Below are 72,089 nucleotides of genomic sequence, written 5' to 3'. Positions count from 1 at the left end.
AAGAAATGGATGATTTTCAGTCTTGTGTTGATTACTGTCATCTAATGGATAGTCCTGCAACTGGTTCCTTTTACACTTGGAACAACAAGCAAGATCTTGCCACTAGAATATACTCAAGACTGGATAGAGTTCTGGTTAACCAGAAATGGCTGGTTGAGAGGGTGGATTCTTATGCTCATTTCCATAATGAAGGTTATTTTGACCACTCACCCTGTATTATTCAAGATTACCAACATGCTTTTGTGGGTAGGAAAAGTTTCAAATATTTCAGCATGTGGAGTCAAGTAGATGATTTCATTCCTTGTGTGCAACAACATTGGTCTAATCTTTTGCAAGGCACCAAAATGTATGTTCTTGTGAAGAAATTGAAGAGCCTTAAGCAGCCACTAAAGCAATTGAATAGTCAATTGTTTGCTGATATTGAGAATAGTGCTGCCCATGCCTGGAAAATTATGGATACTATTCAGTCTGATTTAAAGCTTAACCCTATGGATGCTACTCTTATTGAACAAGATAGAGATGCTACTAAAACTTATAGAGAATTGCAAGCTGCTTGTGATAGCTTTTCAATGCAAAAATCTAAAGTTACTTGGGTCAATAATGGAGATGACAATACCAAATATTTTCACAGTGTGATTAGGGGAAGGTGCACTAAGAATAAAATTTTTAGAATTGCAGATGTGAATGGGAACATTCACACTGAGGGTGAACAAATTCAGAATGCCTTTCTCAATTACTATACTCAACTGCTTGGGACTTCCACTGCCACTACTTATGTATGTACTTCAGTGGTGCAGCAGGGTAAAGTATGTTCCCTGGCTCACTGGGACATCTTGCTGCAGCCTGTCACTCCAAAAGAAGTCAAGGATGCAATTTTTTCTATCCCTAGGCACAAAGCTCCAGGTCCTGATGGATTCTCCAATTCCTTTTATAAAGATGCCTGGGTCATTGTGGGGGATGAGGTCTGCAATGCTGTCTTGGATTTCTTCCAAACTGGGAAATTGTTACAACAGGTTAACCATACTTTTATTTCCTTGCTCCCCAAATGTGAACTACCTTTGAATGTGACACAGTTTAGACCTATCTCGTGCTGTAATGTGATATATAAAGCTATTTCCAAGATTCTATGTACCAGATTGGCTGCCATCTTACCTGATATTATCAGTATCAATCAAGGTGGTTTTATTCAAAAAAGAAATATCATTGAAAACATTCTCATCTGTCAAGACATTGTAAGATTATACAATAGGAAGACTGTGTCCCCACGTTGTCTGATGAAGATTGATTTAAAAAAGACTTATGACTCTGTTAATGGGGATTTTATTGAACAAATGATGAATGCCTTGAATTTCCCTCCTAGTTTTACTAATCTGGTTATGGTTTGTGTAAGAACTGCATCTTACTCTCTGGTTCTTAATGGTGTTAACTTTGGTTACTTCAAAGGAGCTAAAGGGTTGAGACAAGGGGACCCCATCTCCCCCTCCTCTTCACCATCACCATGGAGTATCTTACCAGGGTTCTTTCTCATGTAACCAACATCCTACCCTGTAGATTTCACCCTCTCTGTGGTCATCTCAAGCTATCTCACTTGATGTTTGCAGACGATCTTCTTATGTTTTCTAAAGGTGATACTAAATCCATTATGATCTTGCTTAGGGCTTTTGCCACTTTTTCTGCAGCCACTGGATTGCAAATGAACTCAATGAAGTCAAATATCTATTTTAATGGGGTTCATCATTCAGTTAGAGCTGATATTCTGCAAGTTTCTGGTTTCATGGAGGGTACTCTCCCTTTTAAATACTTGGGAGTCCCAATTACCTCTGGCAGGCTCTCTATCAAGCATTGCTCAGTTCTCATTGATTCTGTCACTACTAGAATTAGGGGGTTTGGTGCCAAGAAGTTATCCTATTCTGGCAGATTAACCCTTGTCAATTCTGTGCTTTCCTCTCTTTATGGTTACTGGGCTACTATTTTTGTCCTACCCAAAGGAGTTCTGAGAAGAATTGATGCTTTGTGTAGGAACTACCTTTGGGATGGAACTACTGAGTATATAAGATCTCCTATGGTTAGTTGGGAGAAAATTTGCACCCCTAGAGCTGAGGGTGGATTAGGGATCAGAGATAGTTTCACTTGAACTATCTTTGCTATAAAACTGGTTTGGTGGCTGTATACTAAACCAGATAGCCTTTGGGTCAAGTGGGTACACCATATTTATATGAAAGGTACCAGTTGGCAATCTTATGCTCCTAAAGCTGATGTATCTTGGAGTTGGAAAACTATTTGGAAAGTTAAAGATAAACTGGCCTCTGGTTATATGTCTGGTCAGTGGTCTGCTTCTCCTGCAGGGTACTCCATTTCTAGTGGTTATCACTTTGGTGAGACAAACACACTACTGTGATTTGGCACAGACCAGTATGGAACTCTTGGTGCATTCCAAAGCACAATTTCATAAACTGGTTGATAGCTAGGGAAGCATTACATCTTAAGGATAAGCTTTACCATTTGGGCATTATTCAAGATGATTTGTGCTTGTTATGTGGAGCAGCTGCTGAAACCCATGTTCACTTATTTCAGCAATGCCAGTATACTTGTCGTCTTTTGCAGCTTTTGAAGACTAAACTCAACTTAACCATGCCTACTGCCAATCTGCTAGTTTGGATTTCCAGGAAGCCATGGTCAAGTGTAAAGAAAAAGGTAGCTCTTGCTTGGGTGCAAGCTCTTTTCTATGAAGTTTGGATCCAAAGGAATAGGGTGCGAATTGAAGGAAGTCTTATGCATCCTATTTATGTCATGGATAAAATTAGTGCCTTGTTGAAATTTAGATCTTATTCTTGGCAAAAATGTAAACTTAGTTTGAATGAGGAGACTTGGCTTAATTCGATCAACAATGGTTGAATTTCCTTGTCTCCCAAAATTGAACCGTTGTGGTAGTTTGTAATCGTTTGTTTCATTCTTAATGAGAAGCTTACCTTTTACCAAAAAAAGAAATTAAATTAAGGAAAATGATTTCAAATAAGAGAAAAGGCTAGGATATCGGGTCACCACGGTCAACAACGATCAAGGTAAGGTCAATGGTTGGCATAAATATGGTCTGAGGGGTAGTAATGAAAAGGTCCTTCCGGTCCGCTATTTGCCCTAGAGTACTAATTTAGCTTTCGCTCTAATTAGGATGGTCTATTGTTTGTAGCAGGTTTAACTTCTTCCAATCTCTCGATCTAGGTCGAATTTTCCCGGGTCAAATAATCAATTACGTCGACTTAATCAATTAAATGTTATTAGATGCTACAATTAACAACACATATTTATATTAATGCCAAACCTAATAAACTAATTATGATCGTCTTATAACCATGGCTTCCCTAAATTCTAGCATAGGAAAATTAGCTACGCATGTTCAAACTAACAATGACAATAACGATTATATCAATAACTAGATTAGACATGATGAAAGTATGGGAATAGCAATTAAACATAAAATAAAAGAAGAACAAGGAAGACTAAAACGAATAAGTGAAAGTTATAAGTTGAAGAACGAAGGTTAATTAAATTACCGAATGAAAAGGAAAGATTACAAGTTTCAGATCCGAAAATTCCAAGGTAAAGCAACGTGTACCAGTTTTTCAATATATTGAAAGATAACCTAATTGTGTTTCCAAGTCCCCCTTAAATAATAAGAAGGCTAAAATTATCAAACAAATAACTAATGGGTCGAGATAACGACTTAACAAACACGGCCTAAACTCAAAACCAGTAGATCGACTAAAATTCCAGTCGATCGACTAAAACAACTTAAGCAAAAATTCACATTAGTCGATCCATTGAAAAAACTGGTCGATCGACTAATGTCACAGCACAGCAGCGATTTTTTCTCTCCAACATGCTTCCTCACTTGCTCACGCGTCTCGAGGTGGCAATTTCCGAGCTCTGATTTTTCAATTCCTAAAATGCAACACCGGGAACAAGATTTAGCTTGTTTTCAATCATTCGGGTCCGAACCTGCATAAAATATAAAGCAACCCAAAGTAAACCATTCTTGGGAGGATAGTAGCTATTTGCTACGATTTATGCATAAAAATGCGTGCTAAAATAGCAGTTGAAAAAGTAACCCAAAGTAAGTCCTCGGCATGTGTCCTGGTCCACTTTGGTTGGAATGCGTATGTACTGTTGAAAAAGATATTTATCATGTTAGATTGCATGCATGTTCTTATAGGTTGTAGTTAGGTCAGTGGCTATATTTCTTTCTATCTTACATTATATACTCACCATGTTCTTTAAATGAGTGATGAGAGACCTGTGAGAGTCCGATATACACAAGTCTTGCAAGGTCGACGGTTAGGTAATTCTAATCATTGATTTAACTCGTTTGCATTCGTTTGGTACTTTGGTGTTTTGGCTTGATTGCATTAAACGGTTTGGGCATTCAAAAGCAGTGTTAGTGATATGACTCATATTTGAGCACATTTAGTCCCCGAATTAACCTCGTTCCTATGCTTTATAGTGCATAATTGGGTCATTTACTATCTTTAGTTTCCCATTTTGCATATTCTTTGAGGTTTTGTCCCCTTGGTAGGAAAGGAGTGCTAACCTTGCATTTACATGGCGAAATGGAGCTAAATTGATCGCATCTAATGACCAAGGATCAAAGAGAAGACATCACTAGAAGGCTTATGTAGATAATAAAGTGAAATGGGCAATGATGAAAAGATCCTTGCATCCCCGAAATGATCATCGCGGATTATGAAGGAAGATAAGAAGAGAAGCAGTCTGTCGTGGGATCCGAGCGGATCAAAGACGATCTGAGCGTCTCCAACCACCACCATCCGAGCGTCCCGCAGCCAAGACGCTCGTCTTGCAGCTAAACAATCCGAGCGTCTCTCAGACAACCCGCTCGGATCAGAGTCCAGAGAGCCCGTGCCACTTCCCAAGACGCACGGATCAGGGCGAGACTAGCAAAACGGAAATGCTCATTTCCTTCGAGAGGAGCATTTCCTCAACTTTTCTTAAGGACTTAATAGTCATTTAAGCCCTTAGTAACCCTAATCCTTGTACCTAGTCTTTAGTATAAATACCCCATTGTACTACTTAGATATGCATGCTCTCTTAATACTTTCTTAATCAAGTTCTAATCATTCCTTAATCTTGTAACCAACTTTTAATCTAGTCTTAATACAAATCTCAATACTTAATCTTTCCTTAATTTCTCTATTGTTCTTCATTTATTTTGGGTAATTAGAAGATTATTTGGGTTTATTTGGAAGATTGACAACCTTCCATCAATCATCAACTACTTCTATTATTCTTTGCTTCATTATTTGCAATCATCTTCATAGGTATAATTCTCCCTTAACCTTATTAATTATTGTTAATCATTTTCATTTATTCATCATGTTTTGCCTTGCTAGTATGATTGACAACCTTGTTTGCATGTTGAACTTGATAATGAGTGAGTAGTTTTCTTAACTAGGGTTAATGGGGAATTAGGGGAAATCAACATGGGGATTGTTCATGCTTAATCTAATATGTTTTCATAATTAATTTGCTTGCTTGTTGTGATTTCAACTTATGCACATGTTATGTTTGATGAAATGCGAGCCTATGAATCCTTACATTTTTTACCCATCACCTATCTTTTCAATGAGACTTGTAAGCTTATACACCAACTCGAGTCTCATTAAACCATGCATATAGTTGGATAGGAAGGACTCGGTCGATTTGTAGGTGTTGTACAATCTAATCGATTCGGCTCCAGGACCCAAACCTTCTTAGGGATTGTAAGCTTATACACCAACTCGATCCCATCACAACAATAAGTGCTTTCATATAGTAGAAAACATGTTTGTATGATCAACTCCTATAAATCCCTCATGAAACCATGACACCCTAGTGCTTTCAATCAATTGTTTACATCTCATTTTAATCACTTTGCTTGTTTTTATTACCTTGCTTTTATATTGTTGATTAGTTTAGTTGATCTCCTATCTCAACCCAAATTGTGACACCTTAAGACACAACCATTTGCAATTAAAAATCCTACATCAATACCCGTCCTTGGGATCCGATCTTTACTTGCCTCTTTGCTAAGAATAGTTTGTGAAGTTATAAATATTGTTTTGATTGGTAGCTTTTGACGACGAGTTTGAACCGGACCAGTTAGCTCTGAGTCTTTTCATCGTTCCATTAGTTCTTTTGTTGTATATCAGTCTTTGCTTGCTTGGGAACAAGTAAGGGATTGGTTTGACGAGATTTGATGCGTGCTTTATTTGCATACTTTTACTGTTATTTTAGCACGCATTTTTATGCATAAATAGTAGAAAAGAGCTATTATCCTCCCAAGAATGGTTTACTTTGGGTTACTTTGTATTTTATGCCGGTTCGGACCTGAATGATTGAAAACAAGCCAAATCTTGTTCTCGGTGTTGCATTTTGGGAATTGGAAGAGTCAGAGCTCGGAAATTGGCGGTTCGAGACGCGTGAGCAAGTGAGCAAGCATGTTGGAGAGAAGAAATCACTGCTGTGCTGTGACATTAGTCGATCGACCAGTTGTTTCAGTGGATCGACTAATGTGAATTTTTGCTGAAGCTGTTTTAGTTGATCAACTGGATTTTTAGTCGATCGACTGGTTTTGAGTTCAGGCCGCGTTTGTTAAGTCGTTATCTCGGCCCATTAGTTGTTTGTTTAATAATTTTAGCCTTCTTATTATTTAAGGGGGACTTGGAAACACAATTAGGTTCTCTTTTAATATATTGCAAAACTGGTACACGTTGCTTTACCTTGGAATTTTCGGATTTAAAACTTGTAATCTTTCCTTTTCATTCGGTAATTTAATTAACCTTCGTTATTCAACTTATAACTTTCACTTATTCGTTTTAGTCTTCCCTGTTCTTCTTTTTTTTTATGATTAATTGTTATTCCCATACTTTCATCATGTCTAATCTAGTTATTGATATAATCGTTATTGTCATTATTAGTTTGAACATGCGTAGCTAATTTTCCTATGCTCGGATTTAGGGAAGCCATGGTTATAAGACGATCATAATGAGTTTATTAGGTTTGTCATTAATATAAATATGTGTTGTTAATTGTAGCATCTAATAGCATTTAATTGATTAAGTCGACGTAATTGATTATTTGACCCGGAAAACTTCGACCTAAATCGAGAGATTGGAAGAAGTTAAACCTGCTACAAACAATAGACCATCCTAATTAGAGTGAAAGCTAAATTAGTACTCTAGGGCAAATAGCGGACCGGAAGGACCTTTTCATTGTTACCCCTCGGACCATATTTATGCCAACCATTGACCTTACCTTGATCGTTGTTGACCGTGGTGACCCGATATCCTAGCCTTTTCTCTTATTTGAAATCATTTTCCTTAATTTAATTACTCTTACTTGTTATTTTAGTTAGTAGACAAAACCAATCAAACCCCCGAAATTTGTGACTCAAACAGACTAAGAACTACAATTAGACCACTTTTGTCTCCCTGCGGATACGATCCCGACTTCCTCTACTACATTAGTTTAGGCGAGTTGGTTTATCTTTGATAGGTGTGCGATTTAGCCTGTCAAATGTCAACAAACTTCTGTTTTATATATTAATGTCATTAAAATGTGGAATGAAATTTAAGTAAAGGATGTCAACAGTTCAGATAAAGACTACTCACCTAGAAACATTATTAGTAATAAGGAAGAAACTAGATGGGAGAAACCTTTAAACGGTTTTATGAAGCTAAATTTTTTGTCGGATCGAAAGTAGATGGGAATAAAGCAGCTTTGGCTATTAAATAAAACGCAAATTCTTATTTGCGACGGGTACTGTTCGTCTCAAATAAGAGACGGGCCAAATGTGACCATTTTATGAGAAAATGTGACCATTTTTCATAGGTAACATTTTATGAACAGTTTATGAGTGGTTACATTTTATCAAAAAGTGGTCACATTTGGCCGTCTCTTATTTGTGACCGTCACAAGGGAGAATTGCTGTAAATAAAAAATCATAATGGTAAAGTCATTTTGTTAGGACCAAAAAAATTATGAATCTAATAACATTCTTGTTGCAGAAACTCTCGCACTAAAAGAAGGATAGCTAAATATTTAAGAATTTCAAAATCCTTTATTATTTACTAAGAGAATAGGATATCTACAAATTTTTCCGCCTCAAACACAAAAATCTATAACGGGCCTATTTTTATAGTCTCCACTATAGGTATCTTATGGCAATAAATGAGTATATATTCTTATTGAAATATTTAGTGAACTCGAAAGCTCAAATAATATGGACAGATTTGTCGTACAAAATAATATTTAACTTAGGCTTTTTATGAAATATAATTACTAAGTAATTGATCTTTTATAATAAAAAGTTGGATTAATTCACAACAATAATCCTACCTATGGTCTATGGATGACCTTCACATATTAATCTATACTACATATTAACCTAGAATAAACCCAACTATCAAATCTTCTGCTCAAAATAGTCTAAGGCTAGATATAAAACCTCATCATATATCATCATATCATATCATATATTATATTAAAGCTGAAATCAACAGCTCATTTGATCGCCACGTGTCAACACCTACTCTTACGCCACGTGTCATTTGCTGAAATTCTAAGATTATTAAGAAAAATTGATACAGGCAGTCACGTACAAAATCCTAAAAATATTAAATAACTTTCCTAATACATTTTAGAAAATCAAAATAACAATAACTTCAAACGTCCATTGAATATCCTAATCAGAATAACAAACACAATCCGAGATATTATCATTTTATACATCCGGTATCTTATCATTTTATAAAAATATATAATATAATATTCGGTCAAACAGAATATTATTAGAATAATTTATTAAAATTATCTCCAAAGATATCGCCAAATTAATTTTCGTTTACACCTTAATAATACTTTCCGTTACCAAAAAATTTTCATGTATTCTTTTTATAGTAAAAAAATTACTATTTCTATATTATTGACGTCTAATCAAGGGTAAGTGTTAAAACAATTTCCCCTAATACGAAGTGGTTTTTTAGGAGTAAAATTCTAGATTGGTAGCATGGTTATAGGAGGAAATTTCCGTTTATTGCAATGCAACTATGGAGAATCTTTATTAAATATATCTAAAAAAATAGCGTATAATAAAAATAACAATGAATAAGACCAAGAATTAAGGAGTCATTCAGTTGGAAACTACAAAATTAATTGTCTCAAATTTGAAATGAGCGGTCAATAAGCCGAGATTTCACCAAATATTTGAAATCATGGGCTTTACAGAAATTGTATATCAAGGGAAACTATTCCATTTGACTATATTCAACATAATTTTGCCATTAGAAATTACTGTAAAAATTTAGAATGTCAAACCTACTCTATATTTGAATTCCAAGTCTCTTTGTTTCATTTTGCTTTTTATATTCCTTACAAATTTGTTTATATAATTAAATTATAAAGTTTTCGATTATCATATTATCATATATCATATATTATATTAAATCTGAAACCAGCAGCCCATTTGATCGCCACGTGTCAACACCTACTCCTACGCACGTGTCATTTGCTGAAATTCTAAGATTATTAAAAAAAAATTATACAGGCAGTCACGTACAAAATCCTAAGAATATTAAATAACTTTCCTAATACATTTTAGGAATCAAAATAACAATAATTTCAAACATGCATTGAATATCCTATTCAGAATAACAAACACAATCCGAGACATTATAATTTTATACACCTTTATATCTGGTATCTTATCATTTTACACAAATATATAATATAATATTCGGTCAAACAGATATTATTAGAATAATTTATTAAAATTATCTCCAAAGATATCGCCAAATCAATTTTCGTTTACACCTTAATAATACTTTCCGCTACCAAAATATTTTCATATATTCTTTTTATAGTAAAAAAAATTACTATTACTATATTATTGACGTCTAATCAAGGGTAAGTGTTAAAAAAACTTTTCCCTAATAGGAAGTGGTATTTTAGGAGTAAAATTCTAGATTGGTAGCATGGTTATATGAGTAAATTTCCGTTTATTGCAATGCAACTATGAAGAATCTTTATTAAATATATCTAAAAATATAGCGTATAATAATAATAACAATGAATAAGACCAAGAATTAAGGAGTCATTCACTTGGAAACTACAAAATTAATCGTCTCAAATTTGAAATGAGCAAATCAATTTGCCGAGATTTCACCAAATATTTGAAATACCGGGTTTCTAAATTGTATATCAAGGGAAACTATTCCATTTGACCATATTCAACATAATTTTGCCATTAGAAATTACTGTAGAAATTTAGAATATCTAACCTACTCTATATTTGAATTCCAAGTCTCTTTGTTTCATTTTGCTTTTTATATTCCTTACAAATTTGTTTATATAAGTAAATTATAAAGTTTTCAATTATCATATTATCATATATTATATTAAAGCTGAAACCAGCAGCCCATTTGATCGTCACGTATCAACACCTACTCCTACGCCACGTGTCATTTGCTGAAATTCTAAGATTATTAAAAAAAATTGATAAAGACAGTCACGTACAAAATCCTAAGAATATTAAATAACTTTCCTAATACATTTTAGGAAATCAAAATAACAATAATTTCAAACGTGCATTGAATATTCTAATCAGAATAACAAACACAATCCGAGATATTATCATTTTATACACCTTTATATCCGGTATCTTTTCATTTTATACAAATATATAATATAATATTCGGTCAAAAAGAATATTATTAGAATAATTTTTTAATATTATCTCCAAAGATATCGCCAAATCAATTTTCGTTTACACCTTAATAATACTTTCCGCTACCAAAATATTTTCATATATTCTTTTTATAGTAAAAAAAGTTACTATTACTATATTATTGACGTCTAATCAAGGGTAAGTGTTAAAAAAATTTTACCCTAATAGGAAGTGGTATTTTAGGAGTAAAATTCTAGATTGGTAGCATGGTTATAGGAGGAAATTTCCGTTTATTGCAATGCAACTATGGAGAATCTTTATTAAATATATCTAAAATATAGCGTATAATAATAATAACAATGAATAAGACCAAGAATTAAGGAATCATTTAGTTGAAAACTACAAAATTAATCGTCTCAAATTTGAAATGAGCGGTTAATTTGCCGAATTTCACCAAATATTTGAAATACTGGACTTTACAGAAATTGTATATCAAGGGAAACTATTCCATTTGACCATATTCAACATAATTTTGCCATTAGAAATTACTGTAGAAATTTATAATATCTAACCTACTCTATATTTGTATTCCAAGTCTCTTTGTTTCATTTTGCTTTTTATATTCCTTACAAATTTGTTTATATAATTAAATTATAAAGTTTTCAATTATCATATTATCATATATCATATATTATATTAAAGCTGAAACCAGCAGCCCATTTGATCGCCACGTATCAACACCTACTCTTACGCCACGTGTCATTTGCTGAAATTCTAAGATTATTAAAAAAAATTGATAAAGACAGTCACGTACAAAATCCTAAGAATATTAAATAACTTTCCTAATACATTTTAGGAATCAAAATAACAATAATTTCAAACATGCATTGAATATCCTATTCAGAATAACAAACACAATCCGAGACATTATAATTTTATACACCTTTATATCTGGTATCTTATCATTTTACACAAATATATAATATAATATTCGGTCAAACAGATATTATTAGAATAATTTATTAAAATTATCTCCAAAGATATCGCCAAATCAATTTTCGTTTACACCTTAATAATACTTTCCGCTACCAAAATATTTTCATATATTCTTTTTATAGTAAAAAAAATTAATATTACTATATTATTGACGTCTAATCAAGGGTAAGTGTTAAAAAAACTTTCCCCTAATAGGAAGTGGTATTTTAGGAGTAAAATTCTAGATTGGTAGCATGGTTATATGAGTAAATTTCCGTTTATTGCAATGCAACTATGAAGAATCTTTATTAAATATATCTAAAAATATAGCGTATAATAATAATAACAATGAATAAGACCAAGAATTAAGGAGTCATTCACTTGGAAACTACAAAATTAATCGTCTCAAATTTGAAATGAGCAGTCAATTTGCCGAGATTTCACCAAATATTTGAAATACTGGGTTTTACAGAAATTGTATATCAAGGGAAACTATTCCATTTGACCATATTCAACATAATTTTGCCATTAGAAATTACTGTAGAAATTTAGAATATCTAACCTACTCTATATTTGTATTCCAAGTCTCTTTGTTTCATTTTGCTTTTTATATTCCTTACAAATTTGTTTATATAAGTAAATTATAAAGTTTTCAATTATCATATTATCATATATTATATTAAAGCTGAAACCAGCAGCCCATTTGATCGTCACGTATCAACACCTACTCCTACGCCACGTGTCATTTGCTGAAATTCTAAGATTATTAAAAAAAATTGATAAAGACAGTCACGTACAAAATCCTAAGAATATTAAATAACTTTCCAAATACATTTTAGGAAATCAAAATAACAATAATTTCAAACGTGCATTGAATATTCTAATCAGAATAACAAACACAATCCGAGATATTATCATTTTATACACCTTTATATCCGGTATCTTTTCATTTTATACAAATATATAATATAATATTCGGTCAAAAAGAATATTATTAGAATAATTTATTAATATTATCTCCAAAGATATCGCCAAATCAATTTTCGTTTACACCTTAATAATACTTTCCGCTACCAAAATATTTTCATATATTCTTTTTATAGTAAAAAAAGTTACTATTACTATATTATTGACGTCTAATCAAGGATAAGTGTTAAAAAAATTTTACCCTAATAGGAAGTGGTATTTTAGGAGTAAAATTCTAGATTGGTAGCATGGTTATAGGAGGAAATTTCCGTTTATTGCAATGCAACTATGGAGAATCTTTATTAAATATATCTAAAAATATAGCGTATAATAATAATAACAATGAATAAGACCAAGAATTAAGGAATCATTTAGTTGAAAACTACAAAATTAATCGTCTCAAATTTGAAATGAGCGGTTAATTTGCCGAATTTCACCAAATATTTGAAATACTGGACTTTACAGAAATTGTATATCAAGGGAAACTATTCCATTTGACCATATTCAACATAATTTTGCCATTAGAAATTACTGTAGAAATTTATAATATCTAACCTACTCTATATTTGTATTCCAAGTCTCTTTGTTTCATTTTGCTTTTTATATTCCTTACAAATTTGTTTATATAATTAAATTATAAAGTTTTCAATTATCATATTATCATATATCATATATTATATTAAAGCTGAAACCAGCAGCGCATTTGATCGCCACGTATCAACACCTACTCTTACGCCACGTGTCATTTACTGAAATTCTAAGATTATTAAAAAAAATTGATAAAGACAGTCACGTACAAAATCCTAAGAATATTAAATAACTTTCCTAATACATTTTAGGAAATCAAAATAACAATAATTTCAAACGTGCATTGAATATTCTAATCAGAATAACAAACACAATCCGAGATATTATCATTTTATACACCTTTATATCCGGTATCTTATCATTTTATACAAATATATAATATAATATTCGGTCAAAAAGAATATTATTAGAATAATTTATTAATATTATCTCCAAAGATATCGCCAAATCAATTTTCGTTTACACCTTAATAATACTTTCCGTTACCAAAATATTTTCATATATTCTTTTTATAGTAAAAAAAAATTACTATTACTATATTATTGACGTCTAATCAAGGGTAAGTGTTAAAAAAAATTCCCCTAATAGGAAGTGGTATTTTAGGAGTAAAATTCTAGATTGGTAGCATGGTTATAGGAGGAAATTTCCGTTTATTGCAATGCAACTATGGAGAATCTTTATTAAATATATCTAAAAATATAGCGTATAATAATAATAACAATGAATAAGACCAAGAATTAAGGAGTCATTTAGTTGGAAACTACAAAATTAATCGTCTCAAATTTGAAATGAGCGGTCAATTTGCCGAGATTTCACCAAATATTTGAAATACTGGGCTTTAAAGAAATTGTATATCAAGGGAAACTATTCCATTTGACCATATTCAACATAATTTTGCCATTAGAAATTACTGTAGAAATTTATAATATCTAACCTACTCTATATTTGTATTCCAAGTCTCTTTGTTTCATTTTGCTTTTTATATTCCTTACAAATTTGTTTATATAATTAAATTATAACGTTTTCAATTATTCTGAATATGAATTATGTTTAAAATGTAGGATAAAAAATTTGTATATCTGTATTTGGAATTGAAGATAGGTACGAATACTATGTTAACAAGCACGTCACAACAAATAAGAGTCTCTATCTTCGCCGTTACTTTCCTTTGGTAATTTGCATTTTTCCATTTCTAATACTTTGTTTTTAAACCTTTCATGTAACTTCTATTTTACTCTCTAATTCAATTATCCACAATGTTTATTGTGGATTATTTATTTATTTTTATTGTAGTTGAAGGTGAATAAAATTTGTGTAAAAGTAGATGGGTGATCCTGATGGCGTGTGTTCTGGCCTTCTGGGCATGGAGCACTTAACTTACTCTTCGAGGCCTCCCTTTGGCGACTTGAAACAGGATTCATTATCGGTTTAATTGTTGGATTAATGAACAATTATTACTACAGGTTTAGTTATGATTTTCTAATTTTCTTTCTTACTTCCTATAACCATTTTGATAGTTTTTTGGGAGGCGTAGAGTTTGTTTAATTTATTGCTCGCCTGTAAGAGAATGTCCTATGTGTGATCACTGCCCATTTAATTACTAATTATCTCTCTTGGTACTTCTAAGGAATGAATTAAATAAAACAAATGTTTATTTTTTTTTACGTTATGCATACCACTTAAATGGTACAAAATTTCTTCATTTCATTCATTTGTTTAATTTTAATCAACATAGTTCTCACAAACATCAACAATGGTAAGCAAATAATTGAGATGGTGGGAGTATTGATAAGTCCATTTTATATATACTTTAACTCCCTATTTTAGCTCGGTTTATTTGATTATTGCACTTCTATTAATGTGTTTGTGAGCTAATTCCGTGTTCTAGGTGTTTTTGCTCGTATTCATTACATTTTGTAGGAAATAAAGCACTCGGTAGCTTTTTCCCGTCAAATTAGCATTCACCCGAGTTCAGGAGGCTAATGAGAGCAAGTCTTGGCCATGCAAAGGTGTTTCGGGAAGCATAGGGGAATTTTGGTTAGAATTGGAAAATCTCGAGCACGAAACTAACTTGGATTGCTACACAAGTAAAGAAATGAAATATAAGCCCAAGTAAAGTCCAAATGATCAAGTGTACATGGAAGCTTAGGATTCCATTTGAAGCATTCAACCGGAGGAATTATGAAGCATTAACACGCAACATTGGATTCCTCATGAAACTAAAGACGAAATTAAGAGAAAGAGCATAAAATACTACGACCCCGATCGGGGTGTGGTGTCCCCGGCCGGGGTTAGCCCCTCATTGAATATTTATGTTTCGTCTTTTGGTCCTATATAAAGGGTGTTGATCCGGGACCTCAAGGACACTTCATACACACCTTCTACACCTCTTACATACTCTTATTTCAGTTCTTAGTTTAGGTTAGATTAGATTTCCCTTAAGCGTTTCCTTTATGTTATAAACAATTTCCTTTAAGCATTTCAAGTTCATTTACAATTTTCATTTCAAGTATTTGTTCTTCTATATTCAAGTTCTATTTCCATTATAAAGGTAATCTCATTTCTAGTATTATTTTATTACTCCTTTGTCATTTCCATTTACTAATGATCATGTGTACTTTATCATTTGTCATTAGATTAGTTATCATTATGCAAGAATAGTTCACTAGGCTAGGGATTAAGGAGGTCATGCATAAATAGTTTTAGCAATTGTTGAATTGGGATGTTATTATATTGTTTAATAAGTTTCTATCTGTAGATACTCGTATCCATCGATATTGCAATTTACAGAAATCCCGACAAAACACCCGATGATGATAGGACACATGTTTACTTACATCGCTCGTTAGCGGATTCTATTTTGTGATGCGGGACAAGCGTTATTTGACGATTTTATATTTTAAATGAAATTTAAATTATTTCAAAATAAATGAAATTTATTTCATCGGTTTTCATATTTTCGAGTTTATTTAAAATTCAAAGCTTTTATAATTTATTTGAAAAATAAATTATTCTTCAAAGTTTTTATTTTGAATTTATTTTAACTTAAATGTGTGACGGTTTCGTGTTTTATCGTTTTATTTTAATTCGAAGAATTGATTTTTTAAGCGGTTTGAAACGGGTTTTTGAGACGGTTTTAAGCTCGTTTTTTGAACGGTTTTGAGCACGAGTTTCGAGGAGTAGCTTTGGCACATCATACCCCCCTCCCCTCCCCATGGTCATGGGTTAGAACCCCCATACATACATGTTAGAAATATTAATCTAATTAATTTAACATATTCATATATGTGACATTTAATTTAGTCATAAAATTAAATCTAGATCTTATGCATGCAAACATAAATAACAAGAGATGAGAAAATCGTTTTCTCACCATGAAAAATCGGCCAAATGGGCACAAATGAAGGTCTCCTACCTTCATTTGTTCTTGAGCTAGAAAATACATTAGGATGATCATCCAAGACTTCAAAATAGAAGCCCTCCAATAAGTAGCACCCAAGACTATCCCAAAATCCCACAAAATAATATGTACTAGATATTTGTAATGTGGTTTACCTTAAAATCGATTACTAATACTCTTATACTACTACTAGTATTATTAGTAATTGATTTGTACAAATTTGATTCATAAAACTTGATTTTATGAAGAACAAGAGAGAGAATGTGTTGTTTTCATAAAACATGAGAGAGTGGAAAAATTGAGAGAAAAACCTCTCAAATTATGCTCCTAAAACCGGTGGGTATGGTGGGTATTAGGACCCTTTTTCTTTTTCCTTTTTGTCTTCACAAGACAAATTAGTGTAAGGCTTTGTGATGGTCAATTCACTATCAAGTGTCATAGAGAAATGAATAAGACAAATGAATAAGACAAAACTTCTAAAATTTGCCCACCAATTTCGGTTATCATATGTAATATGGAGTCCATTTTATTTTTGTCAATTGTACAATTTTATGTCATGTGACATGTGACATGCCTTATGTCATGTTTTAATTTAAAATGCATATTTAACAAATTAAATATCATTTACAAATTAAATAAATCACATTTAACAAATTGACTAGTAATTCAAAATTACTTTCACATAAAATTGTCATTTAAATACTAGTTAGTATAATTCACAACATCTTGTAATTATAACTAACTTATTATTCTCATCTCGCGTGTTTCGCAAACACCGATTAATTTTAGTAATATAACTTCTTAAATTACTAAATAAAATCTTATTTAATCACATTATAATAAGATGTCATTTTCTCTCTTATGATAATAATTTGTTCAATTTTAAGGAATTAATTAATCTGTATCGACATACAATTGATTAACCTTTTTTTATTCAATTAAGGAAATCGTCCTTTAGGTGTGACCTCAAGGGATCAACTGATCACCACCGTCGCACGACAGTAATGTCAAACTCTAGCCAGCCAATCATTACCGATATGTGTGGACCAGTTGACTATATATGTAATGTATCATCCCTTTCGTATTCTTGATATGAGATTTAAATATGTGATCAATATGATCGACAATTGTGATCGCATTATTGTCGGGGACACTTACTCCAACAATCTCCCCCTTGTCCTCGACAAGTGTGCGTCACAAATTATCTTGTCCTATTACTATCTCCCACTCAATGCAAGGTGTCTTTCGGGTCGTACTTGCAAGTGATCATATCGAGAGTGATTTCCTCGATCCGGAGAATAACTGATTGACCGGAATTTTCTACCATAGAAAAATTCCGAGCGTGGCCACGCATTTCCAGTTCATTACTCCTCGAGTGGCCCTGAGATATTGTTTTAACTCTGGCAAGGGGGTGGACAATTCCTATCGCACTATTCCCTTCGACTAGCCACAGCCATCATAACCCAAAATATGCCCATTTGACCCCATTTACGAAGGTCGTAGTAACATAAATCAAAGCTAATCTGAAACTGTGCCATCTTAGGCGAACAGTCTTTAGTCAAAAGAATCGACTCATTAGAATACTATAGTAGCTTTCGCCACGACCAGGCTATATAAATTTGCCAGAACTCTATAAGCGGTCACTTCCCGACAAAGTGTTCCTAACAGTCTGCCTATGTGATCGACTAGTCATCTCACATGACTGTATGACACTGAACTTGCCATCAATCGCATCACACTCTAGTCACTTCGAGACGTCACCTCATACAAGTGACTATGGGCGAATACTATGTTAATCTGGGTTCACTTTAACGGGGTTCAATATCGTCATACAACCCGTTTGGATGTAACAAAGTATAATAAAAGAGTTTTAAATTAAAACTCGAACGACAAATGCGATTATCACATATGAATAGTCAATGCCTGATTACTACTTCATATTCTATAATCCAGTTTGATCTTGAATTTAGTTGTTCATCTCAATTTAATTGAAATGACATGACTCATCATGTTAAGCCTATGAGAAGGCTTTGGTTAGTAGGTTTTATCGACTTCTTGTACCTTACTCAACATTACTACATACGCGTTTTCCTTTGTAATGTATACATTTGCATTACAAAACTTTCTGAGTACGTGTCGAGATCCAATCAAGACATAGGCCCTCTAGCCTTAGAATAGCTCCCACTGTTTTCACAATTAATGGGGACTCATCCTTCTTGCACATCTCATGATTGCAAGTGTACTCAATTTCCGTTGTAAATATTTCTCATTGTTCTTTATTGCCTAGAACGATTCTAGAAAATCTATTTCTTAAATAACATAGCCACAATGGTATCTTAACCATCCTAATGTGTTTTGATTATGGTTTTGTCGGAAACCATGCGCAATCTCAATTGTCAATTGTTATTTGTGTAACATCCTTACACAAAATTGCATCAAAAACACTTTGCTTTACATCCTTAATGCTTCTGCAAGCACTTAAGGGTAATTTTTATGGCTTAAATGGTAACTATTACTTAAATTCGATTTGAAATAATTCATCATACTCAAAGTATATGAAGTGTTATACATCATTTCCTATTTAATTGATTCGACAGCGGAAGCAAATGGAATCAATCAAATATGCTCAACTTGATTGAACTAGTCATGAATCTTATCAACATAAGACTTCTTATTTGACGCTAATATCATGTGGATTTATCTACATAAATCTGGATATTAAAGATGTATTATATATCTCCAAGTCTTAAATCATTCCCAATGATCAATATGTTATCCACATATTAGACTAATTAAAATTTCCGTAACTTCCACTAAAGTCCATGTATAAACACAACTTCTAGACTTATCGAGAAAAGTTTTATAACATGATCAAAACATTGATTCCAACTCATTGATGTCCTACTTAAGACCCTCTCTTAAGTTTCACATTATCTCAGGATTGCAAGAATCTACAAAACTCAAGACATGTATTGAATACATTCCTTCTAATTGAAGAAGTGGGTTTTAGATTCACTTGCTATATGTATATCATCATAATGAAACACAATCCCTAAAAAGATCCAAATAGACTTAAGCATTTCAACTAGTGCAAAACCCTTTGCCACCAATCAAGCTTTGATATCTAACAATTCACTTGGAATTTATTTCGGATTTTCATGGCTCTAAGCCTTGTATTGAGTTGTGACTTAAACACTCTCATGTAAGTCATATGTTCATCACTTTCCAGAAGTAATCAACTTGAATCAAACAATTTCTTTGTAAGTTGCAAGCTCTTTACTTTCTAAAAGTAACACTAATTCATCCTTTTCAACAAGTGATGACTTTAACCTCCTAGGTTTTGAAGAAACAACGTCTTACACAAAACGTCTCATGTAGCCAAGAAAGACCAGTTTCTTGCGACATAACATTCTTTGTGGCTCTTGATTAATTCCTCCCACTTTGTCTTCTAGAAATAAACTTGTATTTTAGAAAGACAGGTTCACGAGCCACAAACCCGTTGTACTCGTGATTATAATAAAGAAAAATGAGCATTTGTCTCTTTTGAAAACTTACAAACATGGTACCTTACAATTTCATATCTCATATAATTCGTTTTAGATTTAGTAGAAAAATAATTTAGACAAAATGATAAAATCCCCAAAAGGATCAAGTAACTCAAAGTAACTTGATTGAAGTCCAAACCATATCGAATAGCGTTTGATTTCTTTATCCAACCACACATTATCCCATAATGCGTGCTAAGAGAGATTAACTTGTGATACTATATCACATTTCATTTGGCTTATATCAAAGTCTTCACTTTGATAATCCCATCACGACTAAATCGTGATTCCTTGAACTCTTTGAACTTCTTCAAAGATTTCTCTATTTACCTTATTAAGTGAACACATTAGCGTCAACTTAAATCGTTGGTAAAATAAAATGATCAACCTATTTTGGATCAATGATTTATAACCTCGATCTCCTTTTCAACCAAAAGGCACGATACATCTTGCTTTGAATACAAGATACGCATATATCATAAGATCTAATGGTTTCAAGAGTACTTGATAACTCTTTGCGTTCATCATTCCAGAATCTAAGGTTTAATCATGGGATACCAATTTGAGTCTTGCATCATCTACATGATGTATCATTCTAGTTTGGTTTAGAATATATTCACCTTGATAATGGGCTAGCCATACATCAAGTCGTGGTGTATAGGGTAACAAAAGTGAAACCTCTTTTGTATCTTAACAAGTTTATATTCTTATTTAGAGTTTATGCACTTAATAGTCATAATTAAGTACAACTATAAACCCAAAACTAGATTGAGTACATAAAGACTCTATCTCTCAACATCATAGTTGCTAGTTGTCATATTCTAATCATCCTATGTATCAAATACAATGATGAAAACCACCACCGGTTTCTAATATTGACGAAGTAGTACTAGCAAAATTTATGTCAATCAAATAAACATTTAAAGAAGAAGGTCCCATTAGATGTCCCACAACTAACATGTTGATTCTTCAATAATTTGGGGTAGTTTCCTTTCTAGCGTCCAACAATTAAGACAATGGAAACTTTATCGGTCGGGATTGATAGGTTTAGTATCGTTATTCTCAATAACTTTACTTTTAACATTACCTTGTATCAATTCCATTCTAATTTTACTTCTTTAAACCTCATCCTTTTCTTAACGGTTTAAGAGAATGCTCCCACTCATTTCAATGAGTCTTTGCTAAGAGAAGCGAAATTGAAATTCATGAAGACTACTCTTCATTCGTTTGTTTAGTCTTAAAAGTTTCATTGAAGTGGTTGCGGTATTTTGGTCAATTTTGATTTCAAACAAATCTAGTTACCAAAATGATGTAAAGTTTCAAAGTACTTAACTCAATTAAGCATATGAGAAACAATTCATTGTAAGTAGATATGTTAGTCAATAATCAAAAACCTTTTTGATCACGAATAACTTTTATCTATACTCTTTACAAGAGATCCTTAGCAATGGTTCATATGAGGTTTTAGAAGCAAATTCATATTTGTCTTTAGTTACGATGTTTTAATGGAGATTTGAATCAAAAATCGAAATGATATCGTATATGAATTGTGGTAAAGAAATAGAACAATATGATAACGGAATAGTGGAAAACTTAACATTTATCGTTTTATTAATACTTGTAAATAACAAGTAAAGCATTTACATAGTGACCTCTACCCAACTATGATAAATGATTCCAAGATCCAAATTCATATTAACTTGGGGCACGGTGTGCCGAAATAGCCTTTATTAATATAACTCGGTGGATTAACTCTTTAATCGATTCTACTTTTAGAACTCTTGGTCGATAAAATTACAATAATATTTTTCTTTAGCCCGAAAAACATCCGGAAATCGTCGTGAATACTTTCGTTGAGTTCAATCCAAATTTCGAATAAATGTGTCCATGATCCAAATTCATATTAACTTAGGGCACGGTGTGCCGAAATACCCTTTATTAACATAAATTCGGTGGATAGACATTTATCACCCACTTCCCCTACGTAACAAGGTTTGTACCCCCGGTGTGGCCGAGTGCACTCCCTCACGAAATAGGTTTTCATGGTTTCTACTTTTTGGTAAGGCTAAGTCTTAATTGTTTATTTTAGCGAGAGGTCATGTCAATTTATTATCTATCACGTTTTAAGTGAACTAAAGCGGTGAACTACGATAATTGTAATTGACACGGTCGATATACACGATTTAATGATAATGCATATTTTAGTTATGGCGATTTAGCGATGCATGCAACATATAAATAAAATGCAAAGCATAAATAAAATCCTAGTATGGCCTTCCTAGAATAGTAAATCTAATAAACTATTACATATTCGGAAACCAACTCTTTTGGTCCCTTGAACTTCGGTCTTGGCACGCATTTCAAGGCAACACTTTCTTTAATGGATCGCCTTCTCGAGTGACACCGTCTTCAAGGAACTCCGGAATAATTAAATTACAAAATGAATTACATAATTTCCTATTATACATTTGTAATAAAAATAAAAATAAATCTATTAAATTATAAAACGGTGATACAAGATCACAATAATTACAACTGAATCGATATTCCCATATATTTCGGGTAATACCAATTAAAACTAAGGCCATACTAAGTAAAATTACATAATTCAAAAATTACATAAAAATTAAAATATGACAATCATAAATAAAATGCAGCATTATAATATGTATGAACATGCCCAATTTTATACTAAATCGCCTTTAAGGAGCCAATATCGTATATTAATCGGTTTTTACGGATTTGCGTGATTTAACCTTTTATAATCACAATAATTACTTAAATTCATATTTATGTACAAGTTAATTACCCTAACCTCTTAGGAGTCAAAATTAGTCTCCACTAACATTTGACAATAATTAACCTAGATTTCTTAATATTGTTCATAAATGGACCTAAAATACAAAAAATTATTTCATAAACTTCAAATAAATCATAAAAATTTCAAATAAATTTGAAATTTGAAATTTAAACACATGAACATTCTGGAAAAATACCATAACACTCATAATATTCAAAAACTTAGGTTAATAATTTCGAAAATTTATCGAGAAAAATAATGTTGCGGTTTATCGGATTTATCAATTATAACTATAAAAATATGAGAAAAAATTATTTTTATCAACTTTTCACTTTTAGATCTGAAATATATGATAGAATGCAACATGTGACGTTTTTCTTTACTCATGATGTATGTTTTAGCAGTTTTACTAATTGAAGTCACTATTTATGTGATTTTTCATCAAAAATTCATAAATCATGCATAAAGACTTCATTATAGCCAAATATTTTACACACATCTTTTAAAATTTCATGTGACAACATACTAAATTTCCATGATCAGATTCGAAATATAACTCATATTAACCTATTTTCCCATTTAAATACGATTTTAATTTGAAAAATCCATATTTCGAGCATAACAACTCATTTTATCATGAAATTTTACAGGACATTAGTAGATAATATATGTGAAAACATATCCAAAAACCACTGGAAAAATCGGAGTTTAGCTATTTTTAGTCCAAAAATGACATTTTTATCATAAAAATCACATTTTAATGCCATTATTATATAAAATGAACAATAAAATCCATAAATAAACCAAAATGTCCTAAAAATCACTTAGGACCAGAAACTTTTAACATGCAAATAAATTTCGTGATATTTCATAATAAACACAAATTTATAAGTTTTGTTTGTTAATCTTATAACTCGAAAAAACAATAACCGATTTGCATGCAAACAACCTAAGGCTCTAATACCACTTGTTAGAAATATTAATCTAATTAATTTAACATATTCATATATGTGACATTTAATTTAGTCATAAAATTAAATCTAGATATTATGCATGCAAACATAAATAACAAGAGATGAGAAAATCGTTTTCTCACCATGAAAAATCGGCCAAATGGGCACAAATGAAGGTCTCCTATATTCATTTGTTCTTGAGCTAGAAAATACATTAGGATGATCATCCAAGGCTTCAAAATAGAAGCCCTCCAATAAGTAGCACCCAAGACTATCCCAAAATCCCACAAAATAATATGTATTAGATATTTGTAATGTGGTTTACCTTAAAATCGTTTACTAATACTCATATACTACTAGTAGTATTATTAGTAATTGATTTGTACAAATTTGATTCATAAAACTTGATTTTATGAAGAACAAGAGAGAGAATGTGTTGTTTTCATAAAACATGAGAGAGTGGAAAAATTGAGAGAAAAACCTCTCAAATTATGCTCCTAAAACCGGTGGGTAGGGTGGGTATTAGGATCCTTTTTCTTTTTCCTTTTTGTCTTCACAAGACAAATTAGTATAAGGCTTTGTCATGGTCAAGTCACTATCAAGTGTCATAGACAAATGAATAAGACAAATGAATAAGACAAAACTTCTAAAATTTGCCCACCAATTTCGGTTATCATATGTAATATGGAGTCCATTTTATTTTTGTCAATTGTACAATTGTATGTCATGTGACATGTGACATGTCTTATGTCATGTTTTAATTTAAAATGCATATTTAACAAATTAAATATCATTTACAAATTAAATAAATCACATTTAACAAATTGACTAGTAATTCAAAATTACTTTCACATAAAATGGTCATTTAAATACTAGTTACTATAATTCACAACATCTTGTAATTATAACTAACTTATTATTCTCATCTCGCGTGTTTCGCAAACACCGATTAATTTTAGTAATATAACTTCTTAAATTACTAAATAAAATCTTATTTAATCACATTATAATAAGATGTCATTTTCTCTCTTATGATAATAATTTGTTCAATTTTAAGGAATTAATTAATCTGTATCGACATACAATTGATTAACCTTTTTTTTTCAATTAAGGGAATCGTCCTTTAGGTGTGACCTCAAGGGATCAACTGATCATCACCGTCGCACGACAGTAATGTAAAACTCTAGCCAGCCAATCATTACCGATATGTGTGGAACAGTTGACTATATATGTAACGTATCATCCCTTTCGTATTCTTGATATGAGATTTAAATATGTGATCAATATGATCGACAATTGTGATCGCATTATTGTCGGGGACACTTACTCCAACAATACACACTTCCCCTTCCCTTTTCTTCCCCAAACCCGCGTCCCAAAATACCCAAACCACAACCCTTTTCCCCTGTTTTCAAGCCCAAACCCGACACCCAAACACTCCCTAACCCTGCTCCCATCTAGCTTAACCACCCACCCCAACCTAGACCATGACCTACCGTACCAACCTAGCCCTAACCTATACCAAAACCCACACCAAAACCCGCACCCACAACCAAACTCGAGCCCCTGTTTTGCCGCACCAAAACAGGATGCAAACCCGTCCCTTTTCGAGCCCTCAACCCAACCCTCTCCTTCCCCTATCTTCTTTTACTTATTCCCCAAGTAAAGATAGTTATTTCCCCCATCCAAACAGCTTGCAAACAGCGTACCAAAAAAAAAAAAAACAGCTTGCAAATCCCCTCAAAGCAGAAACCGAATATCCTTTCATTATCTTTTCCAAAACCGACATATTCCCCTCTACACTCCATATTTCGACCACATTCATTTACTCCCTCTCCAGGCAAGATACCACCAGCTAACAACCGAACCCTAGAAGCACCCCCCCCCTCTTTCCCATTTCCTATATAAGCAAGCACATACACACAAAAAAAAGGGGACGAAAAATACAAGACCCATACACGGTTTTTAGAGCATTCGAAACCCTAGCATTTACCCTCCATTCTCACATTACAAAGTAACCCTAAACTCCTCTCATATCCATAAATAAATCACATAGTTCATACAAAGGATTAGATAAGCATTAGAGCATCGATTTGCTCTCTTGTTTGTGTTTTCTCGCGTTTTGGACTACTTCTGTTCACGTCCAATTCTTGTCATTTTACAATCGTTTTTGGTCTTGGTTTTTGCTAAAAATCAAATTTTTGGAGTCTAAGGATTTCAGAATATCTTTCGGATTTAAATTTGAGTAAGAAACGAAGTCACAATCTTCATTTGAAAATCGGTACACGAAGTGCCTTTTACGCGAGAAAATTGTTTTTGTTTTCGAAATTGATTTTGTTAAATTGTTTCGATATTTGTTTTACAATCGTCGAAGATGCGCCTTCTAAGAACCACTTGCATACGGGATCCTGAGTGGTGTCCAAGTCTACATGTAAGTTGAGGGTGCACAAAATCTCATCTTTTCCTTTCTCCTTTGCTCGCGTATGCCACTGCCTAAGGCCTTTTTGTTTGTTTTTTTATCGTCTTTTAATTATCGTCTCATGTTAGTTAATATGTTTCGTAATTATGATGCTAATAATGGTTTAATTGTTGTTTAGATTAATATTTTTTTTGGTGAAATGTGAGTATATCATTATAATAAAGCACAAAAATGGTATTACAACCCAATTCTATCAACTACCCATGACATAGTTACTGCCATGCTTACAAAAATTCGAGACAAAGGAAAATGCCTAACTCATAACATTCCCAACCAATGCTCGTCCTTACACAATAATGGCAGGGATAGCAACTTCAGAACACGAGCATGAATCAGTTTTCTAATGTTCATGACCAAAAGAATAGGTCTTTGAACATTCAACTCTAGTCTGCATCTATTTCTTTTACACCATATGGCATAGTAGCACGCCATTTTAGCCATTTAACAAGTTCTTCTCTGTAGTTTACTCTGTGCATTCGTCCCATGAATTCGTCTTTTCAACCATATTTCAATCATCTGAATCACCTGACAGCTAAATGCACACTCGGTGAATAAGTGCTTATGAGACTCCTTATCATCATCACACAACACACAAGAGTCTGTGTCACTGATCCCAATCCTAAACAGTTTCTCCCTTGTGTTCAAAGCCTCTAACTTAATCAGCCAGCCTATCATAGAGTGCTTAGGGACACACTAAGGATTCCAAACCTCTTTGTACCACTGGACAGGTGGGTGTAAACCCTGCAACCAGTGGTACCCTAACCTGATGGTGTAACCCCCTGGTGTGGCACACCATAGGTTAGGGCAACCAGACGAAAAAATCTCCTTAACCTTACAAACATTCCTCCAATTCCAATTAGAATCCAGGGAGGACTGTAATCAGTCCACTGTTGGCCTTTTAAATAAATGTGATCCACCCACTGGATCCAAAGTCTATCCGCTTTAGTAAACACCCAATGAACCAACTTGCCAACTATTGCCAAATTCCACACCCCAACTTGCTTGATTCCTAACCCACCACATTTCTTACTGCAGCAAACCATATCCCAGGCCACCAAAGGGGTCCTGGTATACTCAGAACCACCATCCCATAAGTAGTTTCTACAGGCTGCCTCAATTCTCTTAATCACTTGCTTTGGGATTAGGAAGATAGAAGCCTAATAATTATGTAAAGTGTTAAACACAGAGTTGATCAAAATTACCCTACCAGCATAACTCAACTTCCTAGCCCCAATACCTCTGATTTTGTTCACTATCTTATCAACCAAAATGTTGCAATCCTAATTAGTGAGCCTGCCTGCCTGAATAGGAACTCCTAAGTATTTAACAAGCAGCTCACCCTGTTTGAACCCAGATATCTGCACAATATCATTCCTTACAGTCTCCTGCACCATATTGAAGATTACCTCAGATTTTGCAGCATTGGCTGTGAGACCAGAAGCTGCTGAAAACGTAGAGAACCCCCTTAACAGCAACATGATAGACTGCACATCACCTTTGCAAAACATCAACAGATCATCTACAAATAGGAGATGAGTAAGTTTCAAACCTCCATACATGGGATGATATCTGAAATACCATTTCTGAGTAGCACACTCCATCACTCTGGTCAAGTATTCCATGCAAACAGTGAATAAGAGGGGAGACATAGGATCACCTTGTCTCAATCCTCGTTTCCCCTTTAAATAGCCAAACTGAGCCCCATTCAAGCACAGAGAGAATGAAGGAGTAGTAACACAAAGCATAAGTAGTCGTCTAAATTTTTCAGGGAATCTCAAAGCCACCAACATTTGATCTACAAAACCCCATTCAATGGAGTCATAAGCCTTTTGTAAATCCATTTTGAACATGCATCTTGGGGAATAATTGCTTCTATTATATAATCTGATCAAATCCTGGCATATCAATATATTTTCAAGTATGCTCCTACCTTGAATGAATGCCCCTTGGTTCCTACTTATCACCTCAGGCAATACTTTGGCCAATCTAGCATAAATAAGCTTAGAAATGATCTTGTATATAACATTGCAACAAGAGATTGGCCTAAAGTGTTTCACACTAGTTGGCTATCTATCTTAGGAATGAGAGTAATTGTTGTTGCATTGATCTAGTTGAGGAGTTTACCAGAATTGAAGAAGTCCTGCACAGCATTACAAATATACTCTCATACACTCCCCCAAGCATCCTTATAAAATTGACTGGTATATCGATCAGGACCAGAGGCTTTATCTTTTGGAATGCTGAACACACAATGCTTAATTTCCTCCTTTGTTACCTGTTTATTAAGAATCTCAATATGCTCCTGTGTACAGCATCTACCCCGCCTTAATACACTTATATTCACATCAATAGTGGTACTATTAGACCCAGAAGGTCTAAATAATAATCCAGAAAAGCCTGCTGGAAGTGATCTCCCTCAGTGCACAACACACCATTTTTATCCTCAATCATAAACATCTTATTCATCATATTTCTCTTTTTTATGGCATTATGAAAATAGGCAGTGTTAATGTCACCATGCAATGACCACTGAACTTTGGCTTTTTGAATTAGAAAACTGTCTCTGGTAGAAATAAGTTCCTTCAACTCTTGGGCCACATCCATCTCCCTTTGCATTAGATCCAAATTACCCGGGTTTTCTACAAGTTCTCTCTGAATTTTCTCCAAAATAGTACTAGTAAGATTGGTATTATTCTCTATATCAGAGAAGTAATGCTTATTTAGCCTCTTAAGTACTGGTTTTAATTCTTTCAGCTTCTTCACAACTTTGAACAAAGGTGTGCCAAGATGATTCTTTGTCCAAACAGATGCCACACATTCTCCACACATTCTGCAAAGGCTTCTGCCTGCCCCCACATATTGAAGTACTTGAAGCTTTTCCTCCCACCAAAGTCAGTTGTCCTGTTAACAACAGTGCAAGGACAGTGATCAAACACTCCCTCAGGATGGAAATGAGCCAGATAATCACCATACACATCTAGCCATTTCTGATTCCCCATTATCCTATCCAGTCTACTATAGACTCTATCACTAGGCACTTGTTTATTCGACCAAGTGAACAGAGCCCTAGTAGCCTGAATATCTTCCATATTGCAAAGAGAAACACACTCCAGAAAGTGTTCCATTTCTGCATCAGAAGAGATGCCCCCTAATCTCTCAACATGTGATAAAACAGTGTTAAAATCACCCAACCAGAGCCAAGGGTCTACACAATTAACAGCAACCTCCTTCAGGAAATTCCATAATGCTACTCGCTCTTGAAGCCCATTGAAGGCATAGATAACAGTTAACAAAAAAACTCCTTGAATCAATACTAGATACAACCCTTATATGGACAAATTGAGCCCCATAAGCCAAGAAATGAACATCAAACACTGAGGTTTCCTCATAATCCAAATCCTCCCACCTTTGTGCCAACTGCAATTAGTAGATATACTTCATCCTTCACAAAGAGTAGTACTCTTCTTAAGTAGCATACTAAGCTTTATTTTTGTTTCAAGCAAACCAAATAAACCTACATTATTATTATTAATGAACCACTTAACTACTTTTTGTTTATTCAAATCATTTAATCCCCTAACATTCCAAAACCCTATGTTATGCATTTGGACTTGGGTTGGATGTAGGAGGATCCTTTCCACTCTGGACTACTCTCCCCTAGGAGTAGCCGTACCATTCAAAGCATCCATAAAGGAGTAAGACCTAGACTTCCCCAAGTGTCTCCCAATACCATTCCCATCCTGCCTATTCAACCTTATGACAGTTGGAGTAGCTTTAAAGGTACTAGCTAATGGAGAGAACACATCAGGAGTAAATATGGGAGTACTAATAGGCCCAGTCTCCACTACAGGCTTTTTCACAGGTCTCCAAACCTTCTTTTGCACAAGGTTCTTAAACCTAGGCTTTGCAGCCGCTCTCCTGCATTATGCCGCATCATGCCCAATACCTATACAAACAGTGCACATGATAGGTCGCCATTCATACTCAACCCTAACACTTATCTTCTATCCTACTTCATCCAGAAAATAAACTTTATCCACAAGCTGCTGATCAAAGGGTAATTCTACCATCACCCTCGCAAAACTAAGACGAGTTCTATCAAAAGTAGCACCATCCCTTTTCACATAATTCCCAACTAAGCCTGCAATTTTTGGTATGCAATCCCCCCAAAATTTCAGAGGAATCCCATACATCGTAATCCACACAGGAACAATATCCACACTCTGTTGAACAAGATCAACATCCTGAGACCATGGTTTAACCACGACAGGCTTGTTATCAAACAAGTAGTATCCTGAGTTTAATAGAGCTTCCCTATGCACCTGAGACTTAAATCGAACTAAGAAAACACCATTATCAAGAAAAGACACCCGTTCAATCTCAAACTTTGCCCAGACACGATTTATAAACCCTTCAACAATTTCTATAGGAGGATTTGCACACGTATATAACAATAAACAGCATTATTCCAGAATTATACCTCAGATTTTACATCCTCCACAGAAAATTGTAGTAAACTCGCCTCATGTTCCTAATCTTCAGCAATGGAATCCATGACGAGAACATTCCGGCTACCCTGACGAACCTGCCATCTGTCAGCAGTCGGCACCGGTTCTGATACCCTCACTTCATCCTCTTCCTGGTTTAGTACAGGAATTCCAGTTATCACACTAATTTCTTTCGTTTTCTTCGTATCCCCAGTCTTAGGACCCTTCACAGGCATTGGAGCCACCACAGAAGAAGATCCTGCAGTAATATCAGAGTTAACTCCATTCCCAGGAGATTTATTAGTTTTTTTGGATTTTAGAATTGTTTTTTGTGACGATGATTGAGAAGATTGAGCTAAAAGAGAGAAGGAATTCTCAGAAAACGTCATAACTGCCATGACGGCGGCTCAGAAATTTAGGTAAGGAATTTTAGAGGATTTTTCGCCTTTCTCTTTCCATCTCTAACTGGTTCTTTTAGTATGTTAATCATATGTTTTTTTTTCAATTTATGACGATAACATGTTTAATTAGAATAATTTCATGTTTTAATTATAAAATGAAACAACTTGCTTTTAAATTGATTAAAATGAAATTTTAATTCATTTATTTGTATTCACATGTTTTAATGACTCGTTTTTATTTTAGCTATGAAATAGTTAGAATTAAATCGCATGTTTAGTTCGTTTTATTTCAATTTATGATGTATACATATTTGTTATATCATTTATTGTTGTTAAATCGCAACTTGGCCTAATTAATATGTAGAAAGCATGTTAATTGAATTAGACATTCAATAGGTCATACAAAACCCGACATAGGATTTTAAATGAATTTCTTTAAAAGTTTAAATGAATTCATCTCTTCTTATGACAATTTCTCGCTAGTTTAATTGCGCATGCTTAGCATCCGATTTATGACACTCGATGACTAGAATAGTCAATATTGACCTCCCCTTGGCCGTGTGATGCCTCGGCTTTCGTGCCACTTTTTGGTTCGGTTTATTTTGTTTTGTTTAATTATTGTGGTTTATTTCAGTTGTTATTGTAATTTAATCGTTGTAATTATTGTAATTCATTTTAAGCAATGTAATTTGTACTTTAAATATGGTTCAAGTTAGTCCTTTATTTTGAGTCAAAATAATTTTACAAAACCTTTGCTTTAGTTAGTTAAATTGAAGTATTTAGCTAACTAAATCGAAGCGAGTGCGCAAAACGGTAATAAGGCCAAGGACAAAGCCCATGTGAGCCGTGGACTTACCAATGGCATGAATTTCGAGGCCTAAGTAGGCTAGTTTGTATCGTGTGTCAAGTGTCATGTTTAGCAATTGTATTTAGATCGAGTTGTATCTTTAATTCATTTTTTTGCAATTTGAGTCGACGAGAATCGTGTGGGTTATAATAGGTAGTGCCCCAATTGCTTCCCTTCCCCCAAGCCATGTTTGTGAATGCTTGTTAGCATAGTTCAAATCAACCTCACATGCTAAATCACTTGGACAAAATATATTAGATGCATTAAACGATTAGAAACCAGTCTCACATGTTAGGATCAAAATGAGGTTTTGCACTCTCATATAACGATTGTAGTCTTATCTGATTAGCCATCGTAATCCCAAGTAGAGGCCGTTATTGCAATGGGTGGGGGTGGGTGTTTTATTAACGAACTTCCCATCACGTACTTTCAACAACGAACTCAAATCTCATTTTCAAAAATGGTTCCCAAATTTCCTTAAATTTGGTGGCGACTCCATGACGATTTTCAACCCCGTGGATAACACCACCATTTTCCCACATTCACATTATCACATGTTTGCATTGTTTTGTTAGTCTTTGATTGTTGGCCACTATCTTAGATTAAATTTTTTAATTCACTTTTATAAGTCGAGAGACACGAAAATGAATTAGACTAAGCATGTTTTATTAGACGACCTAGCCATAGCGAGAGCTCGTTAGGACCCATTCTATGGTTGACAATAATGCTGAGAGGTGGTTGTCTTTAAGCCTAATCAATTGACGATATTATCAACTCCTATGTTTAATTTGAGCATTTACATAATTTGCATGTATAACCCGACCTCCCTAGCTCTTTCCTTATCATTGTTTTACACACCTAATCAAATAATCAACCAATAACCGACCTCGATAGAATTCACTCCATAACAACTTGTTTAGTAACTCCCGTCTCCTTGTGTTCGACCTCTACTACTACATTCATTTGTGTCTAGGATATTTATCTTTGATTAGGTTGCGACATCCAATCAAGTATACTTATCATTAAAAATATATTGTGTAAATACAACACTCTTTGAGCAAGAGATGAATTCTCTACCGAACATCGAATAGTATTTCCCTATTATAGTGATCGGATAATTGAAAAGTGTATAGTTAGTAGCTCAAACCAATGTGTCAAATGTAATTTTTAATAAGCCCCAACTTCATATATAAAAAAGGGTTCATAATACAATTACCTCCCATTCCCATAAAATTTGCAAAAAAAATATGCAAAGGTCTTATTTTCCCAAATTTACCATAATATCACATATGCACCAAATTCTAAACCTCATTATTATTTAAGATACGAGCTTGTTGTGATAAATACGAAAATAAGCATGCAATTAATTAAATTGACTATTAGTTCAGCATAATTAAGTATCTTCTCCGCGTTATACGCATAAACAGCAGAAATGATCTCCTTTTGACTATTTATCATAGTGTCTCATATAGCGTATCAATCAACCCAAATCACATTATTTTGGTAGTTAAGAGGGGACATAATCGTATTTTGCGTTGAGGGTGAATAAAGAGTAACTAATATACATTCACCAGAGTAACAAACAATCATTGACCTTCATTTTTCATTTTTTTGCATGCAAATACAGGTTATTAACGCCATCCATAATCACCACAAGGAGTAGAACTCTGCACAAACCAGACAGATCACGAATGTTCAATAATTTGTCTAGGTTTAATAATATTGACGTCATTAGAATAATTTTATTTTTACTCTCAAACTTTAAATTTCATATATTTTGGTTTCAATTATTAAAATATCGAAGTTTGAATTTATACTTTTTTGATAAAAATAAACAGTTACATGATAAGAAAAACACAATGAAAGACATACACAACAATTTGACATCCTAGCTTATGATTTTGCAAACACAAATTTCATTACTAGAATTTGTCTCTCTTGAGGCTAGCATAACCATTTTAAGATTAAAACGGCCAAATAACTTCCAGTTGATCCAACTAAGCCTGTTAAACTCAGCTAAATTGTTCTAACATCGAAAATTACACGTAAGAAAACTATTGTCCTTTAAATATTTAAATTATCCATGTAGCGTTTGTATCAGAAAACCTAAACTTAAATTAATGTTTACACCGATTAGTATACCAATTAAAAATAATTTACGACGCTTTTCTTCTAAGGATAAATCGTATTTTAAAATTAATGTTTAGTCATAACATAATTTCACACTTAACATATAAAGATTTAACAATTTAATAAAATTTATGACTTAAAATGTCTAAAACATTTACTAACATTATGTATTTTTTTAGGGTTATTTCACGAGAATAATTCAAACTTTGTCTACCCTTCTCATATTAATCCATACTAACGTTTAACTGAGAAAAATCTGAATTATCGCCTCATTTAACTTTCATTGAACTTGTGGAAGGGAGACCTGTACAACCGGTTCCCTTATGAATCTGAAATCACTCCCTCCTCACTCTAAAAAAACACCCTTACCTCTTTAATCAAATTAAAATCAAACCCAGAAAATGTTTCCCACTTCTCAAAATCTTCATCAAGAATTCAAGACTTTATGAATTCATTCAATTACCATCCACGTCAACCCATCGATCCAAATAACCAAAAAGAGGTGCAAGGTACTAATCATCATCATTTATTGGCTTTGGAGTTGCTAAACGGGCTTACATCATCAAGGAGTCTGACTCCATATACTAATGGCGGTACCGGATCCGAACAATGAAGGTGTGTATTCATCAGGATACCCAAGTTTGCAGTACATACCAAGCTTGAATTTCTCCCTAGTTGGTCTTGGAAATGGGTATGGCAGATTGCAAGTGCAACAAAAATACCCTTGTTTAGCTACTGCCATAACAAATATCAAAACACCCAAATCTCCAAAAATTGACCTAAATCCCTAAATTGATTGTCTGACTACTTTGTATGAATTCTACCATCACTGCCTCAATTAGTATTATTATATTATCGTTATCGCTATCGCTATCATAACCGTATTTGCTGCAATTTGGTATAATATACGAAGTATGATGATTATTATGATGGTGATGAACTATCTGGAAAAAAAGACAAAGAAAGAAAAGATGATTGTAGAGAACTGTTGTAGAATAACATATTGAATCCAACAGTTTGATGAATTTCCCCTCTCATTTAATTAGATTTTTCTGGGTTTTTTTATCATAGTATTTCTGGATTTTTTTGTTAAAATTTAAGATTATAGTGTGGCTGTTTGCTAAAATTTGAGATTATAATGTGTGATTGATGGTTTGATTGGTTTATGTTTTGTGTAATTAGCTTATTTGATTAGGGTTTTTGGATTTTTGATGAACTTTTGTTTTAATTTTTAATTTGGGTAAAGTTACAAATGAAGAAGATGAAGAACAATAAAAAAATGAGGTCCATGGCCTTATGACCTGATAGCTTACCTGTTATAATAGGTAAAAAATAGGCTTAGTTTGGTAAAAGATAAATGAGGTAATAATTCAGATTTTTCTCAGTTAAACGTTAGAATGGATTAATATAAGAAGGGGAGCCATAGTTTGGATTATTCGTATGAAATAACCCATTTTTTATATATATATTGAACGTAAATTTTCGACTTGATAACATGTTGTGTCGGACTTTCGTATGACTCTAAATTATTGAATCATTTGAGTTTGGATTGTCTCATGTTACGGGTAAATAATTACAGGTTTAAGCCTTGATCAAATGAGTTGTCAAGTTAAGTGAAGTTTTGACCGGTCTATTTGAAATCACTTCATTTTTCTGATGTTTTAGAATGGAGTTACGACTTGCCAAAGTCTGTTCGTTCAAGAAATTTTGACCTTTTTTTTTTTAACCACACGTGTTAAATGATTTTTTTTCAAAGTGATTGTCTTTTCGAGATCTACAATTTGAGAAGAAAAAAAATCGCAGCTTTATGAAATTTTGATTAACAGATATGAGCAGTTGGAGTAATTTTTGAGAAAGGATCGGGCATTTGAGATAAAAATGCAAATTTCAGGGGTACCATAAAAATTATACGTATAAATTACGACAATTAAAATTATAATATAAATATTATTTATAATGTAATTTTGAAGATGGCCCGTGCGGACACGGGTTCAAAAGCTAGTTTGTATTAAATGACGGACAAAAGAATATGGGGGAGTAATCGTTTTGAAGAGAGTAAATAGAGTAGTTATTATTACTATTATTATATATATTTTTCTTTATAAAACAACAAGCTAAAATCTAACATTTTCTATTTTGAGAAGACGAGGCCAATAATTAAGATTATTCAAAGTTAAAATATTGTATGAATTAATATGAGAAGGTTGTTCATAGTTGGGATTAATATGATATTATTTTGATATTAATCCATATTATATTTGAACTTAGAATAATCTTAATTATTGGCCCCGTCTTCTCAAAATAGAAAATGGTAGATTTTAACTTGTAATTTGTAAAGAAAAATATATATAATAATAACTACTCTATTTACTCTCTTTACTGTTTCTCGAATATTTAAATTACGTTGTAAATTCCTTAATGACATACGAAATAAGTAAAGTGACATATGAGAGTTGAATAAACAATAAGAAAACATGACTTTTATAAACTTTAGTTATTCTTATATTTAAAAAAAAAAAGGTTTTTCTATAAGGTAACCCCGTATTTTCTCGAATCCTACATAATAACCCTATTTTTAATTTAACCACAAGTGGTAACCCTGTATCTTATAGAAAGTAATCAGTGTGACACTAATCTTTGCTTCTGTGAAATTAGATGTTAGTTTGCTGATATGTCTTATACTTACGCTGACCTGTCAATGACTAGTTGACTCACTGAGGACTAAGCATCGACACGTATAAATTGATATAGAAAGAAATCTCAATATACCCCCTTTAATCCTTTATACAATGAGCACTCAAAAACCCTTCACATGCCCCCTATTTTTCCAAATAACATCTACAATCTAGGGTTTCTGAACCCAGAATTCATTTCATCAATCCTCATTCATCGACAATCCCTTTGATCAACAGCCTGGATTTTTCTTCTTTCAGTTGCGGACTTGCGGCTTAGCAGGTATTTAATATTCCCCTTTTATTTTTCTTTGTAAATAACATTATTGTTTAATTCGTACGGAGTATTATTTAGTGTTGTTGTTTGTTAATTGTTGTAGTTTTTGGCTGAGATAACAACTTTTAAGAGTAAAGATTCTTATTTTTCATATACTAGCAGAGTAGCAGTTATACTAACATGGATAATTCAGGATTAGTAGCCATTGATGGTAAGCCCATTACAAAAAAAAAATGATAAATGGGGGTGATGTTAATTATTTGGTCTTTGATGAGTGGTTAAGTATTGTCGTATCAAGTGGGAAATGAATGTGGATTGTAGAATACAGTGATTTCATTTAGGTGTCCTAGTGCTTGTTGCATTTTGGCATATTTGTATACTCCAAACCTTATTCAACTTGGACAAGTACCATTTCAAGGTAATTGTACAATTTTTTGTACAAAGGCTTTCTTTTTAATTGAACACAAATTCTCATTTGTGGCGGACGTATCAGTCACAAGTAGGTAAAGACAAGCACTTTGTGATTCCCTAGACTTGTCTTATCTACACAAGTGTTTAATGATCGATATTATTAATGTTCTTCGTTGAAGCTTCATTATAGGGCTAACTTAGTTGAAATATTATTTGAAGATACAGATAAGTGTTTAATGATCGATATTATTAATGATCTTTATGATGAAGCAGATAAAGAAGGTATACCTCTGCCTAAAAATCCTTTGTTATGTTACTCATATAAGTTGAAGTCTATCCCTTTGAATGAGGATAGAGACCTTATGGAAATGTTTAGTAAATTTGTTGGGAAGAAAAATATTGACATTTGGATTGGAGTTACTGTTGAACCATATCATGTTCTTACTTTGGTTAGGTAAATTAGGTCTAATAATCAAATTTATGGGTCTGAGGTTTCAAAGGTTTCAAATGCAATTCCAAATGTCTTTGAAGGTTTTAAATGCATAAGACAGAAATTTACTTGCAGCAGAAGTGTTTCTAATTCAAAACCTTCAACCCATGTTCATGGTGTTGCTATAAATGAAATAGAACCCGAGTATATGGTTTCTGAACCTACTTCACCCATTCAGTCCATAACTATTGAAGCATCCCATGTAGCTGTTAGTAAACGGAGGACACCTCCAAGGTTTAAGAGGCCCTTAGTCATCCAATCTTCCCAAACACAAGTGAAAAATGTGAAGATGGCCAGGACAACAGCTTTGAGAAAAGAAGTTTACGTTCCTAAAATTAAAGGGGCCTGAAATGCCATAGTGGTAACGAGTGAAGATAGAGGTGATCAAGATGACAGTTTGTCAGATCTAGAGGAAGAGGATGGGGGGGTTGCCAACCATAAACTATGCTGATGATGGTTACAATCCGTATAATCAACATGAGTGGGATGATGATGGTGGAGGGTATTCTGAGAAGCTATATAATTAAAAATAGTGAGTTGTATGAAAATAAACAGTTTGGGGCTATTAAGTTGAAGCCTTGACAACTATTTATGGACAAAGAGCATTTTAAAGATGTTCTTAGAGACTATTGTGTTCAAGAGGTTTTTTATTTGGTTGTTAAATCTGAGTGGAATAGATACACAACTATTTGTGCCACTGCAGAATGTGGTTGGAGGATACATGCTTCAATCCTTCCTGATGGCAATACTTGGGCCATTAAGTCAATCAATAGTCCTGACCATGGATGTGTGGGTGTCCTGGCAAATAACCCTATGGCCAACTGTGTTTGGATGGCTAAGAAAATGATAGAAGACATAAGGGCCAACTCAATCATCTCTGCAAATTCAATTCAAGACCTACTAATGGAGAGATATGGATTGAAAATGGCCACTAGTTCAGTATACAAGATGAAGGACATAGCATTGAGGGAATTAATGGAGGACATGATGAGTCTTATAAACTACTTTGTCAATACTGTGAGATGATAAAATTGATAAACCATGGTAATAAACCATAGTAGTATTGCCCACTGTAGTGGAACTGACATGGGTAATCCAGAGAAGACTTTGCAGTTCAAGTCAATCTTTGTATCTTTCATGCTCAGTTCATGGGGTTAATTAGAGGGTGCAGAAGTTTGATAGGTGTTGATGGTGCACACCTCAAAGGAAATCATGGTGGTGTATTGTTATCTGCAGTAGCCCTTGATGGGAACAATGAAATGTTTCCTGTTGCAATTGGAGTTGTTGAAGCTGAAAATAAGGAGAGTTGGTCTAAATTCTTTATGTTCTTAAAGCAATGTGTGAGTGGGAGTGGCGGGATAAATTGGACAATTATTTCTGATAGGCAAAAGGTAACTAATTAACGTTCTTACTAATTATTCATTAATATTCCCCATTAATTAATGCTTCTTACTCATTATGTTCGTTATACTTAGGGTGTTGATCCAGCCTTGAAGATGGTCTGGCCTGATGCATACAGAAGGTTTTGTGCCCGACATTTATGCAAGAACTTCAAGCAAGAGTATCTTCGAATACTAATGCACAAGCTGTTTTGGATGGTTGTGGATGCAACATCAGAGTACACATTCAAAAAAGCTTTGGAAAAAGTTGTTCAACATGGAGGGAATGGATGTGCAAGGTGGTTTCTTGACTTGGGGGACAAAGAACAGTGCATTAAGCATAAATTCAATCCAGACCTGGCTTGTGAGGATAACACAAGCAATTTCGTTGAGAGTTTTAATAGTACTCTTGGGGTGCATAGAACAAATCCTGTTCTAAGTTTACTTGAAGGCTAGTGGCATCATAGTTTAATTATTTTCATTAATTTATGGTATGTTTACAAGAAAGGTAACTAATTGTGAGTGACTGAGTGCTACAATTTAACAGGTGTTAGGAGAATGACAATGGTAAAGAATGCTTCGAGGAAAGCTGTAGCTCAGTTATGGCAAGATGAAGGGGTATGTCCAAACATACTACAAAGATTAAAAGAGCTGCAAAAAGATTCAAGACTGTGGTATGCCTTTGCAAGTGGGAATGGTCGATTTGATGTTCGTGATGGTCAATTCTACTTTCCTGTCTCTTTGGTTTTGAGGACCTGTTTATGTGGTGCGTGGCAAATAAGTCTCATTCCTTGTAAACATTCCATTAGGGCAATACTAAGAAGGTCCATTGGTAGACCATCAAGAAATAGAAGAAGAGAGCCAGGGGAGCAAAGAAAGGGCAAAAGGTCTATAACAATTAAGTGCAAAAAGTGTGGATGCTTGGTGATGAGTCATAATTATATACATATTTATGCCTCCCCTTAGTTACTCTTGATATGGTTTTCGTGCTAGTTTATATTAATTACATGCCTTTTATGCTAGAATGTCGATACTTCGGCTATTTGGTGTTTAATGTAGGAAGGATGCATTTATGGAGCAAGGGAATGAAATGAGCACCGCGGAGTAAGCATGAAGGAATACATGGAGCATGACACGAGAATCTAGAAGAATCGAGTGGGGCTTACTCTGTCGAGTAAGTAGCTTTTATGTAAAACAGTAGTCTGCCTGTAGGGATACTCGATCGAGTAAGTTGGGTACTCGATCGAGTAAGTGCCTTACTCGATTAAGTAAGTGAGTTTACGGGCTGAGTTTTGACGGGTTTTGTTAATGATGCGATATTGGTATATAAAGACGTCCGTCACTTTTCTTAAATCTTTTTATCATTCTAAAAACCTAAACTGAGAGAAGGAAGTTACGTAAGTTGATTCATCGCATCATTAGAAAATCCCCATGGCTAGGAGAGTCGGATCATCTCGTTCTTTACGCCGTTGTGATCCTTGTGTCGAGGGTAAGTTCCTTATACCTTTTATGTTGGATTTCGTTGAGTTCCTTTAAAACCCTAATTGGGTGATTTGGGGGTTTTGGGTGATTTATGTGAATGTGGTTGTGATTGTATGTATGTATGTATGTATGTATGTATGTATGTATGTATGTATGTATGTATGTATGTATGTATGTATGTATGTATGTATGTATGTATGTATGTATGTATGTATGTATGTATGTATGTATGTATGTATGTATGTATGTATGTATGTATAGGAGGAGGATTCGTTGAGGAGGAATTCTGAATTAGCTGCTTAGACCGTCCGTGGTGTTTGCATTTCAGGTAGGGTTTCCCTACTCAGTATTAGTTACATGTTTGTGTGGTGATTGTTGTTGTGACGGTTGGTTAAAGTATATTGTTGGCTGTGTTGGAAAGTTGTTGATTTCATATTGTTTATTGGTTTGTATCTGTCTGTGATCTTCGGGGCACGTCCCTGGCTGAGTGGAGTCACTTGCGGGAGTGGCTTCACGCCCTTGGTTCGCCCTCTGTGGAACCCGCCACAGGAGGGGATGTGCACATTAAGGAAACTTGGGTGTATCGCTCAGTGGTGATGAGCGGGGATTTGGTGGGTACGGCTGCGGTCCCCCACTGGCAGTGTGGAGTACTTGTTGCGATGGGTACTCTGGAAGGACTACACACTTTAGTGTGTAGTCAGTTATGTGGAGATTGGAGATGGAGACTGGAGTTTGGTTTGAGCTGTTTGATAAATTTGTGTTCCTGTTTCGTTGTGGCTATTGCTTTTGTGTAATTAGTACTGACCCCGTTTAAATGTTTTAAAAACTGTGGTGATCCATTCGGGGGTAGTGAGCAGTTATTGAGCGGGTATGATTGATGCGCATGGGATAGTCAACCGAGTCATCACGAGTCGCTTTAGAAGTCTTCCATTTGTGTCGAACATTGTTCTTAGCTAGTTGGTTTAACATTTGAGGACCTTTGTATTTTCTTTTATCAGTTTCGGTTATGGTTGTATCGCTTTAAACTTTATTATTATTAAAGTACATTTCGTTAATGTCTATTTGATTATCATTGCCTCGGGTAACCGAGATGGTAGCATTCTCATGTCTTAAGTGGTCCTGGTAAGGCACTTGGAGTATGGGGTGTTACAAAGTGGTATCATAGCGACGATCTTGAAACCTGTAACTAATGAACCTAATGAATCTAGAGAGTCAAAATAAAATGAACCCGGGGAGGAGTTGTTAGGAGCTAATGCAAAGACTTGGGAGACGTCCTAAATTCGCGAACTCGCACTACAACTTTAAACAGGTCACTATGGGGTGTCATGGGATCGCTATGTGTTTGTTAATGTTCTATTGAGTATGTTGGATGATGTGTTGTACATAAATGTTGCAAAATGATGGTGGTGGAGTGGGGAAGGTGGTAAATGATAAAGTGTTGTGAATAGGCATGTTGCATGATAGTTGGTTTACAATGTTTGGAATTGTTGGAAAAGTATATGAGAATGATGAATGATGTGGTGGAAAAAGGAAGTAGTTCATATATGATAATATGTGATGAGTAATGATGTTGCAGGATGAATGAGTTATAATGTGTCTATACTAGTAGCATGTGATTAGTGGATGTGATATGATTTTACATAATTTTGTTTGTGTAAATCTATATTGAGTTCATATAATTGTCTACTGTAGTATCATATGCACTTGTTAGATGGAGAATGTGATTGAACTAGATGAATTGATTGGAAAAGATGAAGTGGCGATTGCATGAGAATATGAATTTCGTGATTATGAATATATTTAAGTGACAAAGTGGATTTGTAATATATAGTAACATGGAAATAGGATTTGTAATGTATGAGTATGTTTTGTTTTACGAAAAGTTATAAAGTTAAAGTATGCGGTAGTACATGATTGATAAGTTGAATGTTATATGAGCATGATAGATGTTATTTTTTGGCTTCTGGTAGGTAGTAACATGTGGTTAGGGATAGTGGTTTTACAAGTACCGAGTCGCTTTTGTTCACCTTGTTGATGTTTAAGTTGTTTGAAAGAGAAAATCAAATAGTTATGTCGTATGATTATAGTAAAGTTGTATTTAAACTGTTATAACTTGGGATGCATAAATGATTTTGATGTGATTCCAATTGGAGGTGATAGCTTTTTCTTTTACGATTGTAACTATAGGTCACACGCCCAAAATGACTAAGAAACGAGTGAGATATGACCGTTTTACGAAAATTGGACAGTTCTGAGAAATGCGTAGGGTACTCGATCGAGTGGCCCTCACTCGATCGAGTGCACCTCTTGTTACTCGATCAAGTAACCCTTACTCGATCGAGCAGCCTTGGTAATTTGTTATACGTGTCTCTGACCTTCACCTACTCGATTGAGTAAGTCATTCACTCGATCGAGTGGCCTGTACTTGATATAGTGACTCCTGTTTTGGGTCATATGCTTATCTTTTGACTTCGTTACATATTATGTTTGATTCAAAGGTGTTCTTTTGCTTCTTTATGCATTGTTTTACGTATGTATTGGTCTTGATGCGTAAGTTACCCGATCTTATGATGTAAAGAGTAGCACCTATGGCGAGTATGAATTCGGTGGGAAGGACATGAGTTATATGTGGTTGTGATAGATAATGGAAAAAGAAAAGGAAGATCGGTATGGCTTATTGAGGTATGAAGCATGCCTTGTGAGATGAGGTGAGTGATATTGTGGTGTGTTGAGTAATGTAAAAGTAAATGAATGTGGGCAAGGGATGATGTAAGACTAAGGATGTGAGAATGAATAGATTGAAAGGAAAGTTGTGGATAGTAGCAACTTGAGATGCGTAAGGAATTATGGAGGTATTTGGTTAGGAATTGTGTTAGTTAAGAATATATGTAATGAAAGTTCGTTGTATAGGGATGGAGAAGAGTGGTATATAGTGAACTTAGTGGAGATATGTCGTGACGTGGATTGGAAGATAGTGAGTGAGTTTGGGAATTGGTATTATCAAGAAGTGGAACTAATGTGTGATTTCCTTGGGCAATTAACGGAATGAAAGGAGTTTTGGGATGTAAAAAAAAATCTGGGTAAAGAATTTGCACAATATGAGATCTTGGTGGTGAGTTAGATGACGATACAATTAAGGATAGTATTGGAAATAATGTTAAGGTAATTTTGTTAATGGGTTTGATGTTCGTTAATTGGGATGTTAACCAAAGATAGGAAAGAAATCCTGATGTTTAGAGATGAGTGTAAGAGGCTTGATGTCCGAACGGTGGTAGTGTTGAGGTGTTGTCGCTAGTGGTTAAGAGTGATTATAAATAGGAAAGATGGCCATTCTAAAGAGGTTGATTTTGTAGAGACCCGATTGATGTGTATGGTTGTGAGGAAGTATAAGATATGGTTATAGGAGGCGGATGCTAGTAGTTGAGTGTTAATGGTATGGTTATGTTTGGCAGGAGGTGATGGTTATGCGAATGGAAGAATGTGTTATGAGGGGCATACGAGTTAAGCTCGGGCGTGAGGTAACCTTTATCAGGTGGTAACTTACGTGATTAGGATTGACTAGTTGGATGTGATTACGGGTCTATGATGTGTATAAATGTTTGTGTGAGGTAATAATTTGATTGATCTGGCATGACTAGTTATAATTTTATGTGTATTGATAATACATGTGTATTCCGTGAAATGGTAGGGATGATGTTCATGAGGTGCTTATCTGTTTATTCCATACAATATGTTGTGTTGTGATCTAGTAAAGCGGTTTTGAGTAAGTTTTCTTGTCCGGGAAGTTGTCCTGAGTCAGTGTGTATGAGAATAGTGTAAGTGGTGATGTCTATCGATGTGGTTGTTGTGCCTCGGGTGGTGATCCGGGCATGATATTTCGTGTTGTGATGCGGGTATTTTCGCGATGCGGTGCGGCTGTTGGTGGCGGTGTTGCGATGCCGTCACCGGTTGTGGTGGAGTAGGCGGGATGATTACGATTCGAGTTTCGAAAGTGCATACCAGTTATACATAGTTGTTATTTTATCTGTTGTTGTTTCCTGTGAGTTTCAGTTTGGACAGATAGACGGTTGTTTTGTTTATTGATGTTTCTTACCAGTTTTAGCATTGGTGTGAGGGTAGAGTATGATATGGAAGAGAGTTTTGTATGTTTATGTTGCCGGCATGGTATAGCGATATTCTGTTGATGGGACACAGTTGTGAGTGGTTGTTACAGTAATTTTGATCTTGTTTTAAGATGAGGCATTGGTAGACATAGTAATGGTAAGTGAATAGTGGAACATGTGTTGTACTGATCTGAGAGCTGCAAGTGGTTTATAATCTTTTGTTGAGACAGTGAGTGTAGGGTGTTGGGAATTATTGTCATGTTAAGTTATGTATGAGTTTTGCAGTAATGAAAGAAAAGAATTTGAGGATCTAGTGTGAGTGTACGTAACAAGTGTGGATCGTGAGTTAGGCTTTTGGCGATAGGTGTTTTATATAGAGAGGTATGTTGTGTTGCGGTAATGTGGAAGAGTTGGAGTGTTGGTTATGCTAAGGATTTTGTAGTATTAGTTAGATGGAGTGCAGAATGAATTGAGGTATGAGAACTGTTTAAGTAAGAGAGCCTTGGAAATAGGAATGGTTATAGGTATGAGGTTATAGGCGGTTATCTTTGACATATGGAGGTGATGAGGATAATGAGAAGATATATCTAAGGATCAAGTATTAGTGAGTTACTAGGACGTAACATTTATCTTAAGAGGAGTAGGATGCGGCAAAGAGTGTTTGATGGTTGTACATGTTGTAGTATAATTGGAAGTATAGTGTTAGTGTAGCATAAAGGATGGATTTGTATTGTGGTTTATATTGTTAAAAGGTCATGGCCGTGCTTGTAGTAGTTCGATGTTTAGGAATGGGAGAATATTTCGATATTGTTGTCAGTTGGATGATGATGATTATGAGTTCCATAGTTTTGGCAGTTGGATGATGATGTTTATAGGTGTGAGTAAACTTCGAGGACGAAGTTCCTTTTAAGGGTGGTAGAATGTAACATTTCGTTTGATGTTTATGAGTGTCTTGATATTGAATTTTCTATTGGATAATATGTTAGTGAAACGGAGCTAGCGGCGTTTGTGGAGGGTAGTTGCTAGTGTATGGAGTTAGTGTCGAGAGAGGCTATAATGTGGTGGATATGATATCGTGAGTCATGTTGTGGGGGTAGACATAGTTGGTGGAGTTGGTGTTGGGAGTCCATGTTTGATGGGTTGGAGTTTTGTTTTGAGTTCTTATTTGCGTTGTTATGTCTTAATCGAGTTAGTATGTTTTGTTTTTGATTATGGGTTGAACTTCGGGGACGAAGTTCTTTTTAAGGAGGGAAGACTGTAATATTACGGTTTTATGAGTCTTTGGGTACTCTATCGAGTAGGGCTTACTCTGTCGAGTAAGTAGCTTTTACGTAAAACAGTAGTCTGCCTGTAGGGTTGGAGTTTTGTTTTGAGTTCTTATTTGCGTTGTTATGTCTTGATCGAGTTAGTATGTTTTGTTTTTGTTTATGGGTTGAACTTCGGGGACGAAGTTCTTTTTAAGGAGGGAATACGGTAATATTACGGTTTTATGAGTCTTTGGGTACTCTATCGAGTAGGGCTTACTCTGTCGAGTAAGTAGCTTTTACGTAAAACAGTAGTCTGCCTGTAGGGTACTCGATCGAGTAAGTTGGGTACTCGATCGAGTAAGGGGCACTCGATCGAGTAAGTGCCTTACTCGATCGAGTAAGTGAGTTTACGGGCTGAGTTTTGACGGGTTTTGTAAATGATGCGATATTGGTATAACGTCCGTCACTTTTCTTAAATCTTTTTATCATTCTAAAAACCTAAACTGAGAGAAGGAAGTTATGTAATTTGATTCATCGCATCATTAGCAAATCCCCAAGGCTAGGAGAGTCGGATCATCTCGTTCTTTACGCCGTTGTGATCCTTGTGTCGAGGGTAAGTTCCTTATACCTTTTATGTTGGATTTCGTTGAGTTCCTTCAAAACCCTAATTGGGTGATTTGGGGGTTTTGGGTGATTTATGTGAATGTGGTTGTGATTGTATGTATGTATGTATAGGAGGAGGAATTCTGAATTAGCAGCTTAGATCGTCCGTGGTGTTTGCATTTCAGGTAGGGTTTCCCTACTCAGTATTAATTACATGTTTCTGTGGTGATTGTTGTTGTGACGGTTGGTTAAAGTATATTGTTGGCTATGTTGGATAGTTGTTGATTTCATATTGTTGATTGGTTTGTATATGCCTGTGATCTTCGGGACACGTCCCTGGCTGAGTGGAGTCACGTGCGGGAGTGGCTTCACGCCCTTGGTTCGCCCTCTGTGGAACCCGCCACAGGAGGGGATGTGCACATTAAGGAAACTTGGGTTTATCGCTCAGTGGTGATGAGCGGGGATTTGGTGGGTACGGCTGCGGTCCCCCACTGGCGGTGTGGAGCACTTGTTGCGATGGGTACTCTGACAGGACTACACACTTTAGTGTGTAGTCAGTTGTGTGGAGATTGGAGATGGAGACAGGAGATTGGTTTGAGCTGTTTGAGATGTTTATGTTCCTGTTTCGTTGTGGCTATTGCTTTTGTGTAATTAGTACTGGCCCCATTTAAATGTTTTAAAAACCGTGGTGATCCATTCGGGAATGGTGAGCAGGTATTTAGCAGGTATGATTGATGCGCATGGGATAGCTGGGTTGAGTCATCACGAGCTGCTTTAGAAGTCTTCCGCTGTGTCGAACATTGTTCTTAGCTAGTTGGTTTAACATTTGAGGACCTTTGTATTTTCTTTTATCTGTTTCGGTTTTGGTTGTATCGCTTTAAATTTTATTATTATTAAAGTACATTTCGTTATTGTCTATTTGATTATCATTGCCTCGGGTAACCGAGATGGTAGCATTCTCATGCCTTAAGTGGTCCTGGTAAGGCACTTGGAGTATGGGGGTGTTACATAGACAACATGTAGAAAACATCTGAAACAGGAAAGATACTCGATCAAACCCAAGTGAACTCGATCAACTGAGAATGTACTCGATCGAGTGCACTCATGCTCGATCGAGTACACACTATTTTGAGGATATTTCCGCAATTTCCTTAAGTCGGTTATGTTTTACTATAAATACCCAATTCGTACCTTATGTTATTTTTACGTTTTATTTTATCTAGCTACATAGAATTTACCCTAGAAACTCTCTAAAAACTCTTAGTTTAGTTTATTACTCTTATTTTCGGATCTAGCGCTTTCTATTACGGTATTATTGTTAATCCTTCCTCTATTATTAATGTAATACTCCGTATTTATGGTCTTGGGGGTACTCTATCGAGTAGCCCTTACTCTGTCGAGTAAGGGTATGTTGCAGAATAAAATAGTTTCTGACCTGTTGGGCACTCGATCGAGTAGTCAGGGGGCACTCGATCGAGTAAAGGGGTACTCGATCGAGTACCTTGGGTACTCGATCGAGTGTCCGGTTTTACGGGGGAGTTTTCTCGGGTTTTGTTAATTACGCGATTAAGGTATTTAAACCAATTCGCCTTTGTTCTAAATCACTTTTTACAAAACCTAAAACCTGTTTAAGAGAGAAAGCAACTTGTCTTCTTCCTAATCGCGTTCTTGACAATTCCCGGAGTTCAGACGGTCGGTTTGCATCATAGTTTGTGTCGTTGGATTCCTTGCGTCGAGGGTAAGCTTTTAATGTAATTTATATAATGTTTTGTTAAGATTAGTGAAACCCTAATTTAGGAATTGGGGGTTTTTATGAATAATAATTGAATAGTAGTATCTATGTGTTGTATGGTAGGAGGAGAGTTCGTAGAAGAGGCGTTTTGAGACAAATTTGAGATACCGTCTCGTGTTGTGCTTTCCAGGTAGGATTTCCTACTCAGTATTAGTCCCATAATGGGATATTGGTGATGTGCTGTAGTTAGTTGCTTGATATGATGATTGTGTTGGTAATTGTGCTTATGGTTGTGTTTGTTGATGGTTCTCGAGATGCGTTCTCGGCTGAGTGGGGTCACTTGCGGGAGTGATCTCACGCCCTAGTTTCGCCCTTCGTGGAACCCGCCACGAAAGGGGATGTGCACATTAATGAACAGGGTTATCGCTCGTACGATGAGCGGGGCTTAGGTGGGAACGGCCGCGGTCCCCCATCGGCGTGGTCAGTCCAAAGGGACCGTCGGATTGAGATGATGGGAGTTGGTGGTGTATGTGTGTGTGTGACGGTTCAAATTGTATGTTTGTCTTATTGTTGTTATCTATATTGATTGTGTGATTAGTACTTGACCGGTGTTGTTTTGTAAAACTGCGGTGATCCATTCGGGATGGTGAGCGGATATTGAACAGTATAGAGATGATACTGGGATAGCTGGGATGGCCACGACATGACGATAGAGTCTTCCGCTGTAGTTTAGTATTTATTTACATTTCAGTTGAGAACAGATAGTTTGAATAATGTATCGTACCTTTCAGTTTGGTTTCGAGGATTGTACTTATTCATTAAACTACTTATAATAAATGTTGTTTCTGTTTTGTCTATTTGATTATCATGCCTCGGGCAACCGAGGTGGTGATGTCTTCATACCTGAGTGGTCCTGGTAAGGCACTCGGAGTATGGGGGTGTTACAATTAATCATTCATTTATTGTTCGTCTTTTATGCTTTTAATTATGTCTTGTGTTATTATTGTTGTTGTTGTTGTTGTTCTTTCTAGTATGAGTAGCTAAACCTCTAATCTAGGGTGAATGGGGATTAATTAATGAATTTATAGTTAAATTGCTTATTCGTTGTTGTTCAGTTTATTGTTTTTCATCTAGTTAGTTAATTACTGGCCAGGGTTAATTGACTAGTATAACAAATTGAGACTTTCAACGATCGGGTTAGAATCAATATAGGCTGCGATAACTGAATAGGGATAATTTAATGATAGCGACAGCATGTTAAATTAGATCTAAAGGAATATTGAATCGACCGATCATATAACCTTAAACAACGTAATTAGCTCTATTGATGAATTAAATCTCACCCCCGGATGACTACCTAGTGAACTTGATTCCTAAACTTTTTAATATTATTGAATTTGTCTTTTATTTACATCGCAATCAGTTTTTAGCAAACCAATCAAATCTTTCAAGAAAACGGTTACTTTAAGACGAACTTAAATATTAGCAAATTAGAATAATTAACCCGCCCCCCTATGGATTCAACCTTTTCTTGCCACTAGCTACCAGTTAGTAGTAATTTAGGATTTATTTTGATAGGCCAACGACTGAAAATAACCTTATCACTTAGGACATAATTTAAAAACTTGCAAGGGTGGACACATAGCAAGGGAAAGACAACAACTTCAAGAACATTTCAGTAAGAAACGTGGTAAGCAAATGTTACATACAACATCAACTTCCTATTTTGCTACATTGGATGACTTAGAAGCAACAGTTATGGGAAGTGCATCATCTCAACTGACCAAGTCTCAACAACCAAGTAAAGGAAGAAAGAGGAAGGTTGCCTCCAATGCATGATAACGAAGAAGGTTGTCAAAAGAAGGAAATACCACTATTTTTTGTTGTTGTTTCTGTAATACCCAGGATATTTAAGAACTCTGTTGACCGACCTTGTTGACCAAACAGACCTTGGGGATGAATGGGTGAGGGACCAGGCTTGTAACATGAGCTTTATAGGATTGTTTACTCGACCTAGTTGAGGCTACTCGGCCGAGTATCACCTATACTCGACCGAGTAGAGCCTACTCGGCCGAGTACTCCCGTACTCGACCGAGTATGGCTGCTGTCGACACGTTAATATAAAATGCAAGTTCGCGAGATTCATTCATTTCATTTCCCATTTTCCTCGACAGGTTCTCTTTCTCTAACCCTAGCCTATCTCCCTCTCCTATCATCCCATCTCTTCACACTCTAATGTATATAGCCTAAACCCCCACCATGGGAAGGACGGGATTCGCTAGCGAAGGATGACGTGTGTGGTGGCCGTCTATGTCATCGCCGATGCGTATTGTTAGGTAACTCTCTGTCTTGTGTTCTTTTGGGTGATTCTTTGAGTATAGTTGTGTAATATGAGGTGGTTATCATTGTTAGGATGCTTATTGGAGTCGTGTGTGGCTGTGTATGGATGTCTTACATGCTTTGCGACGAGGTAGGGTTTCCTACTCAGTTTTACTGTTAATTGTTATGGCATGATTGTTTCGTGATTAATGTTACCTGCTGATCATCGGAGTATGGGCGTTATGGTGACGGTGTTGGTGTGGAGAGGTTGTGACAGCTGTGATGCTGTGTGTTGTGATTGTGGTAGAGTCACTTGCGGGAGTGGCTTCACACCCTAGTTCGCCCTCCGTGGAACCCGCCACGGGAGGGGATGTGCACATTAAGGGACAGGGATTTGTTTTAGTCGCTCGTTAATGAGCTAAACTTGGTGGGATCAGCTGCGGTCACCCACTGGCGGCGTGGATTACCTGTTGCAATGAGTAATCTGGCAGGGCTACACACCTCGGGAGACTGGGGAGTGTGGATGATCAGCTAGTTACCTTATTGCTTGCCTTATATTAATTGAGTAATACTGACCCTGTGTTATGTTTGTAAAACCTGCGGTGATCCATTCGGGGATGGTGAGCAGTTGGCTTAGCAGGTACTGTTGATTGTGGCTGTTAGGATTGGAGGGATCGAGTCATCACGCTACCAGTCTAGAGATGCGGTGTCATGAGTGTTGTAGTTGTATCTTTGGTGTAAAGAGTTTGTATTGAGTCGTATTGTATGGGATATATTAATATTTTATAATTGTTCTTTTATTGTCTAATTTGATCTACTTCCTCGGGAAAGCGAGATGGTGACACCGTCATACACTGGGATGGTCCTTGGTAAGGCGTCCTGGTGTGTGGGGGTGTTAAAAAGTGGTATCAGAGCCGACGATTTTGGAACCTGAACCAATGAATCTAATGAATGTAGGGTGTCAACTAAAATGAACCTGGTGTATGTGCGTTGGGAGCCCCAGCCGATGCTAGATTTTGGGTGAGAAGGCGCCCTCATTTCAAAATCATGGCCCCATCGAACTTAAGCCAGACACGGGAAAAAGGGTAGCTAGTGAGAGTCGTTGATTGCTTAATGATGATTGTTGTGTGCATCTATGTTTATGATAATATGTGTCAAGGTGTAATGGTTGCGATTTGCGACCAGAGGTAAGTTAATCAATTGTTCAATGATGATTGCGTTATGTAGTGATTGCTGCCTGGTAAATGTGGTTAAGGTGTATATCTTGTGAGTAGCGGAATCTGTGATGATGTGTTATAGGAGCTAAACCATGCAGGTACAGTAATTAATTGCCAAGTATGCTAAAGGTAGGGTGTAGTCGTTTCATAGCAAGTGAGGAATGAAGGTAGAAATGATGATCGAATTGGTAGTGGATGTACAAAATATGTGTTGATATGTGTTTATGTGGTAGAACTAAGCTCTAATAGTGACGAGCCGGTTGCACGGAACTCCGAACGATGTTATTTATTTTGCAGGAACAATGAAAATTTATGATTTCTTCTTCACTTTTGGAAACTCGACCGAGTAGAGTACTGTACTCGACCGAGTAGACCATACTCGGCCGAGTACCAAGCTACTCGACCGAGTGTCCGTTTGGTGAAAATTACAATTGCTACTGTCCTTGAAAACTCGACCGAGAAAGGGGGATATTCGACCGAGTAGTCGACACTCGGCCGAGTATGCCCAACACTCGACCGAGTATTGCTGTAGCGGGACTTACACGGGTTATACAAAAACCCTATTTTCGTCCCACTCTTTCTTATTTCCGCCACCCATCTTCATATCTCCTTCTCTCTAAAACTCCATACCCTTCCTTTCTCAAGCTTTTGGGGTCAATCCTTGGTGATTAATTCATTCTCCCTTGCTATAAACCAATCTAAGGTAAGGTTTTAAGTCGATTTCTCTTTTTATTTTCAAAGTTATGGTATAATTTCAGCTATACTTCGAATTCTCCTTGTGAGCACCTGAAATCGAGTATTCATCTCACTAATTCTTGGATTTAATCGTATATAAACCTCGTGTATGCCCTTGTTTAAGCAATTTCATGGTTTAAAATTTGATTTCTATATCCTAGGGTTGCTAAAAACGAACCCTCTTTGATTGATGTTTATCCTTTGGTTTGAGGCAACTCAAAGCTTCTAATCATATAATTTGTAAGGTATTTGATGATTTTCTGATAAAACTTGTCTTAAAAGATCGTTTCAAAATCTGTATACAATTGAAAACAGTCCGTCTTTTGCTATAAGAGTTGTTGTGTTAATCCCCTGTTAAAACTTGTTCTTTTGCAGTATGGTGAATACTAGAGGCTTACCCAGCAAAAGAACTCGTGGTAATGTTCAGCTTGAGACGGGTCAGTCCAGCCGTGAACCCGTAGTTCCACCGGTGGAAGCACATCCATCGGTAATATTCTCTGACTTCAATCACCGTAAGGCTTTTGTAGCCCTTATGCGTCGTCCATTCCGCCCCACCCGCTGTATTAATCCTGGAATTCTTGAGACTTTACGGATTAAAGAGGACATATTTCACATCTTTCGGATTCTGGGTAGGGGTTATATCACCTGAGGAAGAAATCCTACCCCCATTTGACCTTGGAGTTTTTGAGCTCCTATGTTTATGACAAAAAGGAAAAGACTGTGTCTTTTTGTCTCATGAATGAGGATCATGAGCTTACCCTAGACGAGTTTGCTGACCATTTGGGTCTAGAGGCCGAGGGGGAGGGGTACCTTAGTGATGTGGCCAAGAACAGCTGTGCACCTCTTTACCTTCCATATTTGACTGGCAGACCTGCCCCTAGTGCCAGTGCCATGCTGATCAATGATGTGCAGCACGTTTCCCTTCGTATGTTTCTGAGAATGTTGACCTGTTTGCTGTACTCGAGAGACGAAGTGAGCAAGCTTAATTCTCACGAGGTCATGTTGCTTATGTCTTAACTTAATCTATACCGTCAGAAACCGTTCTACTACAGTGCTCCAGGGGTAGTGTGCTCTAGTCTTGAGCGCATGGCATAGTCCGATACCCGACACATTGCTTGCGGGCCCATAGTGACCTGCCTAGCTTAGCGCCTGACAGATTTTGAGGCCCCACCTCCGGAGAGGGATGAGTATGTAGAGACTGTTCCTACCATGGACGCTCAGTACTTGTGTCAGAACAGATGGTTGAGGAGGATGGATGACGGGTCTTATGCCTGGAGGGTGAGGGGATCTATGTGGATGGTGCTTCCAGGACCCGCTCGCCTCCCGTTGTTGACCATTTGGCTGAGTGGGAGCCTTGTGCTATTCCTGAGCTGCGCCCCAGACCTACCTGATTGACCCAAGGATCCTCTTGGACCTACCTGAGCCTGTCACCGTGCCTGAGGGGCAGCAGCAGGCACCTCCCCCACCTCGAGACCGCCGTAGGGTGAGGCGGTCCAGGGTAGACCCGGTTATACCTGAGCCCTCTTACTCCGCCCCTGACTTCTACCCTTACCGATCGCTCTACCCCTACCCCGGTGCATGACCCCAGGATGCAGCCGAGTGACCTGGCTGAGTGGATCTCCACTACTTTGGTGCTCCGCAACATGCATGAGATAACCCTTAACCAGGGCATAGGGACACATCTAGCACAGCCTGTCTGGTGGAGGGGACCGGGAGTGGACACGGGAGTATTCCACAGCTATGGAGTGGACCCGAGTTACTGGAGACCTCCGGAGGAGACTGGGTTTGGCTGCCTTGCGGGACCGTGGGAAGCCAACTATGACATTCAGCTAGGAGAAGATTCATCAGCAGCAGCAGCAGGTTTTTCAAGTGTGAGCAGTTCAGGCGCAGGTACTTCTGGCGCAGGTGGTAATGATGACATGGAGGAGGGTCCTCGTTATTGACCTTGTGTTGTTAGATTATTTGGAGTGGCTTCTTTGATGTTGGATTTATTTCTTTTGTGTTGGACTTATTACTTTTATGTTGGATGTTTACTTTCGGGATTTATTAGTTACTATGGATGACTGTACTTGGCCTTAAGGCCGTTCTCGTGGAATCGGTTATATTCCGTATTGTGGTAGTATGTTTGGATGCATGTAACACAGGATGTTGGATTGCAATTGTTGGCTCTCTGCCTGTTACAACTCGACTGAGTATAAACAATACTCGACCGAGTAGGACTTACTCGGCCGAGTTTACTCTTATACTCGACCGAGTAGAGCATACTCGGCCGAGTAATCATTCATACTCGGCCGAATTGTACTGTTACAAGGATCCCTTGTGATGTATGCTTATTAACTGTCAGATGTATGTGGTTGTCTACATGTTAAAGTGGGTGGGTGTTTCATAGTATCATTTAGCGTAAACGGTCTACGTTGGTATGTACGTACTTGGGGTAGTATATCGATTTATGAAGATTAGACATATTGTCACGGTCTACATGAAGGATCTTAACTTGGTCATAGTACTGGAGGAGTTCTTATTTAGTGTGGGAATACTAAAACATAGTAAGAACGTATCATAACTGCCCCGAGTCTATACATTTGCATGTTGATGATTCAATGCTATCTATCGTAACTTCCCTGTTTGGTTACAGTTATAATCGGCCCAACTGGATAAATGAACCTGGTGGTCGGTACATGTCTAACATAAAGGCTAACGAATAAAGTGTTATCATTTGTTAACCTCACCTCTGGAACTATATAGAATACTTAATTGATGTCACATTCTGTTGCTATGAGTCACAATCGTGTAATTTCATAGAGTAAGCTTGGTAATATTAAGTAAGGTTATTTATAGTTATGGGTAATGTCACAGTTGGGACGTATGTGTTGGTTCACGGTACGGAAAGTGTTTAGCGGTGAACTTCGGGGACGAAGTTCCTTTAAGAGGGGAGGAGTAATGTCGCGGAAATAAATGTTTAATTATGTCGATAATATTTGGAATCACGTGTATATTATGTATGTTAGTATTCGGAATTGCATTTATGTTTCCTTGAAGTTGTATCAATAGTGTACTCAAGTGATATGAATGTTATACTTTGTACCTATGTTATATTGTGTATGGTTGCTAATTGTTGTATTGTTTTTAACAAGAGAGTGCGGATGAATTCATTAATTTCCATAAGTTATGTTTAATAGTTAGTGATTGGTATTGCTTGGAGGAATAGCTGTGGTAGATAATTGTTGCATGAGTAATGTGGTGTGGCGGTAGTGTCAGAACGGTTTGAGGCCGTACACCTTTAGGTAGGTGGAGGGTGTCACAGTGCGTGACCCTGAGGTGAGCGGAGTGTGGACTGAACTTCGGGGACGAAGTTCTTTTTAAGGAGGGAAGACTGTAATACCCAGAATATTTAAGAACTCTGTTGACCGACCTTGTTGACCAAACAGACCTTGGGGATGAATGGGTGAGGGCTCAGGCTTGTAACATGAGCTTTATAGGATTGTTTACTCGACCTAGTTGAGGCTACTCGGCCGAGTATCACCTATACTCGACCGAGTAGAGCCTACTCGACCGAGTACTCCCGTACTCGACCGAGTATGGCTGCTGTCGACACGTTAATATAAAATGCAAGTTCGCGAGATTCATTTCATTTCATTTCCCATTTTCCTCGACAGTTTCTCATTCTCTAACCCTATCCTATCTCCCTCTCCTATCATCCCATCTCTTCACACTCTAATGTATATAGCCTAAATCCCCACCATGGGAAGGACGGGATTCGCTAGCGAAGGATGACGTGTGTGGTGGCCGTCTATGTCACCGCCGATGCGTATTGTTAGGTAAGTCTCTGTCTTGTGTTCTTTTGGGTGATTCTTTGAGTATAGTTGTGTAATAGGAGGTGGTTATCATTGTTAGGATGCTTATTGGAGTCGTGTGTGGCTGTGTATGGATGTCTTACATGCTTTGCGACGAGGTAGGGTTTTCTACTCAGTTTTACTGTTAATTGTTATGGCATGATTGTTTCGTGATTATTGTTAACTGCTGATCATCGGAGTATGGGCGTTGTGGTGACGGTGTTGGTGTGGAAAGTTTGTGACAGCTGTGATGCTGTGTGTTGTGATTGTGGTGGAGTCACTTGCGGGAGTGGCTTCACACCCTAGTTCGCCCTCCGTGGAACCCGCCACGGGAGGGGATGTGCACATTAAGGGACAGGGATTTGTTTTAGTCGCTCGTTGATGAGCTGGACTTGGTGGGATCGGCTGCGGTCACCCACTGGCGACGTGGATTACCTGTTGTGATGGGTAATCTGGCAGGGCTACACACCTCGGTGTGTAGTCGGTTACTATGTGAGATCGGGAGACTGGGGAGTGTGGATGATCAGCTAGTTACCTTATTGCTTGCCTTATATTAATTGAGTAATACTGACCCCGTGTTGTGTTTGTAAAACCTGCGGTGATCCATTCGGGGATGGTGAGCAGTTGGCTTAGCAAGCGATGCACTGGATTGTGGCTGCTAGGATTGGAGGGATCGAGTCATCACACTACCAGTCTAGAGATGCGGTGTCATGAGTGTTGTAGTTGTATTTTTGGTGTAAAGAGTTTGTATTGAGTCGTATTGTATGAGATATATTAATATTTTATAATTGTTCTTTTATTGTCTAATTTGATCTACTTCCTTGGGAAACCGAGATGGTGACACCGTCATACACTGGGATGGTCCTTGTTAAGGCGTCCTGGTGTGCGGAGGTGTTACAGTTTCATCAGCTACTTTGTATGGCATATTTTGCTTTGAAGAAAAACCTCTGCTATTTTGCCGCTTTCGCAAGAGGGAGGGAAAACCTCTGCTATTTTGCCGCTTGTTTTTTGTGATGAAGAGACATGAAATACATAAGTCTCAACTTTGCCAATTTATAAAATGAGTTCAAATGCTTGTTTCATCAGTTGGTTGCTATTTCATCAGTTATTTGCTTGCTTTTCCTTTAATTTGATAGAGATGTTCAATTATATTAATCATCAAGGTTGCTTGAATAAAAAGGATGGAAAATAAATAATTCAAAAAAGAGAAGTGGAGAATGAAGTACAGGAAAAATGAAGTAGAGAAGGATCAAAATAAAAGTTTTAGCAAAAGAATAAGCAAAAAGGAGGGAGATTTAAATAGGTCCATGTCAAGGTTACCACTAGGGGTTAAATTAAAAATAGGGTTATTATGTAGGATTCGAGAAAACACGAGGTTACCTTATAGAAAAACCGAGAAAAATATGGGTTCATGGGTGTTGCTGTCTTGGTTTTAACGACCAAACTGAGATTCGCCTAAATTTTCCCATATCCATTGGGTTCATAAAAATGAGATTCGTATATATATCCCATTAGAGCCCTATCCAACGAATCTGGGCAGGAGCCTGAACCCATTGTCACTCCGTACTCTTGTCCATCTCTTTCGACGAGAGGTGCTTTGAAATTCTACAACTCAACATATCTCGCTCATCCAAAAAAATGAAATAGATCAATTATAGTTTCCTTAGCTTACACGAATAAAAAAGTTCAATTCCAGGCATGTTAATAAGTTCGAGAACTAAAGTTGGCTGGTGCGAGTGCTAAGGGCTCTCATCTCTTAAACAAGTGGTCATGATTCGATTCCTGACTCTTGCGAACTTGGAAGGGGTCAACCTATTAAATTGCCTTCAGTACCTTGAAGGAGATTGCCCCAACTGTCGGTAGGGATACTCCTGGTCACCACTAGACCTGGCAAAATCAACCCGACCCGGTTGACCCGACCCGAAAAGGATGACCCAAGACCCGAAATCGACCCAAATGACTGAACCCGAATGACACCCGAAGCCCGAAGTGACCCGACCCGACCCGAAAATGACCCGAGCTTTCATGGACCCGTAACAGACCCGACCCGAAATGACCAATCCGAAACCACTCAACCCGAAAATGACCCGACCAAATATAACTTTAATTGACCCTAATCGACTTGAAATGCCTCTCTTCTCTTAATCTTTGACCCGAAAATGGCCTGACCCGAATTAACCCGACCCGCTTGACCCGAAACACACCCGACCAACAAACCCGAAATAGACCCGTAACCCGAAATGAACTGACCCGATCCGAACTAACCCGAAAATTTGAGAAACCCGAAATAACCCGACCCAAACTGGCCCGACCCGAACCCGACCCGGTTGACCCGTTTGCCAGGTCTAGTCACCACCAATAAGTTCGAGTCATTTTGATTCGATTCCTTGTGGGACCCGGTTACATGGACATTGGCTATGGCGAAAGTGAGAGTTTACGTCAAAGACGCAGCAAAATTCAGCAATGGCGGTTCACTCTCCAACTTCTACTCTCTCATTACATTATTGCTTCTTCGCTTTATTTTTGATGTTGATGTGTACGTATATTCTAGGGTTCTTCAATATGCACCTTGATTTTTCTAAAGCTTGATCAATTAATTGCATAATTTAGCAAAGGATACGATCAATCGATCATCAACTAGTTGAAATCATGTGCCCAACTTTGTCAAGTCGCTCTGGATTCTTAAAAAATTAAGATTCTTCATCGTCTATTTCCACTTTTGCCTTTTTTTTTCTTCTTCAATATTTGACTAATTGAAATTATGTGCTTAAAAGTGTTTTAGTTGCTGCTCTTGTGTGCATATTTAATTTGATCTTCATTTTTAAATGTGTTCTTGAATGGTTTCAATTTAAAACGCGAAAGTGGTTACAAAAATATACTTCACTAGGTTTGGTGCCCGGCTTCGCCCGGGCTACCTCTATTTACCGTTAAATTTTATTTTCAATGAAATAAACTATGTTGGAGTTGTCTAACTCACACGTTTACTATTAGTAATATATTTTTTTATGACATATCTTGCAATTATAATGAAATGTAAAATTTATTTTCAAATTATGAGACACGTTCACTATCCCGCTATTAATATTATTACCTTCACGATATTTTTTGTTAATATCATTACGTTCACTACTCCCGTGGTTACTATTATTTCTTTTACTAATTACTCTTTTTTTTTTTGTTAAATTCATTATTCTCGTTAATTTTATCCGGCATGTATTTAAATAAATAAAAATATTTTCTTGAGTCGATTGGTTATTTAATTGTTCATACTTTTTCTCATTGTTACCACTGTTATTTTTACTACATTCGTTATTACATTCACTACTCCCACTTTCATTATTATAACTTTCACTACTCCCACATTAATACCGTTAATTTTATTAATCTCGTTGCTGCTACTATTACTTTTACTACATTTAACTTAATTTATAATTCTACGATGATACTAATTAATTTCATAAGTGGGGCATGTTAATTTTACGGAAAATTACTATATTATTGTGTTTTCTAAATTTAATTACTTTAATTTAATGTAGTTTCCATAAATATTCTTCATCAAGGCATGTTTATATTATACTTTTAACCAAAACTATATAATATTTACATTGAGATCCCTTTATCAGGTCCATCACACGGTGCTATCGATTTAAAACTATATAGTATATTTAATTTGTATAAATTTCTTTAATTACATTGAAGTCCCTTGGTTTCTGGAATTAATATATAGTATTGATGTTGATTGATCTCAGGTTTAGTAGTACTTAACTAATTAAATAAAATGGTCCAAAGTAAGTGGGATAATACATAGATTGAGAACTCTCTAATATCGCTTAAAAGTTCATCTTTTAAGTATATATATTGATTGATTGATACTCGTATAAAGAGCTTATGTAGGACTGTAGGAGTACTTTTTAACATAACTTCCTGAGTCTTTGTACCCACATGCTCACATCTTTCACTGGCCTTGCGGTAAACGGTTGTATACTAAATTAGCTAAATGCTACCGTAATAATTTGTGTAAAACTGCTTTTCAAGAGAAATTTGAGACTCTTTTGTGGCAAATGAAAAACTTTTTTGTATTAATTCAACTTTTACACTAGTACAGTAGTACTGTATTATGCAAGGAGTATTTGAATATTGTGGATGGTTAATTAGGGACCCCACCTGTGCATTAGGTTTTAAGTTTTGTATTAATTGAGCTAAATGCCTACATATGATAAGATCGAAAAGGGTAGAGTTATACCAGGTGTATGAGGCCTCTCATACACCACCAATGAAAACGCGCCATATGTCAAACTCAAAGAATCTGATTTATTGTAATTAATCCCTTGATTCCTTCATTAATTACCCTCCCTAATTAATGTCCTCGGTTTTGCCATATATTTTATTAATTTAAATAAACTTCTCTCCTAATTTTTATTTAACTCTTATTTATTATTAATATTTTTGTGTATTTCAATATTTATGTATACATTTGTATACCGTATATTTATACTGAGGCGGATACATTAATTAATACGTTATATTTGTACCTGAGCTTATACGATATTAATTGTATATATTTTTATACTGTATATTTCGTAATTTTGTATCTCTGCTTCTTATTTATTATTTATCTTTGTAATATATTTTGTATAATTATTTTTGCTGATTATTTTTTATATGTATTTTTCGTTTTAATTTATTATTGAATATATTTGCGTTCTGTATTTCAAGGTTTTATTTATTTTTTATTATTGATAAATTGTTTTTGCATTTTATAAGGCACTGTTTTTACATTATATTTATTTTTGTATAATTTCATAATATTAAGTATGAAATTAGTGAGTTAAATAAAAAAAATTTAAAATTTATTTTGTATTTTTCTTAAAAAAAATTATTGGACATAATTATTTAATAAAAAATTCTTAAAAAAATGTTAATAATAAAAATTTGTTGGACGTAATTATTTATGGTACAACTATTTTCATTTAAATACTTTTTTTTTTTTACAAAAAGTACGCAGAAAAAAGTTGTTAATAAAATGTACCGCAACAAGGTTCGAACCTTAGACGTCTGGTTAGAAAATTATGTATCTTACCAACTGTGCTACACGAATTGTTTGCTGATAATCTATAACTTCTTATTTTTATGTTGTAATCATTAAGAAGATGAAAGGTCGTTAGGGTTTTCTCCACCTAACTTGCATTTGGCGGGAAACCATGCATTGATTATTTTTTTTGGGAGGGAAATATTGTATTATAAATATAGTCATTCCCTCCAAATTTTAATTCATCCAAACTACATCTTCCCTACTAAATTAATTTAACTATCCTCAAGTGAAATAACAAAAATGTCGGAAGAGAGGAAAGCCCATGCAAGAGACATTGTGTGCACGAGATTGTTCATGAGAGAAATAATCAAACAAGTTGGTCCTACTAATGTCCAAAATGCTTTAACGAGAGCTAGTCCGGGTTACCATGGAAATACTTTCCTTGTCGATTTATTTGAGGAGGAATTTAATATGCTTAATTGGGGTAAATTTGAACTCGACAAAATGTATTGGAAGAAAATTGACGATGGGATAGAGATGTTAGCTACCCCTAAAATTGATTCCTCCATTGTTAGGGTGGAGGAGGAAGAGGAGGACGAAGTAGTGGAGGTGATTGAGGTTATAGCAACCCCTCCTAAGCCGAAGAACTCCGGAAAAGCTATGGGGAACTCGCCATGCACAAAAACCCCCGACATCCTCCCTTCAAAGATGTCCAAGAAGAGGTTCGGGAGGACTCGTCCAAGAAGACTCAATTCTAAGAAACTTAGATTTGATTCTTGTGTTGGTTGTAGTCATTAGGTTTAGTTTTTAAATTCTGTTTGTTGTTTTTTTTTCCCTTTGTACGTCGTTTTTAATATTAATGAAAGTAATTTTCTTTTCATATTACCTTTCTTTTAATTTAATTGTCCTTATAAATTAAAATTTAAAAATATAAAGCAAAAAGGCGACTGTTATCATACTCGATAAAATGGAATTAAAAAAAAATAGTGTAACTCTTACTATTCTCCATAAAATTGAATTATTAACGTTTGTCTTCCCTATGCATCTTAATTTATTTTACAGAATTCGAAAAGGCAAGTAGATTAAAATTATTAATGACCAATTATATTATTAAAAATAATAGTAAATAATATATATCTTAATTTATTTACATGTTTTTAAATAATTGAAAGTAAATATTTTATGTAATTCGTAGACTAAAGTAACATATTAATGCCGAAACATATTTTTAAATGTTAGTTTTATTAAGTTAAAATATTAAAATATAAATTTTATTATTGAAAACATAATATAAATATACAGTTACATTAATAAAGTAACATATTAATATAATGAATGAATATAAAAAAACAAGTTTTAAAATATTAAAATATTAAAACAATCGTTAAATTGATATTAAAATATAAGTTTTTATTTGTTATGAAATAAAAAACAACAGTTAAATTGATATTAAAATATAAGTTTTTATTTTTGTTGTGTTTAAAAAACAATAGTTAAGAAATGAATGGTTTTACTGTTACTTAATTTATTTTGTTTATTAAGTGAAAATATTAAAATAGAAATATAATAAAAATGTTCTACATAGCTTGTCGCGTTGATGATCATCCAAATTTTAGTCCATCATGGTTTGGTTAAAATAAAATTTTAGGGTTTATTTGGGGTTTAGGGTTTATTTGGGGTTTAGGGTTTATTTGTGGTTTAGAGTTTATTTGGGGTTTAGGGTTTCTAGGTTTTTTAGGAGTTTTGGGTTTATAGGGTTTATAGGGTTTATTTGTGGTTTTAGGGTTTTTAGCCATATGTACGATCGTATGTGTAATACGTAAGGTTAAGACGTAAAATTAAGACCTAAGGTTAAGACTTAACGTTTGATCAATATGAGTTTATATATGATTAGAACGCAAGACTTGATTAAGATACCTATGTCTTATGGTTTAAGATGTTATCGATCGTGCATTGCTATTGAGTAATCATAGCAATATACGATCAATACGAGTTTAGATATCAATGTATTATGGTCCTATGTATTATGGTTTAAGATGTTATCGATCGAACGTTGCTATTGACTAATCATAGCAATATACAATCAATACGAGTTTAGATACCTATGTCTTGTGGTTTAAGATGTTATACATCGTACATTGCTATTGACTAATTATATCAATGTACGATCAATACGGGTTTAGAAGCCTATGTTTAAAATGTTATAGATCGTACGTTGCTATTGACTAATCATAGCAATGTACGATCAATACGGGTGTAGATACCTATGTCTCGGGACGTAAGTCATAAATTTAAGACCTGAGTTAAGTTGTTATCAATCGTATGTTGCTATAATTAGTTAATTATTCCGATCAACAGTGTAGGACTAATTTTAACAAGTTTCTAAGACTTAAGATGAGATCGTACGTTGCTATCGACTAATCGTTGCAACGTATGATCAATAGGATTGTACGAATATTTTGGCGGGAAAAGGACAATCTAATGTTAAAACAACTTAAAAAGTGATGGTACTTAATAGTTAATCGTGGCCGTTCAGTTGTCATTAAAATATTAGATGATATTCCACATTAAATCGTGGCCGTTGATCCTATAAGTGACCAATCACAAATAAACCCACGGATTGGTAAATATTACAACCTTTATAAGCATTTTTTTTTGTTATCATATCAACTAAAACATAATCAGAGTCTCTCTCTAACTTCTCTCAATAATACTTATTTTCATCTCTTTCTCTATTTGTTCAACTTCTCTCTCTCTTTCTCTCAATAATACCTTTAATATTCTTAATTTTAATTTAATCCTTATTTTTGTATACGTCAAGATGGAAAACGCGGCCGTTGATGTTGTTAATAGATCAATCAGAGGTAAACAAGCTTTGGTGGATGAGCTCCGTGTGACGGAGTTGGAGCATGTTTCGAGGATGAAATCCCTTATGGAACGCCGCAACCGTTGGCATGAAAGAGGTGTCAAAGATTTCGACAAATCACTCGAGGCCCTCATACAATCCTTCTTAAGTGACTATCAAAGGACATACGATTTCAGGAAGGACTTGGAGAGGGAGATCGGGGCCTTAGAGGCTATTTTGCCTTCTTTATCTTAGAAATTAGTTTTATTTTTTTTCTTAATATTGTAACCTTTAATTAAGTTTTAGTTTTTATTAATTTAGTTTTCCTTAATGTTGTAATCTTTATTTTCCTTAATATTGTAATTATAATCTTAGAAAATATTGTCTTGTAGTATTCCGATGTGTTTCTTTAATCTTTAATTGCATTTATTAATGAACCACCACATTTTATTAATTTAATTTTATTTAGTTTAATATAATTTAATTTATTCATGTTATGGTTCACCAAAGGTCACCATCCTTGTTATAAATACGACCGGGGAGTTAAAAGAAAAATCACCTATCTCCCTAACCTTTTCTTACTCATTCACTTTATCTCTCTTTATTTTCTCTCTAAAAACTCAGATTTTTGAAATGGCAGTCGAAATTGCAGGCCTTAACGATCTTATGATTGGATCTATGAGTTTTTTGGAAGAACAAGTTTCCTGTCTCCGTGAACAGGAGTTGAGGGCGATGAAGATGGTGGTCGGGGCGATTAAAATTCGCAACGATTGTTATGCAAATGGCATAAAGGAAATGGAGAAGGAAGCGGATGGTTTCATCAAATCCGTGTTGGGTACTTATGAAAAATGTTGCAAACTTAGGGAAGAATTTGAAGATGATATTAAGATTTTACGATCCTTACTTAATAAGGATTAGGCTTAATATTGTACTTTTTTTTAAGTTTATCTTAATAATAATCTATTTTCGATGTTACATTTTGTCGTTTAATTCTCTAATAGTTTTTTTTTTAGTATAATACAAACCATACAATCCGTCTCGTACATGAGACGCTCTGGTGATTAGGGTTTCCAACTGAGACGTATTATTTAATTTAATAGTTTAATTGAATTTATTCATGAACCACTTAATTTAATTTAATTCATGAACCAAAGGTCACCATCCTTGTTTTAAATACGGGTGAGTTAAAAGAAGTATCCATTTCTACCTAACCTTTTCTTACTCATTCACTTTATCTCTCTTTATCTTCTCTCTAAAAACTCAGAAATTTCAAATGGAAGGCCTTCACAATATTGCTATTGAATCTTTGAGTGGTTTAGAAGAACAGGTTGCCATGCTCCATGAACAGGAGTTCAGAGTGATGAAAATGGTGGTCGGGGCGATTAAAATTCGCAGCGATTGTCATGCAAAAGGCATGAAGGAAATGGAGAAGGAAGCGGATGATTTCGTCAAATCTGTGTTGGGTACTTATGAAAAATGTTGCAAACTTAGGGAAGAATTAGAGGATGATATTAAGATTTTAAAGTCCTTAATTAATAAGGATTAGCCTTAATATTGTACTTTTTTTTTAAGCTTATCTTAATAATAATCTATTTTCGTTGTTACATTTTGTCGTTTAATTCTCTATTTTTTTTATTTTTTTTTGTATAAATTTCATTGTTAATTTTGCAACTGAAGAGACTTGCATGTGGGTAAAGAAAAAGGATCTTCATAGATTTATAAAATATAATACAAACCATACTTATAATAATCCTTACAAAATACGAAATATTAACTAAAATTAATTAAATTCCAAGAGATTCAAGTTGAACAATCTCCCTTTCAATATTCCTAATTTCTATTAGCGCTGGTTCGCGATTTGCCCTTAATATGCTTATCATATTATCCATATTTGCTTGTACGTCCTGCATCCCTCTTGTTATGGCCAAGTCTCGTACATGACACGCTCTGGTGATTAGGGTTTCCAACCGAATGTCAATCTCTCGCAGCCGAGTGAGAACGTTTCTGCGATCCATTGTGTATTGAAATAAGAAAGCAACAAACTGTCTATCCATCTGAAACAATTAAATTAAATTAAGAAGCAACAACCGCACAATCAATTGTGACAAAAACAAAAAAACTCAAACAATAATTGAAGATAAAAGAACAAATACCTTGATTGATAATGGAGGAGTATGGAAGAATAAGATTAGGGTTGGTCTTCTGAAGGATAATTTTGAGATGAATGTGTTTTGCCTTTTATAATGGGAAAAGGTAGCAGTTAGGGTTTTAAAATCCTTTTTTTTTTTTTTTAAAATTGTGACTTGATGTGATTTGGAAGTCAAATCGTTTCTCAGAATTGTGGTCTTTATGCATGCCGCCGGATTTTCTTACACACGCAACAACAATAGTCATTTCAAGTAGAGTAGTGTTTAGTCAAATCAAATTTGAATTGTTCATTTTTTTTATTACTCTTTATGGTTGCTATTATGTCAAATCAATTTAAATTGTTCCTTTTTTTATTACTCTTTATGGTTTGTATTATGTCAAATCAATTTAAATTGTTCATTATTCTTTTTGTGTTGTGTTTTGTCAAATCAATTTTAACGGTTCAAATAAACAAGTAAAAGCGATGGAATTGAATAAAGTACATAAATGGAAAATACTAGAAGTCCACATTTTATATAATTTAAATATTATACAAATTAAAAAACTAACAAACCGAGATGAATACCCAAATAAGAGGAAAAATTGTGGATTTGGGTACAACATCCAAACATACATATATACATACCAAATTAATTTGAAAAAAACTTAGCAATAACATTTTCAATGGAGACATTCTCTTCCATGAGAATGATCCTATTCTCCTTTATTTTTTGGAGGTCTTGTATAGCAGATTCATTTGTAATCTGTACTTGTGATTTGGTACATAATCACGATTTGAATCCTGAAGTTAGCCGGCATGTAGTCAATTATAGGCACATAAGCGAATATTTCAAGACAAGGTTGATGTTGAATGACAGAGCTGGCATACCAATTACCCGGAACTTCAACACATTAGTTAGGGAGGTTGGAGGGATTCATAATCTACATTTCAATGGGCAGGACGCGAGAAACTTCATCAACAACGAACGTCGCAAAAGTAGGTTTCGTGGTGATGCTAAAGAGGTCTTAAATTATTTCGAGGCCTTAAAAGCGCAGAATCCAGATTTTTACTACGCTGTTGAAAGGGACGCGGATAATAAGCTGTTGAACATTTTCTGGTCTGATGCACGATGTCGTGCCATGTACAAGGCTTTTGGTGACCCATCGTCGTTCGATAGTACATTCCTAAGCAACAGTACCGGATGCCTTTGTCCATTCGTTGGAGTTAATCATCATGGAAGTACAATATTATATGCAGCTGCTTTAATTTCATACGAAGACACAGAGTCATTCGAGTGGGTGTTTGAGAAGTGGATGGAATGGATGGGGAGAGCTCCGACCGTCTTACTAACTGATCAATGTAAAGCAATGGAAGGGGCAATCAAGAAAGTGTTCCCGGAGACTAAACATAGATTATGCCTTTGGCATATTCTTCAAAACGCGGATAAGAATCTAAAAGACCACCCACAATTTCCTCGGATTGATAGAGATTTGCGTACGCTTGGACACGAGAGTATCACCGAGGAGGAACTGCAAGATATGTGGGACGATTTCATGGAAAAATACAACTTGCGACGCAACAAATGGTTGAGGGGTGCATGGGATATGAGACAGCGGTGGATGCCTGTTTTTGGAAAGACACTTTACGTGCGGGTATGTCTTCTACTCGGAGGAGTGAACAAACAAACAGATTTATTAAAACGTACATGAGCATAGAAACCGGCCTGATGCAATTCATGGAGCAGTACGAGGATGCCATAGAGAAAAAGATGGAGGACGAGAAAGTCAATAACGCCAAAGACATTAAGAGCCCACTTAAATGGGATCCCATGATATTATTCGAGGATATCTTTAGTAAGGTCTACACAAACAGTAAATTCGAAGAGGTGAAAACAGAGGTATATGGTTGTATAAGCACCAATGTCGAAACTCTTCCAAATAGTTTGGGTTTCATCAAGAGGTTTAGGGCCACATCAAAAGTGACAGAAGCATTTTGGAAGAAAGATCGAAGAAGTTTTGAAGTGAGTATTGACACAATCACTGGTGAGTATAAATGTGGTTGTAAGATGTTTGAATTTAGAAGGATCTTATGTCGCCATATCATGAAGTGTCTTGATGTGTTGGACGTAAAAGCTATCCCAGACAAATACATAATCGAGCGCCGCGCAAGGATTTGGTTAGAGGATACGAAAATATTCGGGTTGGGTACTACAACCCGGATGACTCAGAACGTGTTAAAAGGTCTCTTGAGATAACGGTAAAAAATGATTACATTAAGAGGTTGGCTATGCAAAGTGAAGGGTCTTCGACATTTATAATAGCGAGAACCGATGAACTAATCAAAGAGTTAGAGGCTCATCTGGGATACGATCTATAGATTCATTTGCGGCAGGTGGAGTTTCCTCAAAAATGTGGGGTCGTAGGAGACTACGACCTAGGGAGACTATCATAAACACACCTCAACAAGAAGGTGACATTAGAGACCCCCCGACAAGCGAGGGAATGGCAGAAGACGTATTGTCAAACAGACAAAGAGAAGGAGAAAGACAAATGATGAGGATCCGACAACCACTACGCTCCCCCAAATACGAACCCAACCCGACATGTTCCAAACGATGATGCTTCATCCTTTATGAGTGGCTTTAGTGGTACACAAAATACTCCACGTTTTACACCGTCACAAAATACTCCGACGTTCTCCCAATCGCAATTTAGGTCACAATATTCAAATTCTCAATATTCTCAATATACAAATTATAGTCATAGGTTGTAAATAGGAAGTATGATTTTTTTTTGTATATCATTTGACTTCTTTAAACAAATAATGTATGATCAATCAAAATCAATGACTATTTTCCTTAATTCATTTTCACAAGATTATTGAGTATATGTCTTCAAGTATTAGAATAGCATACGGTTAACTTGTGCAAAATTATGCCAAAAAAAAAAAGAAAAACCCACAAGAGGATTCGAACACGAGACACTTAGTAAGGAAAGCATGAACTAAGTAAGGAAACCACTTTGCACCCACTAACTTATCTTGTCATATGTCCAATCCTATATATATATATATATATATATATATATATATATATATATATATATATATATATATATATATATATAAGGTCTTTTTAACTTCCGGTCATGGATATTAGCAAATACTTCTTATAACTTAAAAAAATAAAATATTTATCAATTTAATTAAAATTTTAAAATGATGTGTATAAAAAAAGACATAACTTACTCATACCCACATAAGCAAAAAAAAAAGTACAATGAAAATTAATCATAAAATAAATTTAATTTTAAATTTTTAAAAAAAAAAAATTAATTTAAAGAAATTAAATATTAAAAACAGTGTGTATAAAACAAAACATTACGCAAAAAAATAAATTACAACGAAATTTAGGTATAATTTAAAATAATATAAGACAAAAGAAAAGGTATTATATGAAAAAATATTAATTGAAAAAAAAATTTTAAAAAAAAAAATTTAACGTAAATACATAAACATACATATAAGGAATAATCATACCGTATAAAGAAATTGATACAATACGTATCAATTAACCGTAGCGTATACAGGACTGTGTACATATATTAGAGGTATACATAAATATACGAAATATTAAAGGTATATACTGTATATATAAATACTAAAAATAATAAAAGGTATTAGTAATAAATAAGACTTAAATATAAATTAGGAGAGAAGTTTTTTTTAATTAATAAAATATGTGGCAAAACCGAGAACATTAATTAGGGGGGACAATTAATGAAGGAATCAAGGGATTAATTAGATTAAAAAAGATTCTTTGAATTGGACAAGTGGCGCGTCATTATTGGTGGTGTATCATACACCTGGTGTAACTCTACCATCTTCCTGATAAGATCTGGTGATAATGGCCATGGGTTTGAGTGTTCAACTCGTGGTCCCCTAATTCTTTTTCCGTCAAGATCTGGTGATAATGGCCAGCCGTCAACGGGTCTATTAAAGTTTATCTTCCTACCTGGGTGGAAAAAGTTGATATTGATGGTTGGCTATGAAATTTTGTAGTGCGCTTTAAGGAGTTTAAATTATAGCAATTGAATAGAAGTATATAGAACAAAACGCGTGCTTAGTATTACACTGTAGCCTAGAGGTATTCAACTCCGACAGCCTCGATCCTGAGCTTGAGATACTTGTTGCTTTATTGGTCCGAGACTGGAGGTGCAAATGTAAGGAAAATAGCTACATATTGTACTAAGCCGCTCTATTAAGGTTACTACAGTTCAGTTTGGGGCATAGCATACAGACTATGCCTCTACGCGTAATGAACACCACCAATTTACTTATTGCTAGGCAATTGTTGCGTTTATTTTTCCACAGAAGGGTTAGCGCCATCACCTCTTTGTTACTTCAGTTGTAAGATCTAGTTCAGTGTACCAAAATGTTTATTCTATGAATTAAAGGCAACTTAGAATGTGGAGATAAGCATAAGTGTGACTGATGATTACATCTCTTTAATTTCCGTAAGTCTACGACATGCTGAGATCAATTTATATATACAGAAAATTTCATACCTAGAAGTTATACTGCTGCTAGTAGTTATTAGTACAAACTATAGCGTGGTTTAGGATTTTGGTGTCACAAACTTACAACTGACATATTTTACATTTATATTTCCTGTAATATCAAATGACTGAAGACTGTCAAGAGCTATGACGATTCACATTTTAGAAGTTGTCTCACTGAATTAAGAATTTGGCTTTCGTATGCTTTTTAAAATACGGTGACCAGCACCTGGACTGTGGCCAGGCGCAGTTGGCCGGTAATCATCTTTCTGACCCGCTTGAGTATGTGCAATGCCGAGATGCATTCCCTGTTCTGATTCTTTGCTGTCTTTGTTGCTTGCAAAAGCATTACCTGCTCCAGGGCTGTCACTTGGTGCTGTTGGCGGGAAATCTTCTATGCATTTGTCGTTCAGACAGGTTCTTGATTCATCTTTGTTAATTTTTTTTACGTCTGAACGGCCTGCACCTGAGCTGAGCCCAGTCGTTGTGGGTCGTAAATCATTCTTGGATGAAACAACAGAAGCACTTAAGAATACGATGGGAGTTGATGATCTTGATGGAAAATACTTTTTCTCTAATGCAGCTCTTCTGTTTAGTGTTTTGTTGTCCTTTTTATCATGGCCAGTACCTGGCGCACAATTTAATGTTGTTTGTTCATTATTAAAGCTTTTGACAGTGGGATAGTCATCTTTCCCACTAATGCAACTTCTCTTTTGTAAGATGATGGTTGGTTCTGAAGAAGG

At 35.3% G+C, this 72,089-nt stretch overlaps 3 protein-coding genes across 3 annotated transcripts; 2 read left to right on the top strand and 1 right to left on the bottom strand.

The window, feature by feature from the left end:
* Positions 1-26,706: 26,706 nt before the first annotated feature.
* Positions 26,707-28,261, bottom strand: LOC141617156 (uncharacterized). Its single transcript, XM_074434338.1, has 4 exons — positions 27,722-28,261; positions 27,184-27,577; positions 26,946-27,088; positions 26,707-26,760 (listed from the first exon to the last, which is right to left on the bottom strand). Exons 1-4 carry the CDS (start codon positions 28,259-28,261, stop codon positions 26,707-26,709), a joined length of 1,131 nt encoding a protein of 376 aa, XP_074290439.1.
* A 10,465-nt stretch (positions 28,262-38,726) lies between these two features.
* Positions 38,727-54,895, top strand: LOC141617155 (uncharacterized). Its single transcript, XM_074434337.1, has 6 exons — positions 38,727-39,152; positions 39,281-39,526; positions 39,611-39,965; positions 40,062-40,188; positions 53,328-53,439; positions 54,620-54,895. The coding sequence occupies exons 1-6, from the start codon at positions 38,727-38,729 to the stop codon at positions 54,893-54,895; spliced, it is 1,542 nt and encodes a 513-aa protein (XP_074290438.1).
* An 11,040-nt stretch (positions 54,896-65,935) lies between these two features.
* On the top strand, positions 65,936-69,044 carry LOC141617154 (protein FAR1-RELATED SEQUENCE 5-like). The gene is made up of 3 exons (XM_074434336.1): positions 65,936-66,186; positions 67,668-68,442; positions 68,535-69,044. Exons 1-3 carry the CDS (start codon positions 65,936-65,938, stop codon positions 69,042-69,044), a joined length of 1,536 nt encoding a protein of 511 aa, XP_074290437.1.
* The last annotated feature ends 3,045 nt before the right edge of the window (positions 69,045-72,089 follow it).

The sequence above is a fragment of the Silene latifolia genome, chromosome X, assembly GCF_048544455.1.
Source record: "Silene latifolia isolate original U9 population chromosome X, ASM4854445v1, whole genome shotgun sequence".
Taxonomy (NCBI): domain Eukaryota; kingdom Viridiplantae; phylum Streptophyta; class Magnoliopsida; order Caryophyllales; family Caryophyllaceae; genus Silene; species Silene latifolia.
The sequence above is the reverse complement of the archived record's forward strand: the minus strand, read 5'-3'. Positions and strand labels throughout refer to the sequence as shown.

Bases quoted from the DNA above. Each gene is read 5' to 3' on its own strand.
- LOC141617154 (XM_074434336.1), top strand. From the start codon at position 65,936: ATGGAAGGCCTTCACAATATTGCTATTGAATCTTTGAGTGGTTTAGAA. The intron at 66,187-67,667 runs GTCCTTAATTAA...GTTGAATGACAG, and splicing joins GATGATATTAAGATTTTAAA to AGCTGGCATACCAATTACCC. The intron at 68,443-68,534 runs GTATGTCTTCTA...TTCATGGAGCAG, and splicing joins GAAAGACACTTTACGTGCGG to TACGAGGATGCCATAGAGAA.
- LOC141617155 (XM_074434337.1), top strand. From the start codon at position 38,727: ATGGACAAAGAGCATTTTAAAGATGTTCTTAGAGACTATTGTGTTCAA. The intron at 39,527-39,610 runs GTAACTAATTAA...CGTTATACTTAG, and splicing joins TTATTTCTGATAGGCAAAAG to GGTGTTGATCCAGCCTTGAA. The intron at 40,189-53,327 runs GTATGCCTTTGC...GTTCTTTTGCAG, and splicing joins CAAAAAGATTCAAGACTGTG to TATGGTGAATACTAGAGGCT.
- LOC141617156 (XM_074434338.1), bottom strand. From the start codon at position 28,261: ATGGATTTACAAAAGGCTTATGACTCCATTGAATGGGGTTTTGTAGAT. The intron at 27,578-27,721 runs GCAGGCAGGCTC...CATAATTATTAG, and splicing joins ACTTAGGAGTTCCTATTCAG to GCTTCTATCTTCCTAATCCC. The intron at 27,089-27,183 runs GTTAGGGTACCA...ACTCTATGATAG, and splicing joins CCAGGGGGTTACACCATCAG to GCTGGCTGATTAAGTTAGAG.